The 71823-nt window shown below is 46.4% G+C and overlaps 2 protein-coding genes and 3 pseudogenes across 2 annotated transcripts; 2 read left to right on the forward strand and 3 right to left on the reverse strand.

The window, feature by feature from the left end:
• Positions 1-5892: 5892 nt before the first annotated feature.
• Positions 5893-8470, reverse strand: LOC136454224 (cytosolic sulfotransferase 5-like; annotated as a pseudogene).
• On the reverse strand, positions 8355-11322 carry LOC136449489 (uncharacterized). The gene is made up of 3 exons (XM_066449536.1): positions 10766-11322; positions 9034-9100; positions 8355-8941 (listed from the first exon to the last, which is right to left on the reverse strand). Exons 1-3 carry the CDS (start codon positions 11105-11107, stop codon positions 8922-8924), a joined length of 429 nt encoding a protein of 142 aa, XP_066305633.1. The 5' UTR covers positions 11108-11322; the 3' UTR covers positions 8355-8921.
• Positions 11323-12290: 968 nt separating this feature from the next.
• Positions 12291-17122, reverse strand: LOC136449488 (probable choline kinase 1; annotated as a pseudogene).
• A 6416-nt stretch (positions 17123-23538) lies between these two features.
• On the forward strand, positions 23539-30617 carry LOC136451485 (probable WRKY transcription factor 12). The gene is made up of 3 exons (XM_066452191.1): positions 23539-24029; positions 24135-24434; positions 29770-30617. Exons 1-3 carry the CDS (start codon positions 23650-23652, stop codon positions 29939-29941), a joined length of 852 nt encoding a protein of 283 aa, XP_066308288.1. The 5' UTR covers positions 23539-23649; the 3' UTR covers positions 29942-30617.
• A 26761-nt stretch (positions 30618-57378) lies between these two features.
• LOC136454226 (aspartic proteinase nepenthesin-1-like) lies at positions 57379-58663 on the forward strand (annotated as a pseudogene).
• Positions 58664-71823: the final 13160 nt, after the last annotated feature.

Below are 71823 nucleotides of genomic sequence, written 5' to 3' on the forward strand. Positions count from 1 at the left end.
AGCAGTAGACTCCAATTCGTCTTAGGCTCGGCTTCGTTAGGCATCTGGCTATGTCTCGTCCCCACCTTGCGGTGTATGCCGTTGCATAGGGCCATGATTTCATAATCCCACGCCACCGGGTCCATAAGACCGCGCCGACACTCCTCGACGGCAAGCCAGCCATGCAGTGCCTCTCGTAACAATTCAGCGCACCCACAGCCTCGCCGTAACCTCCTGAGCACCCCACGCATCGCAGCCGTAGCTTTGCAGCAGGCCAGCCACCACCGCGGTGGCCGTGCCACCGTCGAGCACCACCGCACTGCCGTGAGCGCACGTGGCCAGCTCTGCTCAGACCACCTCTGACCGAACCGTCAACGTGAAGGTATCTGTGAGTACTCCTTGGTGCTCACTGGCTCATGTGATGGCTTTGCCTCTGTTGTTGCTTACGGGAACACGCCCGCCTTTGTAGGTCAAGGGCCACCGCCGGGAAGGGAGTTCGTGACTACGCCTCTGCTCGCCGTGTCACCTCCAGTAGCTTCTACTTGTCATCAAGGTACCTATCGACCCCTTAGGTAGGCAGTAGAGGTTTAGGTGAAGCCAGCGTGGTCACTCAGTGCCCGCGCCGTCGCGCCGGTGCATGCCCTAGGGGCCAGGGACTTAGTCACGGTGCAGACGTAGAAATGGGATGGTGCAACTGTAAAACGATAGACTGAGGAAATAGTGCTCTGGTGCTCACGGAGATTACCGAGTACGTCGGGGGTGTCCATGCATATTTGTCGACGAGCGTAGGCCTTTCCCTGTCGCGGGCCGTTGGCCGGCTAGGCCGCGCCTCCATGTGGGCCACGCGACGGCCTGCTGTCGCGCGTGGGCGGGATGGCGCGCTGGGCCGAGCCGCGCGCTTGTGGGCCGACGTAAGAGGATTCGGTTTTCTTATTTTCTGAGAATAGAAATGTTTATTTATTTTATGTTATGAACCCAACTTCAATAAATCGTAGTAAATTGCATGGTTGTCCAAAAATAGTGAAACTAAGTTTGTTAGGTTCAGAAAAATACCATCTATCTGTTAGTGTAGTTAGTTCACAGCTAGCTGTTATGATTATAGGCTCATAAATTCTAATTAGAAGACTTAGCATTATGTAGATTAATGTTTGTAGGAATTCTTGTGGCAAATCAATAATAGTTTTAGCTTTAGAAATTTTACAGTATGTTCACTAGGATATTATGTACTTGCTGTAAAAATTGGTAGCCATAGAGCGAGTTGCTTAATAGCATAGTTATTATCCTTGCTTTAATGTATGTATCGTAAATTGGCAGTAGGAGTAGGAATATTCGTAGTCGCCGAGTAGGAATATTCGTAGTCGCTGTAAGAATGTATGTCACGTTCATACTTGTTAGTGGTGCTAGTACGTAGCTTAGACTTTAGTGGGTAGATCTCACTTAGTAGTTTAATAGAGGTACTTTTGCATTTAGAGTTGCTGTTGCCGTAGTGTTAATCATTGCATCATCATTTCATGTAGATCACGAACAGGTAGACTTTGTACCCGTCTACGAGCCAGAGTACGACGAGGTGATAGAGGAGTACGAGGAGGAGCTCTTCGCATAGGAGGGAGCCCAGGAGCCTGTTGGTACTGACCTTGCTGACCCGGCACCTACCCAAGGCAAGCCCCGGTGCTTGATCCTATTTTCAAATGATCACTGAATATATTTATATGATATACATTTACGTTACAGGCATTTTATAGAAACTACATGCATAAATATATTCACCATGAGTCCTACTAGCACAGGTCGAGTAGCTGCTATGCTCAGGATGTCGGTAGCATGAGTAACCTGCCGTTACTTGCAAATAGGTGATTAAACTATGATATCATGATAAAATAATGGAAAGGAAAATGGTGATCGGACAGGGATGTGGATTTGGTACTGGTGGGTGTGAGGGGTTGTGTCCTGTGTCCAACAGGACATAGCCCGGTTACACTTTTTTCCTGTCTATGTCGATTAAGGACCGGTCGTTGAATATGACTCTAGGCAAGTCACAGACTATTGTCCCGAGCACATACTTGGGTATGAGCGTAGGGAAGACTTGCTGCTCTCTTGTCGCAGATCCGGCTCTTTCCGGACCGACTAATGGGAAGAGGAGGTGGTGGAGGTGGTGGAGGTCCTTGCACCGCACTGAGTCCAGGACTCAGGGGCGGGGGCTTGGAGTCCAAGTTTGGATGGGGACCTAGACACCCGAGATAGGAGAGTGATGGGTTAGTCCTGCTTGTGCCTGGGGTACAAGCGGGGCGTGTGTCTTTGGGGCACCCAGCTGGGCACATTGATTCATGAATCACCGGGATATCCGGTACGGCTTGTCTACGGTTTAGCACCGTAGTAAGAACTGGAAGTGGAAAAAGGAGAAGGAATAGTATCGATTGCTCAACTCTTGCTTGAAAGTAGAACATGCGCTTATATAGGTTGACTAGATGAAAACTTAATATGGTTGATGATAATAATGTATCAATAAGGACTCACTATTAGTATTGCTTTTTGTTAAAAGAAAACCAGCAACCATAAAGCCTAGCATATTCCTTGGAGTCGGGAAAGTATTCCCACTGGTCGGATAAGTCTTGCGAGTATATTGTGTACTCAGGGTTTATTTACCCCTGTTGCAGGTGATGCTTGAGGAGTACCTTGTGTGGAGGATTCTTCTGGTGGGCTCAGACGGAATCCTCGTTATCTTATCGTTAGATGTTATCTTTTAATATTCCGTTGTTTATCATTCCGCACTCTGTATTTGGTATTGTAATAATGTACTTTTTAAGAAACTCTAATGTATGAAATGGACTTGTGTTGTAACTCGTTCTCATTATTGGATCCTTAGGGAAAATGTGGATCTTTCGGGTTCTCCCTCGAGGTGTGCCCGACGGACACCGCTCGCTGTAGTTGCTTTCGGGGTGCTTAGTGTCTGGTGGAAGATGAGCGACTCCGTAAGTATGCTATTTTGGGCGGTTCTACTACATCTGTTAGGGTAGCCCCTCCTTCATGGATGCTTTCGATGTATCCCTCAGGGGTACCTGCCATGAAACATTCTCGCGAGGGGTGATGGCTCCCCCTGCTGGAGTTAGAGTCAGAGGATGACTCCGATTCTTCCACAAGAAGGTCGTGGAAAGATCCTACAACGTATTCGGTCATTCCCACGAACTCATTGTTCGTAGGGGATAGGGGCGTGCGCTATGCCACAAGGTGGCCAATGGTCTCTACGGCGTTGCGCAGATCGAATGGGAGCACTATCGGGGTGCTCCGGATGAGGTATTCCGGGAAGTGCAGCTCTCCACCGGCAAGCTGTGTCATGATGTTGGCGAACGAGAAGGTGAGGCGGCTTAGGTCCTCCCGGGATGGTCAGGGTCCCAGGGAGGCACCAAGCTGACGCTCTAGCCTCCCATAATTGAAGCCAAGGAGCTGGTCGCTCCCGAGGGTGCAGGCCTCCGGTGCGTGCAGCTATAGCTCCTCAAGCGCCTCGGCGATCGCGTTGAGGCTGGTGGAGTGGAGAGGCTAGACGGTGGTGGGAACCTGCGCTAACTCTTCCTCCATCGTAACGATGAAGTCTAGGTTCCCGAAGCGCACGTGCGTGCCTAGGACTCAGCTAACACCGTGACTAGCCATCCGAGGCCTGATGTGGACGTCAAGACACGCAAAAAACCCCTACCTGGCGTGCCAACTGTCGGTGTTTTTGGACCACCAATGAGTAAATTTGTATTTGCATGTCTAGCTTGGATGGTGTGCTCAGAGGACACAAGGGTTTATACTGGTTCGGGTGGAACATCCTTACGTCTAGTTCGCTGTGGCTCATGTTACCAGCACTTGGTTTGCAGTAGGGGTAACAAATAGGGAGAGAGGGAGAGGATCCTAAGTCTCTAGTGGAAGGAGTAGGTGAGTGCTGAGAGCTCGCTTGCTGCTCAGCCGTGTGCTCGTGTCGTGCTCTTGTGCCCATATCCCCCTTTCATGGGGTGCCCTGCTTCCCCTTTTATAGGCGAAGGGAAAGCGTGGGTTATAGAGGAGGAAAAGGAGAAGAACGAGAGAGAGAAGAAGACTTCTAGGGTTGTCGGGTCCTTCTTCTTCTTCATGCGGGTTTCGCCGATCCTGTAGATGTTAACAGGGATAGCTCCATGTCACGGCCCTGTTCGTCACTAGCGCCATGCGCAGACGTCATTTGTCGGTCATGGTGTTCCACTCAGTCTCGGCGGATGTTGTGGTGAACTGACGTGCCTGTCAGCGTCCGTACGAGGATTAGGCAGAACAGCACCGGCACGCTCGACTCTGTTCTTGATGTGAATCCCCAGGTATGGCCTATCATGGCCATGGGTTACATCGAGGCATGCCAGCCTCTTCCCTGGCGTCAGAGTTTTGACCTAGGACCATACGCTTGGACCTGAAGTGGTTGGCGGCGGTATGGGTCCTCGTCGGACGAGACAAAACCCACATCCTTAGGGTCGGGCGAGACAGAGCCCGCACCCAAGGGGTCGGGCGAGACAGAGCCTACGACCTCAAGGTCGGGCGAGACGGAGCCCATGGCCTTGGGCGAGACGAAACCCGCGTCCTTAGGGTAGGGCGAGACGGAGCCTGTGGCCTTGGGCGAGACGGAACCCTTGTCCTTGGGGTCAGGCAAGACGGAGCCCGCACTCAAGGGGTCGGGCGAGACAGAGCCCACGGCCTCGAGGTCGGGCGAGATGAAGCCCACGGCCTTGGGTCGGACGAGACCTTTTAATAAGTCTCGAGCCATCCGTGGAAGCCAGCGTGAGCGCTAACTTCCTTGCTTTGGGTATCCCTAATATCGATACCCGACAACCGGCGAGGGAGAGAGTGAGGGAGATGTAGAGAGGAAAAGAGAGGGAGATAGCAAGAGCTGGCCTACCTCGGACCCGCACCACAACAACCCCATCATCGTGCCTCGGACCTCGCGCGTCAACGCGCCTCGCGATGCCACCTTGCGCCTCGCGCCACCGCGCACCACTGTGGCCCCGCGCCGCCGCGCAACAACCGCCCTAGAGAGAGAGGACCAGAGAGAGGCGGTGGAGAGAGGGAGGGAGGTGGAGAGAGAGGGACCGGAGGGAGGGAGCCGCTCGTCCTTACGCGTCTGCGGCGCTTGGGAGAAAGATAGCGGCGGTTGGGAGACAGGGAGAGTGGACTGGGAGCGATGTTAGGGTTTTCATTGTGTTTATATACTCGACACTGGTATTGGGCTTAGAAATGGTAGCGGGCTGGGCCAGATTTTAGGAGGCGGGCCTTATAGAATAACTGTCTCGGTTAATGATTTATCGAGGCGGTTGCGTTAGGATGACCGCCTCAGTTAATATATATTAATCGAGGCGGGCATGTTAGGTTGCCTGCCTCCGTTAATGATTAACCGAGGTGGTTGCTGGGTCGGCTGCCCGACCATGAATAACTGAGGCAGGCAACCGGCCCAACCGCCTTGGAGGCTATTTTTTTTCTCGATCACGCAAAAAGTTTGCAAGTCTTTGTATTAAGATAGAGGGAAATTTCAATACAACCGACTTGGAGGCTAATTTGGAAACGTCTCGTAAAAAATTTTGTATAGTAGTGATTAGCGTGGTAGGATTTACATTCCACAAGGAGGGTTATCTGCGGCGACTTCACAAAGTGGATGAGAGTAAACGACGTAGTTGACTTGAACGCTCGAGAAGGAGTGGGCAAGTGATTGATCTAGAGTTGCAGTGTCCGTGCGATATATAGAAAAAGCTCAGGTGGATGGATCCGATGACATGTTTGACAGGGCTCCATTAAGATTAAGATCCATAACGTACGTAAGATAGGGTTTACAATATTGGTTGACACACATACAGTGGAGTTGCTCGCGTGGCTGCAATTTCTGTGTCAAAAGACAGCAAAGTGATGAGAGCGCGAGAGAAAAAAGGAATTAAACATGCATATATGCGTCTGCCTGCGGCATATGCAATTTATTTTAATTCATAGGACCAAATGAAATGCATCAGTCGTCGTCACGCGAACGAGAGTCCTGAGCCGCTGAGCTTCTCCTCGACAATGGCGTCGAGACGGCGAGCCATGTCAGGCGTCATGTGGTTCACCCAATCCCCGGCCTCCCCTTTCCTGAAGAACCAGTCATTCGCCAAGAGCCGGGAGGCCGAGCTTGGCTTGTTGACCTCCAGATTCAGATTGTCCAAGCTACAGAGCGTGACGATCTGCGCGACGACCCCCGCCTCCTCCTCGGCGGGCGAGAAGGGCTGCCCGACGAACCGCGCCAGCTTCTTGACGTTGCCGGCGGGGTCACGCAGCATGTCCTCGTACCTCAGGAACAGCACCGCCTCCGGGGTCGCCTTGCTCGCGTTCCAGTACCCGAGGACATGGTCCCAGAAAGTCCCGCTCACAGATGTTCCTTGGCAGACAGCCTCGAACAAGTCGGAGAACAAGCCTCGAACAAGTCGGAGAACGAGACGTCCGGCTTGCCTCTCCTACAGAAGTGCCAGAGAGAGACGAGCATGTCTTTTGGCTCCCTGCATCCCGAATGCATGATAACACATAATGATACAAGATGATCTACGTATGTATGGCTCACTGAAATGATCGAGTACGTACTGTAGTGCAGTGTCAGGCTCGGTTATATATACATATATAATATATACCTGCATATGTAGACGATCTTGCAGTCAGGGTTCTTGCTGATAGAGCTGGGAAGGATGGAGTGGTGCATGTGCGTGGACAGGAGCCTCGGCGACGGCAGCGCCTCTATCATGCTCTCCTGCCCAGCGTGAATTTCTAGAAGAAAAAAAATGTCAAGATTTATGACATCAAATTAGATTATTAGATATACCATAAAATATATTTTCATAATGTGCTCATTTTAGCCATGTTCGCTTCTCTTATAATCCGTCTTTTTTAGCTTGTTTTTTCAACCGGAACAATGTTTTTCTCTCACAACAAATAAGACGGAACAGTGTTTCGGCTTGTTTTTTCAACGAAGCGAACGGGACTTTTATGTTATAAGTGTTGTTACTCTTTTCTATGAAGTTAGTCAAACTTAAGATAGTTTGACTGACACGAATTCTAGGAATTGATTTATTTAGGAAGAGAGAGAGTATTTGTAAAGTTAGAAAAAAAACATTTGTTGCACCACGCAATGGGCAGGGGATCGCTTCTATGCACGATTTGCAACATCATCTAGAAGGCCAATTCAAAAAAAAAACATCTAGAAGGTGGTTAGTACAATGTCTCTTGTGATTTCTATCGACTATGGACATATTTACTGTAAATTTATTGTAATAATCAGAGTGTTTGGATCTCTTGATTACTATGGCAAAAAAACGTTGGGTCTAGGTCCAATGCTCCATCTCTTTTCTTCTACATCTAATCTAGCCTCTTTCTTCTCCATCTGCTCGTTCATGGTGTCTTCATGCGACGCCCTGCCCACTGCCTACTTTGTCTCTGGCGGCTCCTTATCGTTGGACCACCCCCACCTCCACGCTAATTCAACTTCACTAACGAATCACTATTATATCCTCGCTCTTGTCCAACCCAATTGCCTTCCTACACTCCCCGGTTAACAGGACTGCTGCCACGCCTCACCACTCCCACACCCGCCACCACCGTTGGTCCGGCCTTTCTCCTCAAAATTTCCTTCTAGGCCTACTGAAGCTGGAGAAGAAAGGTCACTCAACCCTAAACCCAACCAAGCTAATCAGACGATGAGAACTTTGACCAGAGCGTTGATCGTACGCCCTAGAAAATCAAGTGTTGATACTCCAAAACAACCAAGTGTTGTTTAGCATTTCTCAAATAAAAATACTACCCAATCACACAAAAAAATACTACCCACTGCTATTTAGCTTTTCTAGATACGTAGCTTTTGCTATAGACTTAGATATATACGCGTAGGTACATAGTCAACACAATGTATCTATAAAAGTTAAAATGTCTTATAATTTAGAACATAGAGAATATAAAGTTAGTTAAATTAAGTTTAACTTAGGAGTGATTCTAAGAATTTATTTATTTTACGACGGATGGAGTACTGGAGGCAGGGATGGGCTGGGCGGACGAACCAGGTGTAGCTTGATCGTTTGTTATAAAGAAAGAAAAATGGGGGGAAAATCAGTTGTTTTTTATTTATTGCAACATACGCCTTATGCTTGTACTAGTATAATGCCCGTGCTAACGCTACTGTGACATTTGGTAATCCAAATCAAACAACAAAAAGTGATTTACCGACATAATACTTATAATTTCAAAAGATCTGGATCCAATATTACAAGGGAACACTGACCTCTTTGCCAAAGACAACTTTATTATCATGGATTCAACAATAATACCATTATAAAACAAAACTCGACACGAAACTGGAAACAATACTCAGTCTTTGACATGACATATTGGCAAAACATGCATGTTCACGCACAACTTTTTTTTCTCTCCACTCCAAACTTCTCAATTCTTAAGCTTTGCAGCTACCGGCCTTCCTGCTGAGCTCATGAGCCATCATGTTGTACTTGCACGTGTCAACAAAAGAAAAAAAAAGAAATCTCATGAACATAGATTGAGAAAATATTTATAATTCATGCAAAAAGCAATTTAAACAATTTCCAGCAACAAACATCAGCAAGCCTTGCTTGCACCCAGTCACATAGGTCAGCTCTGCAATCCTGCAATGTAGTTATAAACAGAAAGCCCGGATAATTTTACTACCAAACACAATTAACTACTTTAGTATTGCTGCTAACAACAGCAAGCTGACAACCATGACAAAACCACTCCAGTATTGCACCCAACAACAGCCAAAAGAAAACTACTCGAGTACTGCACCTTCAACAGCAAACCAGCAGCTAGAAAGATATGCACAGAGAAATACATCTCCTACAGGAGCACATGCCTAGGCAGCAAGATGGCTTCAGGTCTTCAAGCTCCACTATCTTCATAAGGTGCCCTTAGAGCTAATTAGCTGGTGCTTTATCTGGATGTCCAGTGGACTCAAGTTACACAACATGATTTAATCTCTAAGATAGCCAAAATAGTTGCATTATCATTGACATAGGGAACACATACCAGAAGCGGCAATTGCTTGCCAACAGCCCACAGGCTTTCTTAAAGTCCCAGCCAGATGAAATATTATCTGAGAAGACAATCAAATGACTTTAAATATAATCTAGCCTGAGATGTAGATTCATAAACATGCAACGGAAAGAGAGCTAACATCAAGCTTATAATTGTGCTCAACGCTAATTAGCCCATCCCATCAAGTATCCCATTTCACCTAGATTATTTTTTCATAAATAAAAAAAGAAGGGCACATAAGAAAGCATGCCTGCAAATCCTGAAAAAATGCAATATAACCTGTGACGTCTAATGATTACACTATTTAAGAAAGAATGTAGCTTTGTAATGTGTCGGTAGTGATTAAATTTGGAAACAGACAATTGAGATCGTGCCATTTTCAGGGCTCAACAAACACCCAGGTAACATTTTCTGTAGCAAGAGATCATTGTCTGAACTCTGGAACTACTTGGGCTCTAGAAAAAAAGTAGGCTCGGGACCTCACCTTGTGGTCACAGATTGGCTCATTAACAATAGTAGGAGTAACACTAACGTATATAGGAAAATTCTTTGCAAGAGCAGACTCTTGAAAAAAGAAACCTATAGTATTATGCATAAAAGAACTCTCATAACTGCTTACTATACACCTCACATGCCTTGATTTGAATGCGACTGAACAAAAGAAATAGAAAAAGGCAAATTAAAGGAGTCTATCTACCTTGCGAGAGACAAATGAACATCAATAGTAATTTGGTAAAGAAACATACTCACTGTACTTTGTTGAATATAAAAACAAGGATTATTAATTGATTCAGGAACGATATACAGACCGTTAATAGATACACCATCCATATTTAAATATATGACATTTAGAACAAGCTAATTAGTTCTAGCCTGTCCTCAATGTCATATATTTAAAAATGGAGGGAGTACAATATATGACATTCACGGATTACACCGAATGGCCATGGTTCATTAGCAGATAGAGCACTACCAAAGGTTTCTGTTGCCTAAAGTCTTAAAACCTATAAGATGTTCCTTGAACTTGCATGTTTTATATGCTTTACAATAAAGATTGTCAATGTTCTTCCATGTAAAGGTTTCTCTGTTATTTTCCAAGTTGTTCTAACCTGGGAACCTTAGAAAACCTTCAGATCATGCAGTTGCTGTCAGTATGGCACTGCACTTTAACAAAATATTACATTTCCTACTACTGCAAAATTATTGATGCACTCAAGTCAACCATCTCTACTGCAAGTCTGAACCAGGGTTTGCCAGAGCATCGAAATGAAAAAATTACGGAGTAGAACCATTTCAATTCTGCTAAGCATCATTTCTATGAGAAAAACACTTCTGAAACTACACCCACAGAATCTAAAAAGCCAGACGACTCCACGTGTTCATATCATCCTTAGGCCTTAGCCGCAGGACACACTGAACATCTAGACTACAAAAAAATCGCACATTCTAGCATCCCAGCATTAAACTTGCATAACGCAATGGGCATGACAACCAGGCAATCTATGGAATAAAATCGCAGAGAGGAAGGGAATGCATTACCCCCATGCGTAGCCTCTTGATGAGAGGCATCGGCTTCCTCTTCAGACCCTTCTAGAACCTAAATCCAAACATATACCGAAAAAATGAAAAAGCATAAAACGCAATCAAAACAACAGAAAACATCCATCATCCAGCACAGAATCCAGTCGCCAACAACACCATTTCTGTTGCAGCTAGCGCTTACCTTCTGCGGCGTGGTCGAGATGCCCCGGGTCGGCGTTGGCAACAGCAGCTGCATGGGATGGAGGCGAGCGGCCGGATAGCCTTCGTGGAAGTAGCCTGAATCGGCGTCGCACGACTCCACGGTGCCCGCGTAGGTGTCAGTACAACTCCATGACGCCCACGTAGGTGCCGAAGCCCGGGAATGCCTTCCGCCCCACCCGTCCCACCAGCGCCTCCATCCCTCGCCTCCACCAGCGCGGGCATCGGGAGCAGCGGCGGCCTGGGAGAGGCCAAGCAGAGGCGGAGCAGCGCCGGCACCTTGCCCACGACGAAGAGGTCCTTCCCCAGCGCCTCCACTCCCCATATCTGCGCCACCATCTCGCTAGCGTTGAACACGCCGCGCTCGCAGTACTCCACGGCTGCGCAGCCGCCGGCGGTGTGGACGCTGTTGGCCTAGTCCAGGAACTCCCGCAAGGGCCTTGCGCTCCTTGATAGCGTCGAACTCGGTGATCATGAAGCTGACGCCCTTCTGGGAACCGAAAATCAGGAAGTGGAGAGATTTCTTTTTGGAAACCGAAAATCAGGAGAGGGCGACGCGCGAGATTAGGAGGGGAAGTTTTGCCTAGGGCGCGGTGCGGGGATCGCACGAGCGAGGCAGGCGTTGAAGCTTGCGTTGAAGCCTGGAATTTTCCATGGCCACACGATCGTGGTGAAGCCTTCTAAGAGTAGATCTGTGTCGCTGGTTTGCAAGCGGAGACATAATTTTGATTGGTCCCTTGTAGCAGAGATGTACTCTTACAACACAACTGCCCTCCACCCAACCGGTTCACTGACTTTGGACTCGGGCCTAAACGTCCAAAGCCCAAACGGCACTTACATAGGCTCTCGGCCCCAGTTCTCCTCCCTCTCTGCATGCACTACCCTATCCTCTGCTCTAAGTAAGGTGCCGTTTGGCACGGCTCCAGCCAGCACCGGCTCCCGCCCGCATTTCACTGTTCATTCACTGTAGCAAGAGCCGGTTTTCTCTCCCCTACTGCATTCTCTCACTGTAGCCGGGGGTGGGTACTGTTCACAGAGCCAGCGGAGCCAAAATTTCGAGCTTCGCCGGTGAAGCCGCTGACTGTGACTGTCTGTGAGAGGGAGAGGGAAGGAGAGAGAAAACCGGCTCTTACTACAGTGAATGAACAGGCGGGAGCCGGAGCTGCCTGGAGCCGTGCCAAACGGCACCTAACAACGAGCGATTGCTTTCAAGCATTTCGAGTACCAGGCACAAGCACACCCACAGTGCCAGTGGTAGGCTGGTAGTGAACTGTGGTAACTGTTTATAAAATGATGATCACTGTACCTCTCTATCTCTTCAGTCGTCTCAATATTTGCAAGTGAAAAGGGCCCAACACAACACCATGTCCAAACTTGGCCATAACCAGGAGTTCTAAGGGAAATCGTGCTTGACTTTTCAAATCGTTACTTCTTGATAACTAAGCAGGAGTGGAGAACGATTTGAATAGCAGTTTTGAATAGTGAAATCCCCAGTTGAAACTTGCAGGTGGGGTCTCCATGGCTGGCTGGAGTGCATCTCAATAAGCAACATGCAAATCACATGCCGCCATGCCATACCGTGATCACATGACCGCATATGAAAATTGTCAGAATAGCAATCAGTTGAACCGCAAAACGATCAGAACTGTCAGCCAGGAATTTTGTTCAGAACCGTGTAAGGCTACTGGGTAGACATAATTACAAATCGCGTACTCTAAGCCAAAAATATGGCCACAAGTCACAACGAGCTGAACAAACTGCAGTAAAAAAGCTGGAAGCTACTAGCCGCTACTGACAAACAGAATTCACAGGATTAGCAATGTCAAATGCAATAGGGTTAAAACTCGCATATTCATGGTCCTGCAGAATACAAGAGATCAACAAAATAGCATTCAGTTACAAGAATAACATGGTCTAATAATGTGTGGTAGAACAAGGACTCCTCACTGGCTCACTGGTCTATCAAGTTGCCCTTATTGCTAGCATTGCTCAGCAAACCAGATTGTTTGCATTTTTTTTTTTTGAATAAAAGGTCTCCCCTGCTTTATTATGAATAAAGCAAAACAGCATTTAGGTTCAGCGTTTACAGCAGATTGTTTGCATTTCTAGAATTCTTTTGTGTGTTTTACTAACCTGTCCCCATTCCTAAAAATTTCATAATAACATACAGGAAATTCAGAATTCTGCATATTTTACCCAGAATTATGCAAACAGGTGCTAGCACAGGCTTAAAGTAAAAAATGAGAATAGCTTATCTTTTATAAAACTTACAATCAACGTGACTTGTTTGGTCTCTTCGTAAATCATAATATTCCCATACTGCAGATCATTATGGCAAAATCCTACTGACTGTTCGACCCCCGAGAGCGTCTTCTCCAGCACTGCAATCTCATCGCCTAGTTTATTCAGCTGAAATTGGTTAGACTCTTCCTCAGAACATCTGCCACGAGCATCCTCAAGCCATCGCCTGATTCATACAACACCAAGCAATCAGATACGAATCAGAATTCAAGCACATTTCTCAACAAAATCAGAAAAGCAACAATGAGAAAGCATACCATACCTGAGCCTCTGCCACAATGATACGTCCCTAGGTCAAGGCATGTCGAGATCATGAAACTCGCGCAGCTTCTTGGCAATCAGCGGGGATATCTCCGGGTCGCGCAGATCCGCTGCGGAGAGCGTCTGACAAAGCGAGGACGCGAGCAACGCGAGAGTGAGCCATAACATGACAATAGCCAATTGGCAATTCCCCATTCGAGCAGACGCATTAAGGTGGTAGAGGCGTAGCGTACCCTGGCGTAGATGAACTCCTCGACGCGGCCGTTGGCAAAGCGGACGAGGAGGCGGGGGCCCTGGCCGTGGCGCGACATGCACTCGAAGGTGCGGACCTCATCGGCGCGGTCGAAGAAGACCTCGACGCCCCGGCCGTAGATGTGCACGAGCACCTTGCGTGGGTCGCCCTCGCAACTGGGCCAGGTGATCCGGAAGACCTCGTTGGTCATAGCGCCCTTGAGCTGGGACACGGTGAGCGCGTTGGGGTCCACGTCGCCGCCCCAGAGGTCGCCGGCGAGGCGGTGCAGGATGCGGCGTGCGTCCTCCGGGATCCAGTCGATGCTGGCGCTCCGCTTCAGCACGGGCGCGGCCTCCCCGCGCGGCGGCGGGTCCACGGCGGCCATCGGCGCGTGTACATGACGAGCTCTACAAGCACCTTCGAAAGATTGGCTCAGTATCGTCTTGATGTAATGCTTTTGAGGTTTTAATAAAAACTTACTTTATCAGGAAAAATGTCACCTAGCGTTGAAAGAGCAACGCTATTAAACTCTAAAAAATCTAGCAAAATGCGAACATTCGCATCAACTTGAGAACTTGAATCCGTATACACAGATTCCATCACAAGAAACACCTCACATCAAAGAGCAACTCCATGAGTTCCTTATAATTAACTGGCTAAACTAAGTTTAGCGATTTAACAACATAAGTAGCAACCTCAATTCATTTTCCTCTCTAGTAGTTTCCTATATAGCTTCCTAAATGATTGTGTTGGGAATCTCGAACTATTTCTAACCAATCAAACTTTTTTTAGCAATTTCTTTGTCTCTTACTATTTTTTTCACTTGAAACCCTTTATTTCTTATTTTACTCATGTGTCCAATTTATTCTGATCTCTCCCAAGAAAAACACTAGATGAGGAGCGGATACAGAGTTTTTCTCGACTGTTGAAACTTATGATTTAGAAAGGATATTTGACAAGTTTTTATTTTTAAAGAACTTCTTTTACCAACCTATCGGAGGGGATTTTTCACCTTTTTTGCTAAAAAGGTAAAATATAAAGTTGTTTTCCAAAACTTCTTAAGATGCTCTAAGAAACTTGTTTACACAATTTTAAACCGGGGGAAATTTTTAACGGCTAACGGACGCGTCGACTAACATTAAATGAACAGTGTATGTATGCCAAGTCTTGAGCTTGATAGATAGATCGAACCGAGGCATCAAACTAGCTCAGCTCACAATAGAATATTGTTTGGGGGCAAAAAAAAAAGGTTAGAAACGAAAAGAAAAATATAATCGGTAGCAAGGAACAAAAATGAGTAGATTTGTTACCCGCATTTTTTTTGCGGTCCAGATTATGATGGATGCCTGCTAAAATGGATAATCAAATCATCTAAAACCACTCATTGTCATTACCAACACGAACCAGGGACAGGGCAATCGTATCTAAACTCTTATCCACTCATACGCTACTCCATCCCATTGACCCAGCTAAAAGCACTAGAGGAGCAGAGAGAGGAGAGAGACCACGAGTTCGAGTTCAGTGACGTTACATCTGCAGCTGGAGGATGTGGCGGTGACTCCAGCAGCGACGGCCGGTTGCGGTAGCCGGACGCGAGGAGGATGCGCTGGGCAGCGCACCTGGGTGACCGGAGCCATAGAGTGCTCCGCCATAGCCTCCCGACTGCCGACGAGAAGAGGATACAACTGCGGTTGAGATTCGCCGAGGATGCTATGGCCCCTCGTGATGTGTGAACTGTGAAGTGTGGTTCAGTGGTTGGTGGCAGGCAAGATCCAGTCTCAGTTTTACCACTGCCTCGAACTGTTAGGCATGGACTGGGATCTTTAAAAATGGATTATCAGAAGCTAAGCCTGTAGTGCCATGCACATGAGCTGCATGACTGTGAGCAACAGCAACTGTAGTATGTTGTATGTAAAAGCTCAATTGGCTGACTGTTTCTCAAATGGTAGCTTCAGAAAATGGGAGTCCCAATATTAGTTTACAAGTTTGAATAATTGCTATTATTCTCCTTATAAGAGCTTCCCCCCACTTGAACCACACTAGAGTCTCTCCCTAACCTAAGTCCTAAGATAAAATGACATTCTGATTTCTGGATCATAGTAGCGCACAACTTTTAAATATACATGGACAATGATGGGCATGGACAAAAGCAGTATCCATATATTTCACGGATTCAAACTGAATCACTACCTCAGACTAGAAATAATAAAGAACAAATATGTGATCAGTACTCAGTAATCAGGCCCCAAACCTCATCTACGACAGCAAGAAGATGAGAATTCGATGCCAGGACTAACCTTTTAGACATTCTGCCAACAAACTTCTCAACAGAGCTGTCCGACGCCAAGGCATCGCCAGGTTTGTTCTGCGGTGTTCAAGAGCATTAAATGTCTAAATTTCATTAGAACTTAATCCTCTTGCTGACTAGAAGTATCAGAACAAGAACCCCGATGCTAAAGACTTCACTCTAGAAAGAGAAGAAAATGTTTCAAAGACTAGTAGCAAGTAGCAACCAACATTGCTCGAAAAAAAAACGAGAAAATATAATGAATTAACCAATGGCTGAACAGAACATGGAGATGCTGTACAGAAAAAACATGCAGCTCACTATTAGATATACCAAGCAAACAAATTAAATGCTTCGAAACGATTTGTATTAAAAATCTCAGAAAGACAGACAAACTTTTTTTTTGAACAAAACTGAACCTCTTCATTCAAAGACAAAAAAAAAAAAAAAAAAAACTTGACCTTTTCTTAATTTTGCAAGAAAATCTCAGTAATCACTAACTAAGAATTAGATGGAGTCTCAGTAGAAATGACATGGGGGTGGCTAACAATAAAGCATATAAAATATGACAACGTGTAGTACATATTGTAATTAGGTTGAGGACACTAAACAAACAGAGTAACAGACATTGCTAGAATATGGAGCGGTAAAGAACATCAGAACAGTGTTAAACCCATACCTAACTGAAGTGAAATTCCAATCTGAGGTGGACAGCATATGAGGGTGGGCAGGTGGCCTGGACCCTAACAAATTACTGGTACTAAACAAAGAACTCCTTGTTAAGACCCAATTTGATAAACGTTCGCGCCTAAAAAGGCGCAAAGGTACTATAAACACATCAAACAGCCAAACAAACGGAGACGAGACAATCCTCGAACCTTTGAATCCGCCCGCCTCACCGTGACGAACTACCCCAACTCTACACGAACCATCCTAAACTCGCGTGCGCGCACGGCGCACCAATGTAGACACTGTAATAAAAGGAAAACGTAGGTCTAGAGCGAACAGCGGAGGAACGCTCGTGAAAAACGAGCCCAATTCAAACAGAAAATCGCGACGGCGCAGGCCTCGGATCAGGCGGATCACCAACCAATCCCTGACCCTGACACGACGCGTTCCCCCGTGACGCAACAGACGGAGGCCGCCAGGCCGGGATCCCGCCGCGCACCGAGTGGCGAGGGAGGAAGAGGTCGGCGGCGAGCGCTCACCTCGGAGCTCGTACCGGCGAGCGCTCCCCCAGTCTCCCCGTGACGCGACAGACGGGGACGACGGCCGCGACGGCGCGCTGGTTACGACTCACTCGAGAGACAGAGAGAGGCGGCGCTGTTGCTCTGGGCTGGCGGAGATCTGGCCTTTTCAGTAGCGATTCTATCTGGGCCTACCTAACGGGCTGGGGTGGAAGCGAATCAAGGGCCAAGGCCCACATACGTGGTGCTTGCGTACTTGCTTAGCCCAGAAAGTACTCCTCCCTAAGTATAAGAGACAAACGAAGGGAAAAAGCATGGATGCATTATGGTATGGCCGAGATGGCATGGTTGGCATGATTGGCGAGATCCGGCGATAATAATCAGCTCACGTGCTCCATGCATATTATAGCTATATAGATAATCAAGGTCATAACAAACTCATAATGGCAGCAGCACTGCAAGTAGATGCATGGTGAGTACTGAGTACCACATAGATCCATCAGTGCTCTATGATTAATAATATGTACACTTGCTCAGATCATAAGGGCAACTCCCAAATCCCAATACATAGTGTTTATAGTGTTTATGGGTAGTTTCTTAAGGAGAGAGAGGGTACAATTTAGAGTTAACCATTCTAATGTATAGTTTCTATAGAGAAGAAAATTCAATGAACACTTGCTCCAGATGATATGAACATATAATTTAGGACAAGAATTCGTTGAACCCTCAAAATTATATAAACATCAAGGACTTTTAATTATTTATTTTAGCATTTTTTTTATATTCTAGGTGTCTGAATTTTAAGATGGTTTTATTTTACAACCAACTAATACAAGTAAATTATTACTTTTATGATTTGTTATTTGTCTTTGCATCATAACATGTTAAATTTTTATCCTTGTCTGGCTATAGAAACAATTTTAAATTATTAATTGTCTTAATGCCGATCCAGATCAGATTTTGTCGGGTTTGTGGCTTTGTCTAACAGGTTTTTTTATTCCTAAAACCGAAAATTGCATATTATGCCTACATAAATTGCAATGAACAAAAACTGTAGTTTTAGTATACAATATATGCAATAACCGTCACAAAACTAAAATTCAGGCACCTGAATTTTAGCGAGTCCATTACTTTATTAGACAATAAACAGTATTTAGTTCATTGTAAGTGGAGCGAGTACTCGAGAGGAGTGGTTAGTTTATTTTTGAAACTAACACAGAAAATTAAAAAAGAATAGGTATTTTAGCTCTTCTATATTGGTTTGTTGAAACATAAAAAACTAAATAAAAGTGGTATATGTAAAATTTTGACCCAAGGGCCTACCTATTGGAGAGAATGGGGTCTGGTCATCTGCTTGAAACTAATGAAACACGGTTATTAGGAGGGTCTGCGTGTGTAACTGGGTCTCGCAAAAAAAAGGGTCATCGCAGGTCCATGCACATCGTCTCATATCACCGCGAAGTTCCTACACATACATACACCCAACCTTTGTTCAATATATACATGGTCCTTCTTTTAGAAATGTGGTAAAAGGAGGACCAGCTCGTGCTGCATGCGCAAGTATGTGCATGCATCTTGAATTCTTAATGCCGAACACTATTGCTATGGTCCTATTTGGCACAGCTTCAAAGGCATCGGCTTGTGGCTGGTGAGCGGATAGCCAGAGCCAGAAAAGTAATAAAAAATAATAATTTCACTAATTTCTATAAGTTCTAACTCATTTTGAGAAAAGAGACAAAAATAACTTCTGGCTACAGTGAGCAGGGAGAAGCCGGCGGCACCCGGAGCTCCACCACCAGACGGAGCCTGTATACGCTGAGCCTCTCTTCGAGAAATGATGAATGGCGACAGTCGACAGGGCATGCTCGCATGTAGTACTGTTCATCCGTTTCTTTGTATAGTAACATAGTCTATGCATGGAGCATATGGAGGGACGCTCGATGCTGATGATGGCCTGCAGCTAGCTAGCAGTGCTGGAAGACGAGGAGGAGGAGCCCGCCGGCCATCATGACGCCATCTTGCGAGCACTGCGAGAAAGGCAGCAGGCAGGCAGGCACTTGCTCTGTCCGATCCGTCGCTCGTGTGAGACGAATCATCGGAGATGAGTGAGTGCCAGCATAGACTGCATGCGCCACCATCGGTCCGGTCGATGTGCCCATCGATCCATTCATTTGCTCTTCTAGGAGGCGCACATGCACGCCTGCCTGCCGCCGGTGACAATGCACATGCACGCCTTGCCTGCTGGTTATCCTCTCCTATCCGGGCATGCATGCATGCGCGCGCGCCGCAGGCCTCTCTCGTCTCTTATCTCATTCTCCCCGTATATTCTTTGCCAATTATTGAGCACTCATCTACACGCTCTAGCTACTAAGATATAACTGCGAGGATATGGTACATGTATATGTATACACACTCAATCTATAGGACTATAGGAGTATATACTATGATACTATGGTTACTTGGTTAGTAGATAAAAAAGGATCTTCCCAGAATCATGTCAGAGCAAGTACAACAATGGTCTTAGACAAACTAGTAACATTTTTGTTGATATGGAGGAGACAAGGAACAAGGAAGACGAGAGACTCTCATGCGAGCAACAAGATGGACATGGAAGTCTATGCATGGGGCATGGGTGGGTCCAGATAGCAACTGATGCGAGAAGGAATAGGAAAATGTGAGACGTGGGTAAAAAGTAATATCATATAATAAAAAAAAACTTTATAGACAAACTATTGTATAATTTGGCTCTTAGAGCATCTCCAAGAATTTTTAAAATCCACTCATAGTCTTTGATTTTTTTTGTAAGATTGGAAAAAAAACTCTCCATCCTCCTTATCTTAACTCTAGTCTTTTCACACTTAGGAAAATCGATCCAATCACATGGAAAGGTACACGTGTATCAAATCGGCCGATCTGGAGGTGGGGAAGAATAAGAAAAAATGATAGGGTTTCCAATGCAAATATGCAAACAAATACCATAACAACACTTGTTTAGGGACAGAGGGAGTACATCTTAAACTAACCACCTAATTTATTTGTACATTATTAATATGTTGATCGGACCTGCTGATTCGGTTTGGTCCCAATCTTAATTCGTCTCTCTGCTGATATCTATCTATTCCCTCGGTCTAGGGAAAAAAATACAATTTTCACATTCCGATCGAGAAGAAGTTAGCCAACAACAAAAACGACACATATCTCTACACTTTTTATTCTCCACCTGTGTTTATATTAGACAAAAGCAAATGATTGCACCTATAAACTCTAAACTTTATTCCATAGAATATCTATATAGCACTCCTTTTTAAGATAGCACATCACACATTCCCTCTGTCCTAAAACAAGTACTTATCTTGCATTTTGGGAAGTCAAGTACTTTTAATTTTGACTAGATTTATATCTCTAAATAGATTTACTATAAAAAATATATGGCATAATTAATCTAATGATACTTATTTGGTATTGTAAACATTGGTGATTGCATATATTTGGTTGAACTTGAGACTATTTGACTACTCGAAATGGGAGATGAGCACTTATTTATGATGGAGAGGTACTTATAAGATATACTTGTATTTTCTTGGGGGCAATACATAAGTGCTAGAATTGCAGGACGAAGGAAGTATATTAATTATTCCAGATTCTAGTCACCTCTCTCTCTCTGCATCGTCGTACTAACAAAGGAAAACCATCATTTTCTCCCCAAAAACGAGAAAAAAAAGGTCATTATATGATTCTGCCATGGTTCAAAAGAATGTCGATCAGATTCAGATGTGTCCAAAAGACTCAGAATAATTTTTGGGTTTACAAAAGGGAGGCCCTTTGCACAGCGGGTCAGCCTCTGCAATCAATTCTGACAAAAACTACTGCTGCTACGACGGAGCATGCATGGGGTAGCCGCTAGTGAGCTTTCTGCAGGGGAGGAGACGATGGAGAGAAGAATAATTCGATCGGATCGGGATCATATCGCGGAGAGAACACTAGACCTTGTTTAGATTACCCTAAAATTCTAAGTTTTTTTACTCTCTCTCCATCACATCAATTTTTAGCCACTTGTATGGAGCATTAAATGTAGGTAAAAAAAATAACTAATTGCACAGTTTAGTTGGAAATCACGAGATGAATCTTTTAAACTTAGTTGGTCCACGATTGGACAATATTTACCAAATAAGACGAAAATGCTACTATTTATCGGATTGAAATTTTATTCAATCTAAACAGAGACGACATGCAATTGTACGCAATGCCATCGACCGCTGCTGGTGCTGGCCTTTGGTTTCAAAGGTTGCCATCGACATCCACTATATATGGCCCACCTACGCGGAAACAGATTTGACCTGTCGATCTACCTGGGGCACTGTGTTTCTAGCTTTCAGCTCATATACGTCGTCCAAACCAATCATGGAGGAAGTCGTACTGAAATGCTCCTACTGATCGAATTGTTCAGTCAAGTGTCTAATCTAAGGCAAACGTTTTGTTTGGTTACATGGACTAATTTTTAGTCCCTGTCACATCAGATAATTAGGAGGACTAAACATGAGTTAATTATAAAACTAATTACATAGATGGAGACTAATTTACGAGACGAATCTATTAAGCCTAATTAATCCATCATTAGCGCATATTTACTGTAGCACCACATTGTCAAATCATGGCCCAATTAGGCTTAATAGATTCGTCTCGCAAATTAGTCTCCATCTGTGTAATTAGTTTTATAATTAGCTCATGTTTAGTCCTCCTAATTAACATCCAAACGTCCGATGTAACAGGGACTAAAAATTAGTCCCCGGAACTGAACACCCCCTAGATCCAGTGGCGGAGAGCTTGACCATAGAAAGAGCGGGCTAGTTCATAAAATTGTGGATCAAACGACATTAAATACTATTCCGGCCGATTTACTGTGAGAGAAAAACACTATTTCGACTAAAAAAATAAGCTAAAAAGTACGGATGATAAGACAAGCGAACATGGCCTTTCAACCGGAACCGTATTTTTCTCTTACAACAAATCAGCCGGAACAGTGTTTCGGCTTGTTTTTTCAGCGGAGCGAACGGGGGGCCTAAACAGTACTAATTTAACTTAAATTCACTTCTTGTAATAATTCAGTTTGATTCCTCACCTTTGAGCGAGGATGAAGCCGGATGTTTATTCTATTATCTAAAAAAAACTTAGATTCAATAAACGACAATAAACTGTCGACAATAAACGAGCGGCGGAGCTTGACCATATTATATGGTTTTCTTCAGCTAGCAGCTAACAATTAGTTGTTTACAAATTCTAAGTTGACTAGTAACCGGCTATTAGCTTAGCATTCCATATGCCTACTGGCACATAACTAGATTCGTCATGTTAGAAATCGAGCGGTTGAGAAAATATTAGGGTTGTACTACTTTTGATTCTTTAAGTGAGATTTTAACTCCCTTCGTTCTAAATTGTAAGATGCCTACAAAAACTATATATAGAAAGCCAAAACATCTTATACTTTAAATGAAGGTAGTAGTAAATGTGAGTGAAAATAATATATTTTTGTATCCTGGTAGAAGGACTTTTGAAAACGGTCTTTTATTTCACAAACACAAAACATGATTTGTTCGTACAATGGTCTCATGGGTAAACTATTTCTCAAAGGTGTTCATCTGATGAACAATATTTAGAATTCATTGTTTCCCTTTGTTCGCATTGCTTCTCTAGATCTTCTCTTGTCAATCCAAAACAAAAGATCTAGAGACTTTCAAAAATCATATGATTTTTCAAGTAGATGCTAAACTTAAGCACGATCCATTTTATTTGGATCTAGTTCTTTAAGATGTCCGTCCCCAATGGCTTTAAAAAATCTAGGAATAAATCATCTAAATTCATGGCTTAGAAAGTACTATTTTGTCATCTAATTTAGGGCGTGTGTTTTGTTATCTAATTTTACAATTTGGCATCTACATGGCAAAATGTGACTTTCCAGTTTCCAAACCATGAATTTAGATGATTTCTCGTGGATTTTTTGGAAGCTAGTATATTTTATGGCAAATCAGCTTAACCAAAGACTCAAAAATATAGTATCTTTGGAAAGAATTCAAATTTCAAAACCATAGAGGACGAACTTCAATTTTCAAACAAGAACTTCAAATGTGCAAAGCAACGACGACGACATGGCAAGCAAGTGTATATATGCTGCCGTTACCATTACCAATTTTTATTGTGCAAAGAAGTAAGAATAAACAGACAAGAATGGCATCATCATGAATATTAGTCGGACGTGACCGTGATGACACTGCTGTGCTCTGGAATCTGGATTCCAGTCTTACCCTAGAGCTAGCTAGCCAGTGATATATGATGAGATGGCGGCACTGTGCATAGGTCCGGCCATGTCACCCGCTCCTTGCTCTCCACAGCTGCTCTACCACCGCTTTCACAGAATTATTTGATTTTTTGTCCCTAATAGCTCCCAACAACAACAAGCAGTTTATATCACACACGGACACACCTCACTTTGCTCCGATCGATCCTAGCTACTACTACTGGGGAAAGCAAAGCAAAGCAAAAGGCAGAGAGAGAGACTGAGAGAATAGAAAGAAAGAAAGAAAGAGAGAGAGAGAGAGAGGACCATGTTCCCGTCGCCAGGGAGGGCGGTGATGGCGCTGGGCCACGGTGGCCAGCACATGACCTCGTCGTCCACCACCGGCGGCGCCGGCATGGCGGCCTCCTCGTCCTCCACCCCCACCATAACCTTCGGGTTCCAACCGTCCCCTCCGCCGACGAGCGCCCTCGCCCTCGCCCACCATGGCGTGCTAGGTTACGGCTCCTCCCTTCTCCTGGACCACCATCACCCAACCACCACCACCACCACCTCCTCGGCCTCTTCCTCGCACGCGGCTTCGTCCACCACCCTCCACCACCACCTCCATGGCCATGCAGCAGCAGCGCCGCACGCTTCCCTTTCCCCTCCCATGAGGGCGTCGCCTCCTCCTCCTCCTCCTCACCCATGGTAAGCTCGCTCGCTCGCTCATCAGATCTCTTTAATTCCCTCCCTCCGATCACCGGCGCCGCCTTCTCCTACATACGTGTGCGTGATCCTCCATGCCATTATTAGGTCGACGACGACGACCTGCGAAGAAGGAGGGCCGGCGCCGCATGATCGCCAAGCAGGCCAAGGCGGCAGGCCGCCGAGGGGGAAGGGAGCTGCGGTGATCAGCGAGGGGTCGGCGGCGCTGGGGGTGGGCGCCGTGAGGATGAAGAAGGCGGGCGGCGGTGGAGGAGGAGGGAAGGCGCGGCGGAAGGTGCGCGAGCCGCGTTTCTGCTTCAAGACGATGAGCGACGTCGACGTGCTCGACGACGGCTATAAGTGGCGCAAGTACGGCCAGAAGGTCGTCAAGAACACGCAGCACCCAAGGTATATAGCTCCTCTCGCTCTCATCATCATCATACGCATATGTTGGGTTGTGCACGGACGTCGAGGACGCACTAGCTAGCTAGATGCATGGCGCAGTCTCTAGCACATTATTACACTTGCTCGCTCCCGATCATTCACGTCCGTTCCATGCCATGGCTAATTAACGATTACATGCATAATTGCACTGCTCTTTAGTTACAAATCTATCAAGCACGTTGATTCCATGAGATAATCCTTTTTCAATTCATTTGAAAAGTCGTCATCGATTTAAGATTTTGGGATGCTTTTGCATTTCTGAGTCGTGTGCGATCAACTCAAACTTAAGCAATATATATGTGTGATCCCGTTCTAGATATATGTATGGATTTAATTAGTTCATTAATTTGCTCCTACGACTCCTAGGCAAGCTACCCCCTCCCCGTTTCCTAAAAAAGCTAATCTCCCTGAAGAATTGTTTTGTTAATTACACCATCTATAAATTAAACTTCACAGATTCTTTGGACATAAAGACATATATAATAGTTTAAGATTAATTCGGTTTTATATAGAACTGAAGTTTCCTTCTAAACTGAATCCACATTAATATAAGCAACAATTACTGGATTTAATATGCCTCGACAATATGAGCGCCACAAAATCTTAAATATAAAACAGGTAAAGTGGGGAGAAGAGAAATTCTGTGCACTAGCTACTTGCAGTGTTAGATTGGAGTTACATTAAAATAGAACCAACTAATACACATCAAAATATAATCTATATCTTTTTTTTTTAGAAATGGAAATATGAATATCTATCGTTCCTTCTGTTTATGTTTACTAGGGACTGGCTTGCTAGTGTTAACAACTCAAATGTGAATATTACTTTAATTCTTGTGTCTTTTTCTGAAGTGTAATGTGATATAAAGGTTTCTTATAGTCATAGGTCATAATGCAAAACACCATATAGCTCCTTTATGTCTCTTTTCGACTTTGATGATTTTTTCTTTATCTCAATAAGAAGAGATTCAAACAATGAATTTACAGTTTATTTACGGGATGGTGCGACAAAACTTTTACGAGCAAATGATATATACTAGATATAATCATTCTCAAATATATGTTTACTAGCACTAAAAAATTGTTGATTCTCATGTGCTCTAAACTAGCAAACACTCGGAAATAGCTAGTCAAACTACTTTGATCATATGCAGCAAAACATATGGCACCATATCTTTTGATCCTAGTTAAAAAAAACAAGATTAATTAAAATAAATGTATTCTTATTATTTATCATGATCGATATATATGCTTTTATTTATTTAAGTAGTTGTTTCTATGGACAGCAAGTGTGACCCGAATTGTGATTGGAACCATGTTATATTTTGAAACAACTGCATAATATATTTATTCAGTGACGGAATTAGAAGGAATATCATGAACTTATTTTGTTGAAAACCCACAAGATTCATGAATTTATTTCTGTGTGATTTGCAGTAATTTTATTTTGTCAATATATTTGGATATCATTGTAGTGATATTATGTAATTTTGTATACGATAGTAATTTAGCGCCGATCAATCATTTGTTCTCAGTGACCATTTCACTAAAAGAACAATATCAATATTTACATATATTTCCTACATTAATTAAGAACCAATCGAACATCAACGTGCAAAATACATTGCAATGTAACATTATTAGTTCATCTGCTATCTAGCTAGTTATTAATAATAATCAATCATAACACATTTTTCTAACTATTGCTCGAATCTATTTATGATGTTGCTATGCTTTGAATTATCCAGTGCAATTTCTTAGCATAATGTCAGTCCAGGGTTGTACACCGCCAGAGAGAGAGAGAGAGAGAGAGAGAGAAAGCAAAATGTTAAAACCTGAATATCCACAGAAAGCTCATTTTGTAAATAGTTCAGTGCACTTCTGCAAGAAGCAAACGAGAGAGCATTTTCACAAGCCTTTCCACTCCCCCAAACAGTTGCTTTTTCCTAAAGTGCTAGTCATTGGATCTGAAAAGGAAAAAGTGCTTGCAAAGCTGGTCCTAAGATGACTTTGTTGTGTGTCTGGTCCCCTTCCTGTCTGTCCCATATCTAATTAACTAAATTCAATCCCCTAATATATACCATGTAGTTTCTCTCATTAGGACAAGTTATTTTTTCTCCAAGTAAAAAGTAATAATCTGGAATGTCATTTAACTTTTAGGCCAGTTTTTTCATTAATGGCATAAATATGATATTCGTGTGTCTGATATTTATTTATTTATTTTAAGGAAGGTATAACATATATCAGATAATATATATGCTAATAGTAAGCTTAAGGATCAACCAGTGCATTTCATGTGTGGGTCCTGTATATTGGCTCTCGCGACCCCCGTGCATGTAGAGAGAATGACGTGCATCCTAACAAGTAGTAGTAGGTTGAATACTCATTGCACCATCCAACCCACTAACGTCCACTCGTCCATGCCTACTACTGTAGGCAACAGCAGAGTATGGAAATTACGTTGATCGGTTCGTGAGCTGATAAACTGGCTGATATTGTTTTATTATAAGAGGAAAATATTAATGGCTGACTGATAAGTCCTGGCTGAAACCAACAAACAAACATGTTGTATATTTTATTGAGAGTGCAAGTATATTATTAATGTCCATAGATTTAATAAATAAAAAATATTTATTGCAGTTACTCTAAAAACAAACCACATGTTGCTTAGGACTTAGGAGTAGACACGTAGTTATAGTCACAAGTAATGGTAGGAAGTTTAGTCACAAGAAGCAGAGATGACATGACAATACGTTTGACATGATCTATATCTTCTCCGTGACCAGAACGACCCAGCGGATCCAAATGATGAAACCACCACGTACACGTACCTAGAAGCGTGTGTCGCGTGTATGCGTGTGAACCCGATCGATCCCTGAATGGCTATCATGGCAGGCAACGCCAAGCATTGACCCACCCAGCACCCACACGATGCAGCAGACATGAGCCCAGAGCATCCAGTCCAATCTGATTAGCCATCTGCAATGATGCCACTAAGAAATATAACCCTCTCCTCCCCTACCTCTGGTGTCTGAATCACACCATACCCATGCCCTTTTCTTCCAATCAGTTGGCTAATCTTGGCAATCATCCATCTTTTCCTCTTTTTTTATTATTGTTTTTTTAAAAAAAAAATACTTACCGAGAGCAAAGCAGCTAATCAAAAAAGAGCATACATAAACATAAATAATGGATTAAGACACACCGTAAAATTGTGAAATAATATATAACCTGTAGTTTTTTTTACAAAAAAAGGAAAATGTTACCATATATATTAATTAATTAGTTTCTCCACTGTGGGATGGGATATATATCTGCTTTGAAGTTTGAAGTGGCTGCCCGGCCTTGGTAGGAGAGAATCTTTACTGTTTGGTAAAGGGCAAGATGATGATGAAAAGGTGAGTTTGAACTTTGCAAATTGGGCCCGAGTTTTTTTTGTTCTTGTAATTATTACCGCATCTTTATCAATCTACTACTATGGCCCTTAGGCTGAGTGAAATGATGCTACCTGGGTATGTAGCCCCAGAATATCTCTACATTTTCCTCATTGATGTGTCAGGCCATGATTGAGATTTCCAATCGGTGTACTTTTAAGTACCAGCTACTAGCAAGAGTACTCCGTACGTCTCTAAATGTTAGTCGTCACGATTTGAGTATCGATAACTTTGACTTATAAAAAATACGTACAACATTTTTATCTCTAAATAAGTTTATTAAAAATTAAATTCAAATATCTATCTAATGATACTAATTATGTATTATAAATATTAATATTTTTTAATATATATTTAGTCAAAGTTATTTCTCGTAAAACAAAAACGACAAATATTTAGGGATGAAGGGAGTAGCAAGTACCTCATTATTACTGTATTGACAATTATTAGTTATATGATGATAATTATATATACTACTCCCTTTATTTCAAATTATAGTGTCTTTTCGTTTGGGCTTGTTTGGCTGATAAGCCATGACTGAAAGTACTGTCGGCTGATTTGGTGTGGGAGAAAAATACTGTTCATTAACTGAGAAAGTATGGCTTATAAATCAAACAAGCCCAAACAAACAGGACGTAAGTCGTTAAGTGGTGAGTGCAAACTAAAATAGAGCAGTACTACGCTAAGCTATACTCCCTCCGTGCTATAAAAAAAAATAAAGTCGTTTTGGATAGGATTGGATCAAACATTGAGAATATAAATCATGAATAACTTTTAAGTCGTTGAGTTTGGAAATGTAAAAGCCATATAAATAGATTTGTCTTGAAAAATACTTTCATAAAAATATACATATATCACTTTTTAATAAATATTTTTATAAAAATAAGGAGTCAAAATAATACTTTGAAGACGTCGCTGTCCAAAATAACTTTATTTTTTTTTAGCGCGGAGGAAGTAGCTGATTGTAGAGTTGTCGTGAAAAAACTATAAAGGTAAAACTAGCTAGCTAGTTGTAGAGTTGTAGTGAACAAACTAACACGAGCAGCCTACAGTCTACACTACTAGCTTGTCTACTGTTGTGTCGTGTTGTGCCGTGTCCCATGCAAGCATGTGTCCATGTGTATACCAAAGTTAGCTGTGCTCAAAGCAAATATCCATGAGAGCTCCTTCCATATATTCTTTCAACCATGGTTAGCTAGGTTAGGTCAATTAGACTAGCTACTGTGCACGCTTTTAAGATTGATTTTATAATAACATCACAACACAGCTACATGTCAGGAATTTCAGATAACGAAAATTAATCATGGTGATGGTAAGAGATAAATTGACCTGGGCTCAAGTCTGTTTGGTTGGTTACTAGCACATTTTGTCACAGTTTATGTGGCAACCGTTTGATTTAAGGCCAGCTTGGTGTGGCTCTTGGGGCTCCGTCTCCTTAACTGTACAGGAGCCGGAGAAGCCCCCAAGAAGCTAGCTCTGTACTCTCCTTTTCCCTGTAGTTCATTTTAGACCTACAATGCCAGAGCCGTTTTATGTTGCAGTGCTTAATAAAGAGCCGGAGCCCATGGAAGTCGAACCAAACGGGCCGGGTCTTACACTGCCTCAATATCATTGTGCCATGATTTTTCTGCCTTTGACCATACATTTCATAGCTATACACGTCTTTACTAAAAAAAAACTTCGCCTAATCAATAGTAGGGAACAAAACAAAAACAGCAACCCTCTCGTCGTTACCAGCAAATTAAGCGATTAATCAAGCACACCGTACCATCAGTTGATCTATCGTCTATATAAATGCATGTATAATTGATTTGCATCCATTTTACTATTAGTAGAGTACCTGAATTTTTTATATGATGCATGCAGGAGCTACTACCGGTGCACCCAGGACAACTGCCGGGTAAAGAAACGGGTGGAGCGGCTAGCTGAGGACCCTCGCATGGTCATCACCACCTACGAGGGCCGCCACGTCCACTCCCCGTCCCGCGACGACGACGACGACGCGCGCGCCAACGCCGAGATGAGCTTCATCTGGTAGCCTGCAGATCCGACAGGCCATCTCAACGTCATCGTCGTCGCAGGTCCTCAAGTTTCGCCAGCCACCAGCAGCAGCTGAATCCTGAACTATATCCATCCATGCATCGAAGAACTCATCGTGTGTGTCTAGGCATTGCAATATTGATCGATCTTTATATGTGTGAATGGTGTCCTTTGCTGGTACGTAGGTACGTAGGATGTGAATTGCATGCTCCTACATACTGTTGTAGTTAATTAGCTAATTAAGTAGTGTGCATCCAGGTTATGGACTAAATAATATATATACAGCCTGTTTGTTTCGGCTTATTCGCTCGTATCTGGCTTATAATCCACGGCTTGAATAATATTTTTCTCTCACACCAAACCAGCCAGCAGTACTTTCAGTCATGACTTATAAGCCAATTCAGCCGAAACGAACAGGCTGATATATATAGCTAGCTGAAACGTGTTCTAGAATTAGCAATGTTTATTGCACTTCCTAGTAATACTTACTACTTTAAATTTGCAAGGTTAATAAGTTTGTTGATGATATGATGCTAGGTTGTTCTTTCATCTCCACTAGCAAGCTTAAGGTGTCATTAGTAGATATGGGTATGTCTGCTGTGAGAACTTGTGGAATCTTCTGTGTAGAGGATGAACCTCCTTGACCATATATAATAATGTGTATGAATGTATAATGCCATGATGTATGATTCTTTTTTTTTTTACCTTCGATCTGATATGCATATACAATTCTTTTGAATTTGGCAAATAATTAGAATCTATCTACTCAACACCTAAACACCCGACTGACAACAGAAACAAAATCAAGTGTTTCTGATCCATGAAACACTCGACTCTCATAACCACAGGATCCAGATCAAATGAACATAAAACTTATCAAAATAATGCAAAAATATTAAACAAAAAAAAAAAAACATCCAAATTATTTGTATGGTAGCCAAATTAAAAGATTCCAAAGAGGAACCAAATAAAACAAATAGAAAATTAAAAAAGCCAAAAAAAACAATATCAGAGTAATTCTGACAATTCTCATTTATGAACAATTAATTCACAACAATTAAACACAAAACTTACACCCAAACAGAAATAATAAACTATGATCCAATGAGACGTAATCTGCAACTACTCAGCCAAAAGCATGTCCAAAGCAGATCAGACGTAATCAAATCGAAGAAGAGCTACTGTACTGAGCGCGTCACATATTTGTCCAAGGTGCACGTGTTGTCTGAATAACAGTTGCAGCAGCAAGATGACCGCAAAGATGATCCTTGCCTTGGATTCGAGCCGTGCGTCTGGTGGAGAGGCAACGGCAGCGGCCGTCCAATCTTTTTAGCTTCCTACGGTGAGCGTGCAGCCCCACCTGAACTCGTAGCTTACGGTGAGGATGGAAGCCAAAAGCAAATCCAACGAACCAGAAATCCTATGATGGATCGGATCAAATCACCCGAGTGATGTATAGCTTTACTGAATAATTATTAGTTTGTGCCTTCTAGATAATTTAGCAGTCATGATGATGATAATCTATGGGGTTTTTATTCAATTTATCTAACTAGCATCCACAACTGAATTTTCATGAATCTAGGAAAAGCTAGCCTATATGGGTTTGTATGTTTGGTTGTTTGCAGTTAGCCTGTATTCATCTTTATGCAGTCCAGTTTACTCATGTTTTAGTTGTGCACATAGGCTTTTATAGTATTCAAAGAAAGCCCAATACAATACTAGTTAGCTAATATACCATATTTAGTCATATTAGATAATACAGATTTGCACAAGCCGCGCACACAAAAATAAAAACTTCTGACTTCTCTCACCTCTACTAGAACATGTGACCTCTATACTAGAATATGCAGGTGGCTAAATGAAACACAATAAAACAACCATACCAAATGCAACTTATGTAATACAGGACAATCAAATATCAAGACAGTGCATATATTTATGTTGCATAAAGTCCAATATAGGCTAACTGGCTAAAGGCCAATGCATACAACCAGTCATACACTATATTACTCATATATGTGGTACATCTGATAACTCACCTTTTTTGTCGGACGAAAAATTGCAAGATTTCCCCTTATATTATCGACAATGCTACCATTAAGACGTCCGGAAGGCCGGATGCCTCGCTACACTCACTACTGCATGCGCCGCTCACCTAAAAAACATGCCTCGCCTAACAAAATCAACTCCCGCATGCCTCGCTTCGCTCTGCTCTACTCCCGCCCTTACCCATTCCGTGCTCCTCATCCCCTGCCGCAGCGCACCAACACCCGGCGTCCTCCTCCACTGGGAGCACCCAACGCTCGCAAATCCAGCGGCCCTCTCCCCCACCCCGGCGAGATCCATGGAGCAGGAGCGAGATCCACTCGCCTCCGACGAGATCCATGGAGGTGGGGCGGCGGTGTTGCAGGGGAGTGAGTGACTCTCCTCCACCTCGGAGTGGCACCCTCCCCCCCCCCCCCCCCCCCGACGGTGCCCTCTCTCACCCTGGCGACCGAGCTCCCCCCATCCCAGTGGCCATGGCGCTCCTCACCCCCCATCTCCCACCGTCGTTGCTGAGCCAAGCCCAGTACTGGTGGCGCTGGTGGTGCTGGTGCTCGTGCACTGCCAGTTCCGACCCCGATGGCTAGAATCGATCGACCCAGGCTTCCCCTCCCCTACATTGCAAATGCATGTTTTAGGTGTTTCAGTCGTTTCAAAGGTATGTTGTAGTTGTTTCTTATGGATGTTGCAACAGTAGATCAGGGGATGTTGTATATGTTGCAAGCGTTTGTTCAAAATGTTTCATCTGTTTCCAGACGTATGTTGCAATCATTTTTTATCTGGATGTTGCATATGTTTTCACACATATGTTGCAACAGTATGTTCTAAATGTTTCATTCTTCTATTGCAATAAGTTTTTTTCATGTTGCGGTTGTTTTTATCTGGATGTTGCATATGTTTCACACACATGTTGCAAGTGTATGTCCCAAATGTTTCATATGTTTTAAATGTATGTTGCCTCCGAGTGTTTCATGTTGCATGTGCAGACCGTCGGCGTTGGTGTCCATGAGGGGGGGGGGGGCAGGGCCAAACCGTGGCCACCGACGCGTGGAGGAGGCGCAGGCCACTGCCGGTGATGTGGGGAGGAGGCATAGGCCGCACGGTGCTGCTGTGGAAGAGACGGGGGCGAGTCTTCCGGGCGGCCTAGAAGAGACGGGCGCTGCGCCGGTGTGGAAGAGGTAGGGGCAAGTCATCCGAGCAGCGTGGGCAACGAATCTGACGGAGTGGAGTGGCCACGAGCGTCCGGGCGCTAGTGCTGCTGAAGATTGTGGACGATGGCAGTCAACTGGAGTCCCTCCATGTGAGTAATTTGTTTTACCTCTCCTGTAAAAGAATTATAACCCACCCTCCTTATACAAATGCCTCCATCAGAGTTAATTGTTTTTTTGGTCTTTTCACTTTATACAATAGAATTTGGTGATGTTCCCAGTTATATGCACACTAGCTGTCTTGGAGCACATACAAAGCCTTATATGTTACCATTAAGAGCATAGTTGTTAGAATATCGATTTTATCATCTGATTTACGACTTTACGATCTTAATTGATTGTGACGGTTCTATAATTCTATTAAGTAGAATCTATGATTTTGTAATTCTAATGGTTATGATCCTACGATTTGCGATGGAGTTAATTACAAATCTGATTCAGGATCACGTTTTCAACAACCTCTTGGAGGCTCTGCTATGACAAAATGACAAATAATGTCTGAAATGGTTCTGAAATTAATGTAGGGTAATTGAAAGACTTATTCTTTGTGCGTCGATCAAGCTACACTTGATATACATATAGGAAGATATGGTGGCGATGAACTATGTCTCATTTAGCTTATAATAGCATTTTTGCGTCATTTAATTAGCTCCATCAGATGGGCTGCAGGGATCGGTGTTTCAAACGCATTACGTACCTTTTATTGAAAGTTTGTTTGAGCACACGACGTGCAATATAATGCAAAGCATGCACACATTGCAGCTCTATTATTGAAAAATACATGATCGGTAGATCGATCATGAGCAGAACAACCAGGACAGCGGCAGCATGAACTACGTAGGCCACAGCCGACTGCGCCTGTGCCATGATCCAATCCAAGTTCCACCCTCCTGCTTGATCAACCGCTAGCTGCAGCAGCTAGAGACTGGCATGACCTGGCCTGAAGGGTTCTGGCATTTCGCTCCCTCCAAATTGGCCATGAGACAGAGCCATCAGGCTGACAAAGCTAGCCTTCGCCGCTGTCGCCTGTGGTTTAGAATCTGTATGATGAGTACTCTCTGTTCCTTAAAAAATATACAGTACATTTCTTTTTTCTAAGAGTCAAATTTTTAAAATTTGAATAAATATATTAGAAAAGTAAAGTTCACCGGCGGTCTTTGAACTTGTGCGCCTACGAATCAGCCGTTTAGGTCCTTAAACTTATTCGTCTGTGTTATTCCAGTCTCTAAACTCGCAGCGCAAATCGTCTGTTTAGGTCTTAAAACTTGTTGGGTTATGTCATCTTCATCCCTAAACTCGTAAATCATTCATTTAGATCCTCCAACTTGTTTAAACTGACCCACACCTAAAAAGAGAAATGTATATTTATAGTTAAAATTCTTGACTCAGCGCCTCATTTTTCAAGAATATAATTTAAACTGACCCACACCTCGAACTTGTTTACATTTTCATAAATCAATCATAAAATATATTATCATAAAATATATTATCATAATAAACTTATTTAAATATAGAAATGTTGATATAGTTTTCCACTACAAATCTATTTAAATTTAAAAAGATTAATTTCTTGAGAAACGAGTGGGTCAGTTTGGTTCCCATGCAAGCTTTGCCAAGCCTTGCTAGCAAGACTGCAAGAGCAAGGCTAACCTTGTCAGCCTGCGTGAGCTAGATTGGCTCTCCTATGATAGCAAGGATTTTTCTTGTCAGTACAAATCCCAAGACAAACTTGCCCACCAACCAAACTGCTATCTCTTCTCCTATTCTAGCTAAGTAATTAAGGTTAAGAGAATCAAACAACCCAATATTTTCTTTTGGATGAGAGGAATCACTCCAGTTTGTGGCGACGCCGAAGCTTAGGCCCGTTTGGAATGAAGGAAAAACGGAGGAAAAGTGAAGGATTTAGTTCCGTAGAAAAGGAATGGAGATGGTACGTTTGGATCAAAGGATTCGGAGGAAAACTTTCCAGAGAAAAGGCAATAGAGATTGTACTTTTGAAGGAAAGAAAAAATGTGCTCAGAGCTAAGGGAAATTTTCCTACGACACTTGCTCGCTCGTGCAGCACACTCCTTCTAGTTATTTCCCGCGTTTTTCCTGTGTTATGGATTCCTGCGTTCCAAACACCCCTTCTAGTTATTTCCCGCGTTTTTCCTTTCCTCTGTTTTACCACTACACACTCACTCTATTCCTGCGTTTTTTCCTATTTCCGTATTATTTATTCCTACGTTCCAAAACAGGCCCTTAGACAGAAACAACAACCGTCACAGTGTGGATGTGGCGAAAATTTACAAAGAAATGAACGGAAGAATCTTGTGCAACCACAACAGGTACGCGAACTAAACACCAGCTAGGGTTTCGTGGCAGCCGCGTGTGTGGCACGGAGCATCAGCGCGAACAAACAGTCCAATAGTATGTGACACGTACACAGTCCATAGGATAGGATGATGGTAGGAGCAGCTTGGGATCCCGTGAAACAGTCTAAAGCTGGTGGCCACCCCCACTTTATTCCTTTCATGCACCCGTGCATGCAGCATGCAGTCGACCCTATCATGAAGGACTCAGTGAAAGGGTCGCTTCGTACTGTTACGCATATGCAATATGTTCTCTTCTCGGGAGTGGAATCTTGGTCTGATAGTACATCAACTACTCATACTTGCACTGGAATCAGAATCATGTATCTCCGCGCGAATGCATTGTATATACTCCCTCGGTCTCTGATAACCGAACCATGTATACCGGTGTCCGCACTGCATGTAAGACCGCAAGGTCAGCACGCGCACTCGCACACCACGCACGTCCGCGCACGACGCGCACGCCGCCTTAGCCGCTATGCCGCAGGCCATGACCGCGCGTAGAGCAGTTTTGTAGGAGAGGTTGCTGGGTCTGTACATGTATAAGTATGAACTCTTGAGATCAATACAATTCGAGGTTCATCTAATCCTGCTTTATGGTATCAGCTCGGGCTTGATCCCCTGTCGCCCAGTGCTCACCTCCTCTTCCGCTGCCCGCCATGGATGTCAATCCCGTGTTCGAGTTCGAGCAGTCCGACCATGGTGGTTCCCCTGCTTCCTCCTCCTCCTCCGGTGCTTCCTTCACTGCGCCGGTCCATCCCTCCGGCGCCGACGCGCCACCACCACCCCCACCCCATGCTCCCGTCTCCCTCCAAACGGTTAACATCAAGTCCCACGTCCCGGCGATCCTCGACATCATCAATCCGAACTACCCCGAGTGGCGGTGCTTCTTCGACTCCGTCGTCGGCAAGTTCGGCCTCCAGTCTCACCTCGCCGCCGCGCCCACCGACGCCAACCGAGCCGATCGGGACTGGGTCATGACCGACCAGTGCCTGGTTAATTGGATGTACAACACGGTGTCGTGCGATGTCCTCCGCATCGTGCGCGTTCCCGGCGCCACCGCCTTCACCATCTGGGCCGCCATCATCGACCTCTTCCGCGACCACCAGATGCACCGCGCCGTGTACCTGGAGGCCGAATACCGCAGCCTGTACCAAGGGGGCCTCAGCATCACCGACTACACCGCCAAGCTGAAGGAGCTCGCCGACGCGCTACGCGATCTCGGCCAGACGGTGTCTGAACCGTCCCAGGTCCTGAACATGCTGCGCGGGTTGAACGGGAAGTACCGCCACACCATCTCCACCATCACCTCCAGACAACCACCCCACACCTTCCTCTCGGTGTGCTCCTTCCTGCTGTTGGAGGAGCTCTACACGACAAGCTGGCGGCGCAACACGCCATGGTCGCCCAAGGCGGCGCCCGCTCCACCAACCTCGGTGCATCCTCTTCTGCCGTCCCTCCCTCCAGCGGCACTCACGGTGGTCCTCCTCCGGGCGGTGACAACACCGGCCACCAGAACGGCTACGGCAGCAACTCCGGTGGGAACCGCGACCGGTGCCGCCGCGGTCGCGGCAATGGCCAGAACGACGGCGCACCCGCACCAACACTGGTCCACCCTCTACGGGCCCGCAGCCCAACTTCCCCAACACTCCGTGGGCCGTCGGCTACAACCCATGGCAGGGCATGGTCCAGGCGTGGCCCATGCCCTTCCGCGCGCCAGCATTCGGTGTGCTCGGTCCTCGTCCCGGCACGCCGAACCAGCAGGCTTTCGTTGCCGCGCCGCCGCCCCGCCGTCGTACAGCACCCCGCCCGCTGGATCCTACATCGGCTACCCTGGAACACCACCCACGTACGAGCCGAACGCCCTGCTTGCTGCTCTCGCGAGTGCTGGCATTCCACCGGCTGGCACCGGGAACTCCGATTGGTTCCTAGACACTGGAGCTTCGTCGCACATGGCCTCTGCACCTGGTAACCTCCATACTGTCCACCCTCTCGCCCCTTCTGGTTCGGTCACCGTGGGCAACGGCGCCTCCATGCCAGTTACCCATCTGGCCGCTTCTTCCATTCCCACTAATTCCTCTTCCCTTGCTCTTCGCAATGTTCTTGTCACACCTTCCTTGATCAAAAATCTTATTTTGGTTCGTTCGCTAACTCGTGACAATGTTGTGTCTGTTGAATTCGATCCGAATGGGTTCTCCGTAAAGGATCTTCATACCCACCAGGTGAAGCTCTGATGTGATAGCCAGGGCGATCTCTATCCACTGCAGCCGCCGGCACACCAAGCTCTCCACGCCACCACTGCCTTAGTCGACCTCTGGCACTAGCGTCTGGGACACCCGGGCCGTGACCAGCTTGCCACCGCGCTACGTTCCTTTCCGTTTAGCTGTACAAAGTCCGCAGCTCACACTTGCCATGCCTGCCAGCTAGGGAAGCATGTGCGGCTACCCTTTAGTTCATCATCATCTGTTAGCTATTTCCCTTTTCAATTGCTTCATTCAGACGTATGGACGTCTCATGTACCCAGCATTTCAGGCAACAAATTTATTTGGTGATAATCGATGACTATTCTCACTATGTTTGGACATTTCCCCTCATGAACAAATCTGATGTCGTTCCTACATTTCTGTCATTTTGTTCATATGTCTCTCGCCAATTCCAATTGCCTATTCTTAGCTTCTAGACTGACAATGGACGCGAATTCGATAACTTCACCCTCCACAAATACTTCCAGGACAACGGCATCGCTTTCCGCCTCTCTTGCCCGTATACCTCTGCACAAAACGGTAAGGCGGAGCGCACACTGCGAACGCTCAATGACGGTGTCCGTGCCATGCTCTTGCACGTGCATGCCCCGCCTACGTTCTAGGCGGAGGCCCTGGCCACATCCACCTATCTTCTAAACCGGCGCCCTTGTCGTGCCACTGGCACCACCACGCCCCATGAACTCCTCTTTGGCACGCCTTCGAGCTATGCACACCTCTGTGTATTTGGCTGCCTATGCTACCCCAACCAGTCTACCACCACTCCCAACAAGCTCAGCTCGCATTCTATCGCGTGCGTGTTCTTGGGTTACCCCGCAGACCACAAGGGCTACCGGTGCTACAATCTAGAAACCAGGAAAGTTATCACTTCTCGCCATGTGGTGTTCGCCGAGCTGCAATTCCCATTTCAGCAGCTGTCTCATTCTCTAGCGTGCTCCCCGAATGCTGGCGATGCCGCTCTGCCTGAAGATGACCCGGTGATCACGCCTGGGTTCCAAGCTGCACAACGACGAAGGCGGCCTCCTGCCTCTCCACGCTCGGCACAGGCTGTCGATGTTTTACCACCGATAGCCTGCCACGAGGGTACCCGGGGCAGTATGTTCGGGCTTCGGCGTATGCCGAACTCGATGGTTAACGCAAGACACAGTCGATTTATCCTGGTTCAGGCCCTCGATCGTAGATCGAGTAATAACCTTACGTCTAGTCGGCGTTAGCCTTTGCGTTGGATTGATTGTCCAGTGTTGTGTTGTACAATGGTCATGTGTCTCTTATCTCCTGATCTAGGGACCCCTGCCCTCCTTTATATAGTCCAGGAGAGGCGAGAGTCCTAGTCGGTTTACAATGAGATTTCCTAGTAGGATTACTTAATAGCTATGCTACTAAGATTACATGGGGAGAATCCTAGTTGGACTAGATATTCTCTCCCCCATGCGGGGTATCCTGTGGGTCCCGCATCGACAAGCCCCCGAGCACTTCATGGTTGAGCTCCGAAAGTCTCGCTTTGCTTCTTCAAGTCTTGTTGAGTAGGAACAAAATGTCATCCGAGTACTTTCTGGAGTGAAACCTTGTAGCGCTTCTTGGGATCTTCGAGTGGTGAGTGCTTTTTGAAGAAAAAGTACATCCACCTGGTTGTAGCCCCCGAGCCTTTCGCTATTTGGAACAAGGAGCTGGAGGATCTTATCTTGAAGTTGCTCTGATTGTTCGTTGAAGTTTTATGAAAAAGAACTCGAATATGGCTCGTTCCGGGTTCTTTTTGTCGTAGTGTCTTGAAGTGATCTGCGTTGAGGAAGTCTTTTGGTGACGTGCGCTTTTTCGAAGAAAAAGGGCACTCACTGAGTGTAGCCCCCGAGCCTCTTGCTATTTGGAACAAAAAGTTGGAGGGTCTTGATTCTTGTCTTCAAAAAATTCTGTGGCTATGTATCCTGCTTTCTCCGAGTTCTTCTCTTTTAGAAAAGAAGTCGGATGAAGAGTCTTGATGTGTTGTCGTCATTGTAGTCTTGAGCTTCTTGTATTCTTGGTCCTTTGTCTTTGGTTCCGAGCCTCCGGGGGGTAGTTGAAATGAAAGGCCAAGCTCCCTAGCTTAGTGTTGATTAAGCTATGATGTTGGCCGAGGCCCCGAGCGTATATCCGTGTTGTTTTGTTCGGGAAGAACTCGGATGCGAGATCTTGGCGTATTCTTTGATAGTCTGCTGTTGTCAGATGTAGTTATATGGTGGTGGTTGAGTGTAAATGCCTTTTGTTCACGGGTTGTACTGTGCTGGTATATTCTTCCGAATATGCCCGTCTTCGAGTACTGCCTCTTCTCGCCTGAGTCGTCCATTATTGCGTCCTGTCTTTTCACTGTGTCCTTTGTTAGGCTTATTTCGTTGGTACTCCTAGTCCATGTGCGCCGATCCTTTGGTCTATAAATACTGTCCCGGAGTGCTTGTTTTCATTCATTGGATACTCTGTTGAAGCCTTAGTGGTCATGAACATGGTAGTTTGTGAAGTAGAGCAGCCCCCGGGCATGTTTTGTAGTTTCTGTGTGTCTTGTCATAGCTGGAGGAAGTCTTGTGATAGGGATTAGAGGTAGGCTAATCCCGCGACAGCATTGTGCCAGGATGTACGTGGTGGTAGTTGGAGGAAGTCTTGTGATGTGGGCTTCGTTCCTTCATCCGGCAGTTCTGGGTTGATCCTCGTCGCCTGTCCTGAGACCGTCCGGTGTAGATCAACACTATATCCAGCATCACATCGGTCTTGGGTAGACAGATGCCTGCCGGCCTTCTCTGCTCCATGTTGCCCTACCGTGCTGCCGATTTTCGCCTTGGATGCACTGCGTTCGTCCTTTGAAGAAAATAGTGTAGCTGATGGCGGTCTGTCCTTCCGAGTAGCAATTTGGGACACGTAGTCGTTCCAGAGCCTAGTCGTGTCCGTGTTCCTCTTTGCTACTTTGCTTTTCGTGGTGCCGAGTTCGTTGGGTCTTGTATGATTTGTAATCTTCTATTTTTGAAGTCACTTGTAATGTAACGAATCTTGTCTTCTGAGTTGTCTTTGACTTTTCTGTTGTGATCCCTGTCGTTCATGAGACTACCGAGTTCTTTCTTACATAACCGGGTTCTTTTGTTCCTCATGAGGTAGCCCTTTTTTTCTTCTTGGTTCAACGAGTTGTTCTTGTGGCTATCTGATAACCCTGTTGTGGTGCTGCGCGGATAAGTCTAAAATCTGCCCGTTGGTTTGTACCGTTGTGTGGATTCGTGCCCTCCGTCGTTTTAGCTGCGTCGGTAAATGGACCATTGCGTTCCCACGCTGTGCTTTAACGGGCCTTATGGGCCGTTTGTATCACTGAGAAATCTATTTAAAGACCTTTATCTTCCTTTCCCTTGTCGCCCAGCTCTTGCCTTTAAACCCTAGTTCTCAGAAACCCGCCGCCGTCATTGTCGTCATCGCCCGAGCACCATCATTCTAGCTTCATCCTCCTTAGCGCCTTTGTTGCTTCCGCCAGTTCATGGGAAAGAAGAAGACCACAAGCAAATCTTAGGCGACCTTCATGGACGAGGAGTCATCCCTGTCTTTGATTGAAAACCAGGAGTTCGTAGCCATGAGGGCAGCTCAGAAGGTTTGGCCGGCTCCAACAACCAGAGAAGACCAGCTGCGCGAGCTCGTTAGTGATGGCTTGATCCAAAGCAAAGTCATCGCTGAATGGAGAGTTCCGGGCGAGCATCGGGTTCCGGCCCCGGGTCCTGGTGAGATTGTCCTTTTTGTTTCTTTTGTCCGCGTTGGACTTTGTCTTCCTACTTCCGTCTTCCTTCATCAGTTTCTTGGGTATTTCGGGGTTAGTCTGAACCATCTAACCCCCAATGCCGTTCTTCATCTTTCTGTTTTTGTTCACCTTTGCGAAGCCTTCCTTGGGATCCCTCCTTCTCTATCTCTTTTTCATTTTTTCTTTCGCCTGAAACCTCAGCCCCGCCGTGAGGAAACCAGTGCCCTCGGCGGTTGCGGGATTCAGTTTCGCCAGGGTCTCAAAATCAAGTTTTTTGATTATGACCTGGTCGATTCTGTCAAGGATTGGCGTGCCGAGTGGTTTTACGCTGCCAATTTGATCCCTTCTCTTGTTGTTCACTCCGGATCCGGTCCTGTGGCGAATGACCGGTGGGACAAGAAGCTTAAGTCTCCTGCTGAGATTCAAGCGATCCAGCCACTCCTTGATAGGATTAGCACGTTGAAATAGCAGGGATTGACCGGCTTTGGTATTGTCTCAAGTTTTCTTCGTCACCGGGTTCAGCCCTTGAAAGAGCGGGAACATCTCGGCTTTGAGTATTCCGGGGCCGAGGATCCTTCACGCATGGTCCTAGCTCTTGAGCTGACCGGTGAGGAGGTACTCGAGCGTCTCCAGAAGATGCTGAAAGGAGTGAGCATCATTCCTCCTGCCGTCTCTGAGTACTCGGCCAACAACCCGCCCCCAGCTGTGAGTTGTCTGTCTTTTTTTTTATTTGAGTTCTTTATGTACTCTTGCTGCGTCCGTTCTTGCTTAGCTTTTCCTTGTCTTGGTGTTTTGTCTTTTTTCGCAGGAGCTTGGGCGGAACTTTGCTGATCCGATCCCCCTTGATGTTCTCCCTGCTGTGGTGGAGACTGGGGATCGTCTAGCTGGTACTTCTGCAATTAGTAAGTCTCAAACTTTTACAGCCCTTCATGGGGTTTCTTTCAGATTTGTTGATGTATATGAAGAGTATGTTCCTCGTCTAGTCCCTCGCGGTCCTCGCAGTGTCCCGAAGAGGGGGCGAATGGACGGGTCTTCATCTGGCTTGCCTGTCTCCAAGAAGCCTCGCAAACCAAGTACTCCCTCAGGTACTCTAGTTGTTGCTAGCATGCTCTTAGGTGAGCACATTTAGTACTCTTTGTTCTTTTATTTTCATGTTTCTCTCTTGAACCGAGTACTTTTCATCTCTTTTTCAGCAGGTGCTCTGGTTTCGTTGGCTGAGGAAGAAGAGGATGATGAAGTTCCCCTCATCATGCGGCGGTGAGTTGTTTTTCATATTCTTGTCGCATTGAATTTTTCCTCTTTGTTTTTAATTTTAGTCTTGAACTTTTTTGAAGTAATCGGAGGTTGGGTGTGAGTTCTTCCGAGGCTCTCGCGCCGACTTCTTCCGAAGCTTCGGGGTCGAGTTCTTTGGTTGCCTCTGCCCCGAGCTGTACTGCTCCTCCGGTGCGGAGTTCTTCCACGGCTCCAGCTCCGGCTTCTTCCGTGGCTCCGTTGTCGGCTATCCCGCTCCCGTCGCTGGGTGGCGGGGACGTCTTCGCCGTCGTGGTTCCCCCTGCGAGGCCTTCTCTTGGCTTCGCAAAGAAAAAAGTAGTCGGGTGAGTAGATTCTTGCTTTATCTTTTTGGCTTTTATCTTCCTTCCTCTGGTTCTTATTGGTGCTTCCTTTTATCACTTTTCAGTGTTTCGTCTTCTCTAATTTCTTCATCGACTTCTTCTCTGCCTCCCGCCGTGCCAACGAGTTCTGAGCCTCGAGACTCACAACATTCTGTTGATGAAGTCGCGGCGGGGGCTTCAGAGCTACCTGGCGAAGTCGCGGACTTGATCGCTCTGGAGGTAACTGTGGCCGTCGCGCCGGGTTCTTCTGGGGGTTTGGCTCCGGCTTCCCTAGAGGTTGCTCTGGTTGCTCCTCCTTTGACCCAGCCGGCTTCTCTTTCCCCTTCTTTTGCCTCCGGCGGCCCCTCCCTGTCCGATGACGTGGTGCAACAGTTCGATGCCACTCATCGGTTATCGGAGCTGACCGCAGCCTGGGGGAGCTTGTCGACCCTCGCGACTTCTTTTGGTGAAAAGCTCCAGGTAAGTTTTACTGCCACTTCTCTTTTGCATGCTTGTTTTTCTTCTATCCTTACGCCTTGTTTCTCTTTGCCTCTTTCTGCTCAGTCTTTTTCTCGTGATCATTCTGGCTTCTTTTTCTCATCTAAAAATGAGAGGAAGTTGTCTTCGGAGGTGGACGCTCTGAAAGCTGATCTTGACCTTCTCCGGGTTGAGTTGGAGACGGAGCGTCAATTGCACCAAAAGGAAGAGAAAGCCCTTCGCACCCGGGTAGTGGAGACAGAGAAACAGAGAGATGCTGCGGTGGAGTCTACGAAGAATGAATGCAAAGGTGCCACGGGTTCTGCCTGTTTCTTCTTGTATTTTGACTTCTTTTTCCGCTGACTTGTTCTTTGGTGTTCTGTCTAGCTCTCCGAGTTGAGAAGCAAAAGCTCTCGGAGAGTATTGATGAAATGAAGGCCCTTGTCCGTTCTAGTCATAATAGAGCTGAGGAGGTAAATACTCATGCTGAGGAAGAACTCGCCCTTGCTAGGCTGATTAGGCGTGGAGCTGACAGAGATCTTGTGCAGGCCCAAAAAACCATTGAAGGCTTGTCCGGGAAGCTGGCGACGGCTACCGAGAATTGGAATGCCTTGTGGAAATCTTTTCGTTCGGTGGCTGATGTCCTTCGGACTCCAGCGGATGACGGGCAATCTTGGGCGCAGTTCATTCCCCGGATTCCGACTCGTTTCCAAGAGTTCGCGAAGAGGTGTGCCCAAGTATGTACCAAGAATGTGCTGGCCCAGGTCCGGGTCCTTGCTCCAGAAGCGCCTCTCTCCAAGATAGCAGAAGAAGCTGAAAGCCAAGAATATCTTGACACCGTTGAAAGGATGGAGCCCGAGGTTGAAGATCTAGCCAGTAGGGTTGTAGATAGTCTAAATATTGATATTTCCCTTTCTGATGACAACGCCTGACTCGACTGAGCGTCCTCTTGTAATATTACACTTCCTTTTAAATGAAGATTCTTTATCTTTGTCGATGTATTCTTTGCCTAGGTGCGGTTGAAGTTACTTGACTTGCTGAGTACCTTGTCTTGTTCCCGTCTCTGCTCCGTAAGACAACTCTGTGCGTTATTCTGACGAAGCCCCTCGATTTGTCGAGTACTTTTCTTTTCTTCTTTCCTTTGTGATCCGTCGAGTGCTTTGTCCGTGCTATGACTCGGCATCCGAGTGCTTTCTTGAGTGGCGCTTGTGCTTTCCTGAGGAAAAAGTGGTCCTATCTGGTTGTAGCCCCCGAGCCTCTTGCTTTTTGGAACGAAGTGCTGGAGGGTCTTTTGAAGTTGAAATTTCGATCGACTCAGCCAATTTGCTTTTTGTTAGCTTTTAGCTACCCTCATTGGCGAGTTCAAGCGTTTTTTCAGCTATTTTGCTCTTGGCCGGGATGCTCAGGCATGTTTTCAGCCATTTTGCTTTTTGTTTCGGGTGTTAGCTTTTAGCTACCCTCATCGGCGGGCTCAAGCGTTTTTTCAGCTATTTTGCTCTCGGCCGGAATGCTCAGGCATGTTTTCAGCTATTTTGCTTTTTGTTTCGGGTGTTAGCTTTTAGCTACCCTCATCGGTGGGCTCAAGCATCTTTTCAGCTATTTTGCTCTCGGCTGGAATGCTCAGGCATGTTTTCAGCCATTTTGCTTTTTGTTTCGGGTGTTAGCTTTTAGCTACCCTCATCGGCGGGCTCAAGCATCTTTTCAGCTATTTTGCTCTCGGCCGGAATGCTCAGGCATGTTTTCAGCCATTTTGCTTTTTGTTTCGGGTGTTAGCTTTTAGCTACCCTCATCGGCGGGCTCAAGCATCTTTTCAGCTATTTTGCTCTCGGTTGGAATGCTCAGGCATGTTTTCAGCCATTTTGCTTTTTGTTTCGGGTGTTAGCTTTTAGCTACCCTCATCGGTGGGCTCAAGCATCTTTTCAGCTATTTTGCTCTCGGCCGGAATGCTCAGGCATGTTTTCAGCCATTTTGCTTTTTGTTTCGGGTGTTAGCTTTTAGCTACCCTCATCGGCGGGCTCAAGCATCTTTTCAGCTATTTTGCTCTCGGCCGGAATACTCAGGCATGTTTTCAGCCATTTTGCTTTTTCGTGAAAACAACTCGTTGGAGTTCATGACAAGACATGCTTTGGATGAATATCATCTTTATTGATCATGAGTATAAACTAATACATATGTTGTTGAAGAGTATTATCTTTCGTTGATTGTAGGTCCCTTGTGGCTTGCATATCTGTTTTTTCTTGAGTTGTTTTTACGCGTAGAATCTTCTTAGCTGGCTGATGTGCCATGTATTGCTGACTTCTTTTTCATCTTCGGTCATCAACTTGTATGTGCCTGGTCCGGTGACTTTTGTGACAATGAACGGGCCTTCCCATGGACTGAGTAGCTTATGTCGTCCATCAGTCTTTTGTATCCTTCTTAGTACTAAGTCTCCAACTTGTAGTGATCGCGGTTGGGTACTCTTGTTGTAGTGCCGTCTTAAGCCTTGTAGGTATCTGGCTGATTGGAGGATAGCGTTTATTCTGACTTCTTCTGAGCTGTCGAGTTCTAATCTTCTTGTGTGTTCTGCTTCTCCTTCATCATATTGTTCTAATTTTGGGGAAGTCCAGATCAAGTCGGCGGGTAGTACGGCCTCTGACCCGTAAACTAGGAAGAAGGGTGAGTGGCCTGTTGCTCTGCTTATTTGAGTTCGTAGCCCCCATACTACTTTCGGTAATTCTTCAATCCATTTGGACCCATAGTCCACTAGTTCTTCGTATAACCTTGGTTTTAATCCGGCTAGTATGAGTCCGTTAGCCCTTTCTACTTGTCCGTTGGCTTCTGGATGTGCAACGGACGCATAGTCTATACTGAAACCACAGTCTTGTGCCCAGCTCTTGAATTCCGTAGCTGTGAAGGGGGAGCCTAGATCTGTGATGATTCGATTGGGCATGCCGAAGTGGTGCATAATGTCTTGGATGAACTTGACTGCTTTGGTTGCGCTGTACTTCGCGAGTGGTTTGTATTCAATCCACTTGGTGAATTTGTCGATTGCTACGAAGATGTACTCGAAGCCGCCTTTTGCTTTTTTCAGGGGTCCTACTTGATCTAGCCCCCAGCAGGAAAAAGGCCAAGCGGGTGGGATGCAGATAAGATTGTGAGCTGGTATATGGGCTTGTCTTGCAAACATTTGGCAACCTTTGCATTTTCTGACAAGCTCTTTGGCGTCTTTCAAAGCGGTTGGCCAGTAGAATCCGGTGCGAAATGCTTTGCCAACCAGTGTTCTTGAGGCGGCATGATTTCCACAGCAACCTGAGTGTATTTCATTTAGGATTTCTTTGCCTTCTTCAAATGAGACACATTTTAGTAATACTCCTGATGATGCTGCTCTTCTATAGAGTTTATTCCCTACTAAAACATAGTTTTTGCTTCTGCGAACAACTTGTGTGGCCTCTACTTTATCTGCTGGCAGTTTATTTTCTTTGATATATTCAATGAAATCTTGGGTCCATGAAGTGTTGATTGTCAAGATCTGAACGCCTTTAGCCTGAATTTCATGTGTTGTTTCACCGGGTTGTTTGATAGAGGGAACTGATAGCTCTTCTATGAATACGCCGGGTGGAACCTTTGCTCTGTCTGATCCGAGCTTGGCAAGGACATCTGCTGCAATGTTAGAATCGCGTAGGACGTGTAAAATTTCTAATCCTTGGAAGTGTTTTTCAAGTTTCCGTATTTCAGCACAATAAGCACCCATGTTTTCTTTGGTGCAGTCCCAATCTTTGTTGACTTGGTTGATGACCACTGCTGAATCGCCGTATATGAGTAATCTTTTTATTCCGAGGGTAATCGCGACTCGTAGCCCGTGGATGAGGGCTTCGTATTCTGCTTCGTTATTTGTAGCTTGCCATAATATCTGAAGGACGTACTTGAGTTGTTTTCCTTCTGGAGAAATGAGGAGAATGCCTGCACCAGCCCCGCCTAGTTTGAGTGATCCGTCAAAGTACATTTTCCAGTGGTCGAGGATTGTATCTGATAAGGGCTGTTGAATCTCTATCCATTCGGCCACGAAATCGGCGAGGGCTTGAGATTTGATTGCTTTCCGTGGGGTGAAATTGATATCAAGAGCTCCAATTTCAACTGCCCATTTGGATATGCGCCCTGTGGCATCTTTATTGTGTAGGATGTCTCCGAGTGGAAAATCTGTCACTACGGTAATCTTGTGGCTTTCGAATAGTGGCGAAGCTTCCGTGAGGTAATGAGTAGAGCGTAGAGTAGTTTTTGTACGTGTGGGTACCGGATTTTGGATTCTGACAGTACTTCGCTGATGTAGTATACTGGACGTTGCACTTTATACACGCGCCCTTGTTCTTCTCTTTCTATGACTATTGCTGTACTGATTACGGTGGGAGTTGTCGCGATATATAGCATCATATCTTCATCTTTCTTTGGAGGTGTCAGGATAGGCGATGAAGTGAGGTATTCTTTAAGTTTTTTGAAAGCTTCATCGGCTTCTATTGTCCACTCGAACTTGTCTGTCTTCTTTAGTAGTTTAAAGAAAGGTAACCCCTTTTCGCCGAGTCTTGATATGAAACGGTTGAGGGCCGCCATGCATCCTTTTAGTTTCTGCACATCTTTGACACTTCTAGGTGGGCCCATTTCTGTTATAGCTCGAATTTGCTTGGTGCTGGCTTCGATCCTGCGCTGACTAACCAAAAATCCGAGTAGTTGTCCTGAGGGAACTCCAAATACACATTTATTTGGGTTCAATTTCCATCTCTATTTCTTCAAGTTTTCGAAGGTTTGCTTTAAATCTTCAATTAGAGTGTCTGGGTTCTTTGTTTTCACCACCACATCGTCCACGTATGCTTCCACATTTTCACCTATTTGATTCCCAAGGCAAGTCTGGATAGCTCTTTGGTACGTGGCGCCGGCGTTCTTTAGTCCAAATGACATGGTCTTGTAGCAGTAGGCACCAAACGGGGTGATGAAAGATGTCTTGCTCTGGTCTTCTTCTTTTAGTGCGATCTGGTGATACCCTGAATAGCAATCGAGAAAAGATAATAACGCAGATCCTGCTGTCGAGTCAACTATCTGGTCGATGCGTGGTAGCCCGAACGGATCTTTTGGGCAATGTTTGTTGAGATCTGTGTAATCGACGCACATACGCCACTCGTTCGTGTTTTTCTTCTGTACAAGGACCGGGTTGGCTAGCCAATCTGGATGAAGGATTTCCTTGATGAATCCGGCTACCATCAGTTTTGTTATTTCCTTTTTAATTGCTGCCTTCTTGTCAGGTGAGAATCGTCGTAACCGTTGTTTTACAGGTTTGGAGCTTTCGTTAACATCAATTCTGTGCTCAGCCAACTCCCTTGGGACTCCTGGCATGTCGGCTGGCTTCCAAGCGAAGATATCTTTGTTGTCCCGAAGAAAGTTGGTGAGCGCGAGTTCCTATTTTGCCGAGAGGTGAGCATTGATAGTTGCTGTCTTGGAGGTGTCGCTTGTGCCTAAGTCGATTTGCTTGACGTTGGCTTCTTTTGGTGGTGCGATGATACTGGGTTTTTTAGCCGGTATTTCTAATTCTTCTTGGCTTGTTTCTGCAGCGATTGCGGCTATTTCTTTTCTTCCATTGTCAGCTTGTGCTTTAGCTGCAATTTGGATCGCCTGAACGTCGCAGTCAAAAGCGCGCTTTAAATCGCTTCGAAGAGAAAGGATACCGTGGGGTCCTGGCATCTTAAGCAGTAAGTACGGATAATGTGGTATTGCCATGAATTTGGCCAGTGCTGGACGTCCTAGGATTGCATGATATGATGAATCGAAGTCGGCGACTTCGAATTTGATAAACTCTGTTCGGTAGTTTGAAGGAGTTCCAAAGGTAACAGGTAAAGTAATTTGTCTAAGTGGCATGGCTGCTTTGCCGGGTACTATTCCGTAAAAAGGTGTGCTTGTTGGTGTAATCATCCCGGCGAGTTGTAGTCCCATTTTCCTTAGAGTTTCCGAGAAGATGATGTTAAGCCCAGCTCCTCCATCGATTAGTACTTTGGTGACGGTCATACCAGCTATAGTCGGATCCAGAACCAATGGATAATGGCCTACGTTTCCCACGCTAGTCCATTGGTCTTCTCTGGTGAATTGGATAGGATACTGTGACCAATTGAGGTATCTTGGTGTAGCCGGTTCTGCTGTCATAATGGTCCGCAGTGCTAGTTTTTCTTGATGTTTGCTTCTGCAATCCGGAGCCCCTGAGAAAATCACTGCTATCGTTCCCCTAGGTTTTTGGAATCCTTTGTCCTCGTGGTTGTCTTCTTCTCTTTTCTGATTGTCCTCTTTGGTGTCTTCCTTACTATCTTTTCTTGTGTATCGATCTTTGAAAGTATAGCAATTTCCGATGGTGTGCCTCCCACTAGGGTGTAATGGGCAACGTATGTTTTCAATGTCATCATATCTTCTGGGTTTGGTAAACTTCTTTGATTTGTCGGCCATTGCCACAGTATTGTCTGGCCTACGTTTTCTTTCTTGATGTCTGCTATTTCGATGATTTTGCTTGTCCGAGTTGTCCTGGTTGTTTCTGTCCGGGAACCTTTCTCGTGTTTTTTCTTCTGCAGTAATCATCTTTTCTACTGTTCGTCTGAATTCTTCATTGTTTCTCGGATTTTCTTTGCAGAAGTCTTGAAATTGCCACCTAGCCATGATTCCGTGAGAGAAAGCTTCAATTACTTCTTGTTCGGTTATGTCATGCACTTGAGCTCGTAGTTCGCTGAATCGTCGATAGTAATTTCTGAGACTTTCACCTCCCTTTTGCTTGAGTCCTTTTAATTCTACATGGGTGATTGGATGTGTAATGATTCCTGCAAAATTCTCACAAAAAGCTCTTTGCAAATCCTCCCAATTTCTGATAGATCCTGGGTTCAGTTTGTCGAACCATTGGAGAGGCATGGCTTCCAGTGCCATGGGAAAGAATAGGGTTTTGATATCGTCGTCTCCTCCGGCTAGTTCAATTGATTGTGAATATATTCTGAGCCATTGCCTTGGTTCAGTTTTGCCATCATACTTGGAGTGGTTAGACGGTTTGAATTTGTGAGGTAATCGTACCAATGCAAGCCTGTTCGTGAAACAGGGGAATCTGTCGTGTGTCTTGGTTTCTTTGAATTCGGATTCGGCACCTTCTTCTGGCCAACTGTCGTTCTAACGGGAATAATCTTGCGAGATTGTCTGGGTAGGTACCCTACTCCTAGTCTTCCTTGGTTGTTCAAATCGGTGGCCTTGAATATGTTCCTTCCTACTTCCTTCGTCATGGCTTCCACCCGGCCCAAGTCTTTCGAAAGCAGATTTCCTTTGATTTTGGTCTTCTTGCCTGTGGGTTGTTGATCTGGCGGGTAATCTTGATCGAGCTCTCTCTTCATGCGTTTTCAGGATCGTCGGTCGGAGCAAGTCCTGGAGCTGTTCATACTTCTCACTGGGATGTGAAGTTTTTCTGAGTTCTTCTCATGCTTCTCGAATCTTATCGTAAGGTGTATTCGCCGTGCGTCTCCCCTCGACTTCTCGTTGCGATTTTCTTTTGTCGTACTCAGCCAATTCTGACTCGTATCTGATCCAAGCTTCCCTGCGCTGCCTAGCACGGTGTTGACGCCCTTGCTTCAACTTGTTTTTTCTTTCTCTAGCTTGTTTCTGACTATCTGTTTCTCCGTCGTAGCCTTGGGCAAAAGGTGATATGTTGGATTCTGATTCATCTGATGATCTAACATTGGGTGCTTCTGGGGGATTTAATGGTGACCGCGGTCATCGAACCATGAGTACTTCTCGCGCATGAGTCATTCTGTTATTGGCGTTAGTTTTCATGCTGTCGGAGTTGCTAATAACCTTAGTGGATGCCTCGGTGTCGTAGATCGAGTCTCCTTCTTGGTAGGGTAGAATTGCTATCGTCGTCGTGCCGACTAGTTGGGTACCGCTGTCCTCAGGAACAGAACCTAGCCAGTGGATGATGCAGTCTTGGGATGTTATTGTTAGCACGAGACCCTCCTGAGCTCCTGTCAGTGGTATCCCGCATCTTGGATTGAAAGATCTTTCGAACTGTCCCTGATAGGATTTTGCCATGTTGTCGAGCCCAAATGGAAAAGAACTCGACTTCTTGGAAGAACTCTGAGGGTAATCCGAGTTGTTTTGGGTTGTGCTCTGGAATCTTGCCAAAAAAGAACTCGGTTTCTTGAAAGCACTCGGATAAAACTTCGCCTTGATGTTTGAATTCGAATCGGATACGAGTGGTCGTGAAATATGATTTGAATCGGATACTGTGAGCTGTGCAAATCTTCTGGTGAGCTGATCCGTTGTAGTTGGTGAAATATGAAATTCTTTATGATGATCTGGATCTTTGAGGAGATGGCCCTGAAGCTTGCCATTGTTGTCTGCCTCGCAGATCCATGAGCCGAAGATGAAAGTTGATCCCGTCGGGAAGATTATGTTGTCGAGGTCCATCGAGTTCTCGGATGCAAAGTCACCGAAACCCCCTACCTAGCGCGCCAGCTGTCGATGTTTTACCACCAATAGCCTGCCACGGGGGTACCCGGGGCAGTATGTTCGGGCTTCGGTGTATGCCGAACTCGATGGTTAACGCAAGACACAGTCGATTTATCCTGGTTCAGGCCCTCGATCATAGATCGAGTAATAACCTTACGTCCAGTCGGCGTTAGCCTTTGCGTTGGATTGATTGTCCAGTGTTGTGTTGTACAATGGTCGTGTGTCTCTTATCTCCCGATCTAGGGACCCCTGCCCTCCTTTATATAGTCCAGGAGAGGCAAGAGTCCTAGTCGGTTTACAATGAGATTTCCTAGTAGGATTACTTAATAGCTATGCTACTAAGATTACATGGGGAGAATCCTAGTTAGACTAGATATTCTCTCCCCCATGCGGGGTATCCTGTGGGTCCCGCATCGACACAGGCCTCTTCTCCGGCTGCAGCTACAACCCCCTTAGTGCAGGTGCCACAGGCGTCGCCGTCATCAACGGCGCCCACAGGACAGCCAACCTCGCCGCACCACTATAGCGCGACACCACCATCCGACTCGCCGCGCGGTGCTTCTCCGAACGCATCCCCATCCACGATGACTTCCCCGACGTCGGAACAGCAAGCTGTTCCCCAGCGTCACCACATGGTGACACGAGCACGCGATGGCATCTACAAACCCAACCCACGGTACGCCATGGCTATGACTACCAGCGATGTCGCCGCCATCTCGCCACTCCCCAGCTCCGCTCACGTAGCTCTGCGTGACCCGAACTAGCGCGAGGCCATGCAGCGCGAGTTTGACGCGCTCCAGTACAACCACACTTGGCGGCTGGTACCCCGGCCACCAAAGGCGAACGTGGTCACCGGCAAGTGGGTCTTCAAACACAAACTTCACCCCGACGGCAACCTCGAGTCGTACAAGGCACGGTGGGTCGTCCGCGGCTTCACCCAGTGCCCCGACGTCGACTTCGGTGAGACGTTCATGCCCGTGGTCAAGCTAGCCACGATACGCACCGTCCTCACCCTTGTTGCAGGACACCGGTGGCCGACGCGACAACTCAACATCCGCAATGCCTTCCTCCACGGCAACCTCGATGAACGAGTCCTGTGTCAACAGCCGATCGGCTTCGTCGACGCGACACAGCCCGACGTCGTCTGCCTCCTCTCCAAGTCCCTGTACGGCCTCCACCAGGCACCACGGGCATGGTTCACAAGGATCGCGGGCTTCCTCCACTCCATCGGGTTCGTCGCGACACGTTCAGACTCTTCACTATTCGTGCTCCGCCGCGGCTCGAACACGGCGTACCTCCTCCTCTACGTCGATGATATGGTGCTAAGTGCGTCCTCCTAAGCGCTTCTCCAGGACATCGTGACTCGCCTCCAGTCTGAGTTCGTCGTGAAGGACATGGGACCTCTCCACTACTTCCTTGGCGTCGACGTCTAGCGCCGCGACCATGGCTTCTTCCTGTCCCAGGCAAAGTGAAAGCTCTAGTTTGGTTTTGGTGAATTGATGAAACCCTAAGTGCTAACCTAGTTTATCAAGTGATCATGAGATAGGTAGCACACTTCAAGTGGAGAAGCCAATGAAGATCATAACATGACAATAGTGATGACATGGCGATGATCAAGGGCTTAAACTTGAAAAGAAGAAAGAGAAAAACAAAATGCTCAAGGCAAAGGTATAATCCATAGGAGCTATTTTATTTTGGTGATCAAGACACTTAGAGAGTGTGATCACATTTAGGTTTGATAGCTGTACTATTAAGAGGGATGAAACTCGTATCGAAATGCGGTTATCAAAGTGCCACTAGATGCTCTAACTCATTGCATATGTATTTAGGATCTAGCGGAGTGCTAACATCCTTGAAAACATTTGTGAAAATATGCTAACACATGTGCACAAGGTGATACACTTGATGGTTAGCACACTTGAGCAAGGGTGAAGAGAACGGAGGAGATGCCAGCGTCGATCAAGTGATCGGACGCTGGATCCAAAAGCACCAGACGCTAACTGCCTACGTCCGGTCGCACTGACTTGGCTATACAGTGGCTAGGGTTTACCACTGGACACTGGGCTATGTCCGATCGAGGTGGACCGGATGCGTCCGATCGAGGAAAACCAGTTTTAGACCCTTACTGTACTCGACCGGACGCTGAGGCTCCAGTGTCCGGTTAGTTTTGCCAGAGCGTCCGGTCAGCTTCGTAGCCGTTGAAATCTGATAAACAGCGTTTGAAGCCAGTGACACGTGGCGACCATCAGTGGATCGGACGCTGAGTCCAGGGTCCGGTCAGTTGGACCGGTGCATCCGGTCAGAGCGCAGTGTGCCCAGTGAAGGGGTACAACTGCTCTATTTCATGAGGGCTCCTATTTAAGTCCCATGGCCGGCTATGGCTCACATCTTTTGGCCATTTTCATTGACATAGCAACCTTGTGAGCCTAGCCAAAGTCCTCCCACTCATCTCCATCATTGATTCATCATCATAGTGAGATTGGGAGTGATCCAAGTGCATTGCTTGAGTGATTGCATCTAGAGGCACTTGGTGTTCGTATTTTGCTGTGGATTTCGCTTGTTACTCTTGGTGGTTGCCGCCACCTAGATGGCTTGGAGCAGCAAGGATCGTTGAGCGGAGGTTGGTGATTGTCTCCGGCTCCGATCGTGGTGATTGTGAGGGGTTCTTGACCTTTCCCCGGTGGAGCGTCAAAAGGTACTCTAGTGAATTGCTCGTGGCTTGTGTGATCCTCATCTTGTGTTGGTTGTGCGGCACCCTATTGAGGGTTTGGCATGTGAAGCCAATTAGCGCGTGAACCTCTAAGTGAGTGAATCGCCACAACGAGGAGTAGCTTGCCGGCAGACAAGTGAACCTGGTAAAAATCAATGTGTTCATCCTTTGATTCCGAGGGGATTGGTCTTCATTGTTATTCATTCTTGTGATTGATTGGTTCACTCCTCGACACGGCGGTATAACTATCTTGATCACTCTCTTTACTTTACTGCAAACTAGTTGACAAGCTCTTTAGTGTAGCTAGTTGTGAGAGCTTGCTTGTTTGGTTGGTGTGGCTCTTTAGTTAGCCTTTGAGAGCACACTAACATAGGGTAGTGTCATAGCTATTGTGTGAATAGACACTATCTAAACTAGAATTGTGGTAGGTGGCTTGCATTTTGAGTAGGCTAGCGCAACACTTGCTTCGCCTCATAATTGTCTAACCATTTTGTTAAGTGTTGTTGTAGAAATTTTTATTAGGCTATTCACCCCCCTCTAGCCATTAGGACCTTTCATAAAGTATGCCGAAGAGCTTCTGGACCGCGCCGGGATGACGAACTGCAAGCCGGCGCTGACCCTTATCGACACCAAGGCAAAGCTACCATCGACAACAGGCGCAGCTGTCCGTGATCCCGGCGAGTACAGGAGCATCGCTGGCGCGCTTCAATACTTGACCATCACTCGCCCCGACATCTCCTACGTGGTTCAGCAAGCATGTCTGCATATGCATGACCCGCGGGAGTGTCATCTCGCCGTGGTCAAACGCATACTATGCTATGTGCGTGGTACGACGTCGTTCGGCCTCCATCTACATGGCACCGGCGTCCCCAAGATCATCGCCTACTCGGACACCGACTGGGCCGGCTGCCCGGACACGCGGCGCTCGACCTCCGGATACTGCATCTTCCTCGGCAACGCTCTCGTGTCCTGGTCCTCGAAGCGACAGGCCACCGTTTCCCGATCAAGCGTGGAGGCCGAGTACCGGGCAGTGGCGAACGCCGTGGCTGAGTGCATCTGGCTTCGCCAGCTGCTCCACGAGCTTCACTGCGACATTCCCAGCGCCACGGTGGCCTACTGCGACAACATCTTCGCCGTCTACATGAGCAAGAATCCCGTCCATCACCGACGCACGAAGCACATCGAGCTGGACATACATTTCGTCCGGGAACGCGTGGCCCTTGGTGAATTGCGCGTCGTTCACGTGCCCACCGATCAGCAATTCGCCGACGTGATGACCAAAGGGTTGCCGACGAACACGTTCACCGGCTTTCGATCCAGTCTCACCGTCGGACCATTCGACGCTATCACTGCGGGGGGTGATAACGGAACCATGTATACCGGTGTCCGCACTGCATGTAAGACCGCAAGGTCAGCACGCGCACTCGCACACCACGCACGTCCGCGCACGACGCGCCTCCGCCTTAGCCGCTACGCCGCAGGCCATGACCGCGCGTAGAGCAGTTTTGTAGGAGAGGTTGCTGAGTCTGTACACGTATAAGTATGAACTCTTGAGATCAATGCAATTCGAGGTTCATGTAATCCTGCTTTAGTCTCAATAAGTGTCATTCTATAATATATATATATATATATATATATATATATATATATATATATATATATATATATATATATATATATATATATATATATATTACATAATTAGTATCATTAGGTAAATCGTTGAATTTATTTTTATCATAAATTTATTTTGAGATACAAATATTGTTAATATATTTTACAAATTTAACTAAAATTAAGACAGAATACCATATCAATACTTATTTTCGTACAGAGGGAGTATATTCCACCGGCTTGTTTATTGTCTCTATCGGTTCACAATCACACCTTCCAACACATCCATTCGTTCAGCGGAAGAAACAAGGTGATACTAGGGAATTCAAATGTACAACACAATGAATGCGTTGACGACCAAATATGATTGGAGAGTTAAAGATAAATTAAAAAAACGTGAAATAAACAAAAAATAGCAAAAAAAGGTCTAATTTGGAGCATTTTAGACACAATTGACAACATCCTAGAAAAACCGGTCAAGGCCGATTTTAGCAGTTGGGAAAATTGGTTCTATACCATTGAAAGACCACGACATTCGGAAAATACCATCGAAAGTTTACCGTTACGTAAAATACCATTGAAAGTAATAATCTGTTCCGAAATCTAGCATTCTGTTAACTGGTTGTCAACGACGTCCACCTCACGCTCACTGCACTTCACTGAAAGAGGATGGTCCCACTCGTCATCCTCTTCCCACCCTCTCACCAATCTCCTTGGCATGCTGCGGCAGCTGCTGCACGCGGTACAGTACCGCTCCACCGCTGAGCGCCTACGCCGGAGCGTCAAGCCGTCGCTGCCGCTCTTCCAGGGCCTCGGCCCGCACACCTAGCGCTCGGTACGGGAGCTCGGCGAGCTCGCGCCGTGGCGCGGGTCAGGGAGGCGCTCGACCTGGCCCACCGCGCCGACGCGTCCCCACGCTGGAACGTCACCGCGTTGTGCAGCTGTTGCGCCGGATGGGGCCGGCCGACTGCGGCATCGATATCACGCGCTGGCTAGAGCACCACGCTCCCGCGCACGTCATCGGCGGCGTGCACAGGCTCCGTGACGAGGCCGACGCGCGCATCGGTTGCGTCGAGGAGATGGAGGCGCCGCTCGCCAAGGCCGTCGGAGTCCACCAGCCCATGCGCGAGCTCCTCGAGATGTGCCACGATGACTACACCACTGACCCGAACCGCCGCTCATCGAGAGCAACGCCCGGGCTTCCAGGCATGACACTTGGCGCCGCGCCGCCCTCGAGAGCAACGCCCGGCAAGCTGAGCGGGGCCGCCACCCCCGCCGCCGCCACCACCGACATCGCGGCGGCCGACGTGACCATCTCCCCGTACACCCACCAGGGCCACTGCCTGACCGTGGGCGTGGGCACGCCGCCGCAGCCCAGCAAGGTGATCCTGGACCTGGGCAGCGACCTCCTCTGGACGCAGTGCAGCCTGGTTGGCCCCACCACGAAGCAGCTAGAGCCCGTGTTCGATGCCGCCAGGTCGTCCTCCTTTCTCCGTCCTGCCCTGCAACAGCAAGCCGTGCGAGGAGGGCACGTTCACCAACAAGACCTGCACCGACCGCAAGTGCACGTACGAGAACTACTACGGTATCATGACGGCCACCGGCGTGCTCGCGACCGAGACCTTCACCTTCGGGACGCACCACAACGTCTCCGCCAACCTCACCTTCGGCTACGGCAAGCTCGCCAACGGCACCATAGCCGAAGCGTCCGGCATCCTGGGCCTGTCTCCGGGCCCCCTGTCCATGCTGAAGCAGCTGGCCATCACCAAGTTCTCCTACTACCTCACCCCCTTCGCCGACCGCAAGACTAGCCTGGTGATGTTCAGCGCCATGGCCGACCTAGGCAAGTACAAGACCCCGGGGAAGGTGCAGACGATCCCGCTGCTGAAGAACCCTATGGAGGACATCTACTACTACGTGCCCATGGTGGGGATCTCGTTCGGGAGCAAGCGGCTAGACGTGCCGGAGGACGCCCTTGCGATAAAGCCCGATGGCACCGGCGGCACGGTCCTCGACTCGGCGACCACGCTGGCGTCCCTCGTGGAGCCGACGTTCAAGGAGCTAAAGAAGGCCGTGATGGAAGGAATCAAGCTGCCGGTGGCGAACCGGAGTGTCGACGACTACCCGGTGTGCTTCGAGCTGCCGCGTGGCACGTCCATGGAAAAGGTGCAGGCGTCGCCGCTGGTGCTGCACTTCGACGGCGACGCAGCGCAAATGCGAGGTTGCCTGGGGTTGTGACCACCGTGACGCAGAGTTCACGGAGCTATCTCAAAACGTGACGGAATGTGACAGAATGGCATTTTTCAGAAACGGTTCATTCTTTCGATGCTATTTCACGCATGGACAGATTTCCCATGGTATTTTCCGGATACCGCGATCTTTTGGTGCTATAGAACTAATTTTCCCTTAGCAGTTCAAGCCTGATTCATGTTTTTCGTTTGAAAGCTTATCCGATTGCATGGCACTACTACACAAATCTTAACCGTGGCAGGCAAAAAGGGTTAACCGAGACGGTTTTTGCAACCGTCTCGGTTAAAAGGTCACGGTTAATCGTGGCCTTAACCGAGACGGTTGCCCTGCCTACCTTGGTTAATCAAATAAAAAAAGAAAAATCCATGGATAGGCCCGACGAGCCCATCCACGCACCGTCGCCACTTCCGTCGTAGCTTGCCGGATCCGGCCTCGTCGTCGTCGGATCTGCCGTCGGAGTGGGACGGGTCGCCCCCCCCCCCCCGCGCCGCTGCAGCCCACCTCGCTCGCTGGAGGAGGAGCGCAGCCTCGCTCGTCGGATCCGCCTCCCCGCCACTGGATTGGGAGTCCCCGCCGCCGGATCCGGCCTCGTCGGCCCAGGATCCACCGCCGGAGTGGGGAGGGGCTGCCCCCGCCTCGCGTCGTGCCGCCGCCGGTCGGCACCCTCTGCGTCGTGCCGGAGTGGAGAGGGAGAGATAGTGGATGCCCCCCTGCCGTTACTCGCTCTGGAGGGAGGGAGGGAGGGAGAGGAGTGAGAGAGGGATGGGGAGGAAGGATGCGCCGCTGCTCGCGACGGGAGATGCGTCGGGCGTCGCAGGGAGAGAGGGAGCGACGGGATTGAGAGAGGGAGTGACTGAGTGAAACCCTAGTCAATGTATATATACTCAGGGGTGATATCGGGCTGGTTTGGGCTTTTTCTGATTGTTAGTGGGCTTGACCACTATTAACCGAGGAGGGCCTTATAAGAGGTCCGCCTCCGAAAATAGGGGTATTTAAGGCCCGCCTTGGTTAATAGATTTTAGGACCGCCTCAGTTAATAAAAAATGACCAGGCATTAACCGATGCGGTTTAAAAGCATGCCCGCCTCCGAGACCGATTTGTAAACACTGCGCAAAAGATTTTGTGTAGTAGTGTGGGAAACTTATAAATTGCGTGTGAAAAAGGGTTCCTGCTGAGATAGAATCACCCTCTCTATTCATGAAAGGATCATGCATGGCTGATTGAGATTTGAGAGGCATGCTGCCTGTCCACGTATTGCGCTATTGACAAGACAACTCCGGCGGTGTCTTGCATATCACGCTCATTGCGGGAGGCATTAGGTAAAACGTCCGTGTGCGAACATGCTATAAACGGTGGGTGACCTAAAAGTCGGCTAGGTTGATCTTTAGTCCGCCTATATCAAGCGACCTAGCTCTTTACCGGTGTGGTGATCTAATTAACTTCAACGGATGCAGGCATTATTAAATATACTATTTGTGTGCAAGTACTTAGGCACGTCTAAACTAAGCAATTAATCATGATAAATGAATACTGCAAAAAACAAAGAGGCCAAAATATGATTCCACCCACTTGTTTATATATTGTCTCCATCGATATGGCGTTAGTTCACAGTTCACACCTTCCAACGCGTCCTTCGTTCATCGAAAGAAAAAAAAAGCTGATACTAGATCAGATGGTCTTGAGTATGATGGATGCATTATTATTATTATTATTATTATTATTATTATTATTATTATTATTATTATTATTATTATTATTATTATTATTATTATTATTATTATTATTATTATTATTATTTGAGTTTGATGCATGCATTATTGTGTGCAAGACCCGCGCCCCTCCCGGGCCGGCACGGCCACACCAGGCGTCGTGGCGTGCTGAGCCAGGCCGAAACAGTGGGCCGTGGGCTAGCCCATGGTCCCTGGGTCTATAAACACGCAGACTATGCTATTGGGCCGTCGAACTTGACAGTCCTGGACCGCGAGCCCGCATGGCCGCATCCGGCAGCTCCGCTTTGTGACGCTGACGCCTCAGATTAGCCGAGCTCCACTTGTCAGCGAACCGGTACGAACCGTGCTTAGAGGTCACGAGCTGAAGCGGTACGGGAGGGTCTACGGCACGGGCTAAGTCCCACCTATATTTGCACACACCGTGCGTTAGTGGTGGTCTGGTGGAGTGCGGTGCCGCATCAGACAGACCAGCTGAGAGCCATGGAGTGAAGTAGTGTGCAAAGCCTCCGATGAAAAGATAAGAAGTGCTAATTGACTATTCCTAATTGCTATGTCAATTATTGTGATGTGAAGTGTTTTTTTTTTAGATTAGTGGAAAAGGAGGTAATGCAACAATTTAGAATTAGTGTGCCAAATTAGCAAGATGACATCAAATGTAGTCAGGTAATGGTTTGGACTGCCGTACCTAGCTAAGATTTTGTTCTAGATCCGCCAGACATGCATACGCAGGTTATCATCGAAACGGACTGTTCAAGGGTCATGTCGGCCTTGAAAAGTTTGGACACGGATAAATCAGAGATCGGTGTCGTCATCGCGGAGGCCAAAGGCCTCACATATTTGCTGGGCGATTGGAGAGTTTCTCAAGTGAAGAGAGATGGAAACAAAGTGGCTAATGCATTAGCTAGTTTAGCTAGGCAATGGAAATGTTCTGAGGTTAGATGGGAGGACGCACCTGCGTGTGCTGTTGATCTCCTCAGGAATGATTGTAACTTTGTGTTGCCTAGCTAATAAAGCCTCTCTTTGCTCGCAAAAAAAAAAACTTATCGATAAGTTTTTTAGCTAAAAAAATTGTTCATACTAATGTATAGACAAAAAATAGAGAGATTAACATAAGAAATAAAAAAGCAAATGATAGAAAAGAAGGAAAGGAAAAAAAATGAAAGGAGAGAAAAAACAGAGTGTGAGAACGTGTCCACTACCACGACCGTCGAAGAAAATTTTGGAGGGACGCTAAATTTGATATGCGATATGTAAAGGATCCGTCAGAGAAATGAAAAGAATGACCAGAAATGTTTTTTTTTAATGAATGTGCTTTGAAACGCTCGGGCGCCTGACCTGGCTATGGTGAGACCACCGAATCGAATCATAAAGAATAAGGTTAGCTTTCTGTCTATGGCCAGACAATATATATAACGTTCGCTCCGAAGGAAATAAGCGTCCCTCCAAAATTGAAACTGGGTTGGCCAACCTTTCTTGTTTGTATCGTCTGGTTCTTCAGCACAACTTCAGTAGTACTTTTCAGCGAAGAAATATTGTTTTTCTCTCACAAGAAATCAGCATCAGTTAAATTTCAGCAAAACGAAGAGGGCCTGTATAAGAATGCGATGTGTACTCTTTTCGTTACAAAACTAAATTCCCAAGTCAATCAATCAAAGCACAAAAAAGGCACAAAAGAGAGAAGCAGAGCGCGCAAGTGCGATTGTTAGAAAACAGGGCTAGAAAGGGCCGCCTTTCCTCTCCCCCTCTCAGCAAGACGACTAGCATAGCAGCGCCAAACAAAAGAAATGGCCAAAACGGGCAATGCATGGCAAGTGGCTGGATCCAGGGCGAGTGCGTTTGGTTTCTGTGGGAAAAATGGCATGCAGGACACCACCGGGCCAACACACTGCTGTCGTGCCACGCCGCTCCGAACGTTTTCGCGCACTCCGAGACGTGCCACTGCGCATCGGGAAAGAAAAACGTACGTCCCCAACGACGGAGCTACCGTACCCTAGGGGCGTGGTGGGGCGGCCGCCCCAGCTACCGGCGGTGTAGCCTATCCCCGGACCCCCTCTTCTTCCCTATCTCCGGCTGCCGAGTGCCGAGGACGCGAGTCGCGAGGTGGCGAGTAGAGTGCCATGGCGACGAACGAGCGTCGAGCGGCATTAGTCCATGGTTGCTGTTGGGCAGCGACATTGGGCCTTTTTTTGTTTTAGCCCAGTAAGGCAGTAAGGGCCCAATTTGGTCCCAAATTCCTCATCCCAATCGGTGAATCGAGCGCATCCCGTTGTCCCTGACTCCCTGTCCGCATCGAGCTTGAGCGCTTCCGCAATTCCGTCGCCCGCCGCCGCTGCGCCAGCCACCACCTGCCGCTGCGCCACGGTGCTACCCCATCTGTCGACCGCCCCCAGGCGCTAGCGACCACCGGCCAGGCACCGCCCCACGCCAGGTGCCCAGCAGCCTAGGTACGGGAGCAGCCGAGCACAGGAGCTGCCGATGGATGGAGGAGGAGGAGAGGAGGGGCGTGAACGTGAGGTACATGCAACTAAGAAACATATCACTTTTCCATTGGTCTATCGCAACATTGAGTTAGCATTGATCCTGCCTGTGGCAACATATCATGTTCTTAAAGTCCTTCACCACTAGCAAGTATATTCTTATAATGTCCACTATTGTTTTGGGCTACCATCATTTTATTGTTGCTCGCTAAGGCTAAGACGCTAATTGATATTCATTCAATCTACTTTTCGCCATAATGTGTGACTGCATCGTTTTTGCTATGATTTGTATGATTATAGCATGTGAATGCGGTGCGTTGTGAATATGGTGCCTTTTTGGTTCATTTCGTCATTGAAATTCGCCTAGCTATAATTTTTTTTCTGACTTCGTCATTGTACGCCCCCCGTCGTCGTCGTCCTCATCGGCGGCAGACAGACAGACCGTCGCGCGCTGCCTGCTGTCCACGTCGACCGATAACCGAAAAGAACAGTGTGCCGCCGTGGACGAGACTGGTGTCGCACATGCACCGCCACGGCCAGACATCGACTTCGCTTGCCTTGCGCCATGCAGCATGCATGCCATCACGAGCTCATTTGGCCCTCACTTTGAGCATGGTGTGTGTTGGCAAGTAATCCCATCCATGCAACAGGTTTGCCATGGGATGCGATCACAGTATCAACAAAATCACGTACGGAGTACGTGTTATGTTGTGTTTGGTTGTTACGTGATGGTATTAGAGCAGTCTCAACCTAAAGGAGGAAATTGTTTTCGTAGAATTAAATGACATGTGTCAGCTAAACATCGATGACGTGAAACGAAAACTCAAACGAAGAAAGAGAGAGCGAGAGAAAAAAACAGTTTCTCAGTCGAGAAACGACTCGTCATCCGACACATGACGGGACTTCTGCTGCGCTTACACGGTGCTGCTCGCCGACATGCCGCCCGCATTGCAGCCTACCGACGCTACAGATGGCCAACCGGCCGGTCCGGCACGGCCCGTGAAAAGCACGGTCCGATGGAGGTCGGACCGGAATGGCACGCTGGGCCTCCCGGGCCGTGCCCCTTAGGATCATAGGCCTGGTCTTTGACCTAGGTACAGCACTATGGGCCGTTTTTCATACAGTGTTGGTCCGCTAAGCACGACCAGAATTACGGACCGTACCAATCTACAACCTGTTATTATTGTCATTCACAGAATGAAAGTCCAATACTTTCACAGTTTTACTTTCATTTCATTCACAGAATCATACAGATACAGAATCAAAGTCCAATATATTCACAGTCTAACGGAGATATCAAATTCCAAAGCCAACAGATAACAGAAACAACCAAAACAAGCTGTTTAGTGCAATGCTGCATCATTAAAAACATTGCTAGGTAAAACTCACCCTTGTAAGAAACCCTAAAAAAGAGTGCAACCAGCTCTTAATTAAGTCTTACAAACCATTATTCAAATAATAGACAAGTTTCGTTAAGAGACACTCTCTCAAACTATCACTCATTGTCCCAGTCCCACACTCACGTTCACATACACTCTCAATCTCTCACAGCACATATCATACTCATACTCACTGTCTCAGTCCCATACTCACATACACTCACTATTTCACCGTCACAGATCACACTCACACTCTCAAGAGTCAAGTCTCAACCTCACTAAGTACCAGGAGCGCCATTAGCAGCTTCATCTTCATCAAGATACAAGTTCTTGAATAAGTCTTTCAGCTCTTGGTTGTCAACAACATGTTGTTCCTTTTTTCTCCTAACACCCAGTCCTTTATGCAAGTCAGCATCTCCACAGTCTTTGGTGACAATCACCGCCGCCGTTCCTCGATTATCCTGCCTGATAAACTGAAATAAGACTCTGAAGAGACAGTAGATGCATGAACAGATATGATATCTCTAGCCATTATAGATAGGATTATAAAGGTTAGCTTGTGGTGACGCCACCACAGAAGTAGGTCTAAATCATCCTCATAAGAAGTAATATTGTCACTGTTTAAGTAAGCTGAGAGCTCACAAACAACAGAAGTAGATGAAGATGAAGTGGCAGGGAGAGGGGAAGGACCAACAACACCTGATCCACGGCCAAAGATTCTTCTCCATGCCTGCTTTTTCTTACCTGTATGATTTGATGGTTGTGCAACCCTTTGAGACCTAGCTGCACCAAACTTGCTATCATATTTATTAAACAGTTTATACAATTCAGTTTTGATATCGGCATAGTATGAATTGTACTTAGAACCAGTGTATTCACCAAGTAATTGCAACACATTAAAGAAAACTCTCATCTTAGCTCTAGGATCAAGAATGAATGCATATGAATATAACAGAGATATGTCCTGCTAATATTTAAGGAATTTAAGTTTCATACGATATACAATAGCTCTAAGATTTTTTATCTTTTCACATGCATGCAAATGAGAAGTAATCTCTAGGATATGGTACAGAACAAGTGGACTTGTAGGATAATAAACACCAGACAGAACAATAGTGGAGTCATAGAAGAGTTCTAGGAACTTAAATAACTTCTCAACAACATACTAGTGATTTGTACTCAATAATTGTGAACCATGATGGGAATTAATGAACACAGAAAAGACATTCTTATATGAAAGTAAGTGTTTAAGCATCAGGTAAGTAGAATTTCATCTAACATCCATATTCAAGCCAAACTTTATAGGTCTAACACCCTTAGCATTACAGTATTCCTTGAATAATGCAATTCTTTGATTAGATGAATTTAAGAAGTTAATTGCAGTTCTAAAATCTTCTATGTAAGGTTTCAACCTCTTTAATTCAGATTTTACAATGAGATTAATGATATGACAAGCACAACATTGATGTACAAGACTGTACTTACGGTTACTAGGATCCAAAGGATCAGGACCCAAGTAACCAGCAAATAGAGGTATCAAAGTGTTCATAGCCTTAGCATTAGAAGAAGCATTGTCTAGAGTGACAGAAAATCATATCAATCAGACAATACTCCTCAACCACAGCAGCAATTTTTTCAGCAATGTTTTCACCAGAATGTTTAACCTTAATCAGGCTAAGACCAATAACTCTTTTCTGTAATTTCCAATCAGCACTCATATAGTGAGCAACAACACTAATATAGTCCTCCTTAGCATTACCAGACCAAATATATAAAGTCAAAGCAATAGAAGAAGCAGCAGGCAACACAAAATTCTTAAGCATATCATGGCATTCAATAAACAACTTACTAAGATCTCTAGTGGTTGTTTGTCTAGAAACCTTGGCAAATCTAAGGTTATGAGCAAGAACAATATAATCCTCCCAGGCCTGTGTCTCACCTATACCTAATGGAAGGTAAGCCAAGCAATTAATCGACACAACTTAGATCGAGCAACAGTAGAATTGTAGTCTCAGTTATGCACAGATCTATCAGGATTAAAAGAAAGTCTAGACTAAACCTTAGGAGCGTGATCAGCCTTTTTCCTATAAGATTTCTAGTGCCTAATCAAATGACCAGTGCCAGCAGAAGATCTAGCAGACAATTTACTCTTACACATTTTACAGATAGCAACAGTTCGAATCTGTGAACCATTCATAGTCTCATATGTAACACTTCCAGTGTTACACGAGCCCTTTAGCACTAAATGTGTAATTATTAACCTGTTAATAATAAATTAGAGCAAGAGTAGAGTAGAAGAGAACTCAAAAATAGAATGAAATAAAATACATTATTAAATAGAACGATATATACATATATATAGCTTTTGAATCTAATTTAAATCCGAGCTTTGTTGGAATTTTTCTTGTGCCTAGATGTTGTTAATTATCTAAATTAGTAACCGATATATATATATACACTCACGTGATTTGTTTTGATAAGCATGTTGCTATATTAATTAAGTACTGTACAAGCTTATTTCTTTCCGAGTGTATCTCTATGGATAAGTATACGTTTAAACATACAATAAATATATGCATGTGTATATGGATATTAGTGATAAAGAAATAATTACATAGCACCATAATATTTTGTTCCATGACTTGGCATAGAGCGTGAGCTATCGTGTGAGATGTTTATTGGTGGTAGTTGATAGGATTTATATCTTTTAAAATTACCGTCGTTCACGTCCGCGTCACGTCGTCTCACGTACAGTCACGCCGCCAGCAGAGCCACACGCCCCCCATGTGTTTGCTGCTACTACTACTATACATAGTACAATCTTGCGTAATCCAAAGCGCGTGATTAATTCTGAGCTGTGAGTTGTCTCTGCAGTTGGTCGTCAGCTGTCTGTCGTGGTTTAGTTATTGACAAGCGAGCGGACTGATCCACAGCGAGGACGGGATGTCTCCCTACCCTGCTCTACCGCTAGCCAACGCCGCTCGGACCCAGCTGCTCCTCTTCCCAGTGCGTAGCAGACCCCATGGTGCCTCGTCCTTCTGTCGCGTCATGCACGGCATGGACCCCACCTCCCACTCCTTTCCTTCTTCATCCCCGCTGGAGCAGCTCAGTGCCCCATACTGCCTAGAGCAAAGCACGACACCGAGCTACTCCGCCTCGCCTCGCTCCTCCTCGCACCCGCGGCTCCTCCCGAGCCCCGCTGCGCTCCACCGCGTTGTTCCTCCACGTGTGGCCACCGTGCCCGCCCTAGTCCGCGCTGGACTACCGCCCCTCGGCGCTGCCCCTCCCAGCGTGACAGCCACCGTGCCTAGGAGCGCCATCGCCGGTCCCCCCCCCTCACGAGCGCTCTTGAGTCGCAGTGCCTTCCGCCGTCACCGCGCCTCCCGCCCGCAGCGCCCTGTCATGGCTGCGCCACCGTTGCACCCTACCATGGTCGTTTCCACCGCCGCCACCGTGCGTGCGAGTGCGCCATGTCACCCGACGCCGAGGAGCCGCCCTGCTAACGCCACAACGCCATTGTCGCGTTCGTCTGGCCGGTGCCGCCGCAGCCGACTTGCCGCCACCACGGCTCGCGTGGGTAGGCTGCCGGGGCCGGCTCAGGTCTCACCACGGGCAGCCCAAGGCCGTGCGAGTTCCCGTGCAACTTGCCAGAGGGCTTCCCGCCATCGTCGTGCCCTCCCCGGCCAGGATTGATCATCGACCGGCGCCTCTGCTCCATGCTCTGCTTTTGGGGGAAAGAGAGCAGGTGAGAAAGTGTGAATAAGAACTATTACAGGGTTCTAGGTGTAAAACACAAGACTCATATGAATAGTATCACATAGTGTTGTTTACCTCAAGTTAAATAAGGAAAAGCGTAGGGTCCTTTTTGCATATTCGCCTAGTCGGTTTGGGCAGGCCACGCTGGGCCGGTCTGCTGTCGTCGCGCCTGGGCCGGCTTGTTAGGCCGCACTCACCGTCCGCGTGGGCTGTCGGCCTCCTCTGTGGCCGCGCGCATGCCCTGCCCCTACCTGGGACACCGCGCCCTTTTCCACGCCGCTGGGTCGCGCCTGGCCAGCAGGCCACACGTGTGTCTGCGACCGAGTCAAGCCGCGTAGGCCCTTTTTCTTTTTGGTGTTGATTTTTGTTTTGTTAATTAAGTGTTCTTCAAAATTAAAAATAAAGCATAGAAAAATCAAAAAATGCCAAACCAATTTTGCTGCATGAGAAGTGATGTAAGAAATGGCTAAAATGTTGTAAGCTTTATTCTCTCATTTGTGATTCTGATGAAAAAATGTGGAGTTTCGGGTTCTCCCTATGGGTGTGTTGGACGGAACTACATAATTCGGTGTCCTCCTTTGAGTACTTAGTGTCTAATGGAAGGCAAGTTCTCCTGGGAGGCATTAGATTAGACGTTCTGCCACATCATAGATCTCATCAAAATCAACCCAGACACCAGATTTACGCTTACCAATAGATGAGATACCATCTGTGCTGTTGGAGCCGATCGGCGTCCCTATCGCCGTCGCCGCCGGCGCCGGCGCCGCCCCTCCACCACTGTCGCCGCCGTCCTAATCGATCAAAGCAGAGCCGCTACCGACATCAATACCCAACAACACAGTAGCGTCATCACGGATGTCGTCTTCATCCTCGGGGACCAACCCTACCGCGATCAGGTCATCGTTGCCGATGAGTGGATAGACGACATCGTCGTCATCCGCCATGGTGACCTTGACCGCGAACGACTGATCTCCAGCACCGTTCCTCAATGGTGTGCGCGGTTGTCGTGCCCGGTCTATGCCATAGGAAGAGAACGAGGCATCAGCAACCGACCTGCGCGGAGGAGAAAAATAGAGAGATAGAGATCCAGATCCAGGGTCAGTCACTCAGTCTCAGAGACACAAGAAAGACAGATCTAGGGTTAGGGTTAGGGTTCATGGACTACCTACGCAATCGGAGCCCGGTGCCACAGATGACGAGGGCCACCAGAGGAGAGAAACCGATTAGAAATGATGACGAACGGCGGAGGAGGGACGGACGGGAACACGGCCGCGTACTCACATAGTTCACCGAGAGCGAGAGATCGAGAGGAGAGAGGGAGAAGGGAGGAGAGTGGAGACAGGGTAAGATAGGTGGATCGAGGTCACCGAAGTCGGGGACGACGGACGAGAGAGAGCTCAGATTCGCCAGATTGTGGATGTGGCCGATGCGGGCGAGAGAGAGAGAGCAGAGATTGAACCGTGATGTGCGAGAGAGACTGAGTGGGGATTAGGGTTAGGATTGGGAGCGGGCGAGCGGCTCAGCCGATGGACGCTCGCCGCTTATATACTCGAGCGAGGCTGCGGGGGCGCGGGGAGGGGGCCGGCCGGTGGCATGCCGGGCCGCCAGCAGGCTTGCCGTTGAGGAGCGGGCCGTGCCATGCCGGCCCACATGCCTGGGGTAAGGCCCAGGCACGGCCTGCTCCTCTAGGCCGTGCTAGCCTGGGCCCGCTCACCGTCGGGCCGGACCGTGCTTGGGCCGATCCAAAAAAAATAGTCCTTGGGCTGGACCGACGGGCTCGGGCTGCATGGCTATGTATAACCGATGCCGTGTCAAACGCCCGACGCTCATCCATGAATGCACATGTCACCGTGCTCATGCTTATCCTAATTTCTAAGGATGGTTTCTTAATGTGACACCTATAAGTGTACTCATTGTTTTAAGGGTTACGGATCATGTAGCTTAATTTCTTTACGTTTGCATAAGAGCGGTAACATCCATCACCTAATAACGAAAAACTTATGCTTCCCTCCAATTTTAAATACTTGACACCATGATCAAAACACGCTAACTGTATATACGTGTGTCATGTACTGTAAAGTTACTATGGGGCCATGTTGTAGTCCTCTCATTGGTACATGGGGTGATTAATAACCTTCTAGAAAATATAGGTGCAAAGTGCAAACTATATAGAGTTTCCTGATGACCAACAAACTTCAAGTTTTCGTATAAGCCTAGCAAAGAGTAAAATCAGTGTTCTAAATAGTGCTATAGTATCACTATAGTCCGTTAACACCGGGTAAAACTGAAAAAACAAAACAAAATTTGGTAATAACAACTTTACCAAAACAAAAAATGTACGCAATCGTCAAGTACTATATCTGCCCAGAGATAATAACGTTTTGGTTTGTTCCAAGTCAAACTGTTTTAATTTAATAAAAAATGTAGAGAAAAATATTAATATTTATGACATCGAGTAGATATTTTTGGTATTATTTTTGCTTAAACTTGGTCTAACGTAAGATAGTTTGACTAGGATAAAATCAAAGACAGATGGAGTATATATTTGAACGTACTCCATCTGTTCTATAAAGAGTGTGATTCTTAGTTTTTTAAGGAGTCAAGTAGGTTTAAGTTTGATTAATCATTATGCTAAGCATATTATTATTTTTACCGTACAACTTGATCGTACAGCAGGGCCGTGGCGGCGGGCGTGCAAGCTGTGCATTCGTACAGGCCCCAAATTCCAAGAGGCCCCAAAAATTATGGCGCATTAAGTCTTGCTGACTTTTAGATTACTCTTTGTGGTAGAATCGTTCGAAATAACACACTTACGGAGGCGCTTGTCTTCCACTAGATGCTAAGCACCCTGAGAACGAGCTACATCGGGCGGATTCCGTCGAGCACACCCCAAGGGAGAGCCCGAATAATCCACATTTCTCCCCAGGATCTAATAATGAGAACGAGTTTACATTACTTAGTCTATTTCATACATCCAGGGTTCTTTGAAATACATTATTACATGACCAAATTCAGAGTGTTGAAATTAAACAGCGGAATGAAAAGAAACATCTATCCATAATGTATAAGGATCCGTTTGTGCCCACCAGAAGAATCCTTCACACAATGGCTACTCCTCAAGCTGTACCTGCAACAGGGGTAAATAAACCCTGAGTACATAATGTACTCGCAAAACTTATCCGATTAGTGAGAATAATTTTCTGACTCCAAGGGATATGATAAGCTTTATGGTTTGCTGAGTTTTATTTTTGCGGAAAGAAATACTAATAGTGAATCCTTATGTATGTTTATTATTAGCAGTCATGATTAATTTATTATCTAGCCATTCTATATAAGCACATGTTCTACTTTTAAGCAAGAGTTGGGCAAATAGTTCTATTTTACCACCTTTCATCTTTTACTTCTTACTACGGTGCTAGACTGTAGACAAGCTGTACCGGATCGTTCGATGGTTCGCGAATCAATGTGCCCAGCTGGGTACCCCGAAACACACACCCCGCTTGTACCCCAAGCACAAACAGAACCAACCCACCACTCTCCTGTCACGGGGTCTAGGTCTCCATCCAAACTTGGACTCCAAGCCTCCGCTCCAGAGTCCTGGACTTAGTACGGTGCTTAGACCTCCATCATCCCTACCTTCAATCAGTTGGTTCGAAAAAGAGCTGAAACCTACGATAAGAGAGCAACAAGCCTTCACTGCGCCCATACACAAGTATATATTTGGGATAATAAGTCTGTGACTAGCCTAGAACCCAATGCAACGACCGGTCTTTAACCGACACAGACAGAAAAACAATGTAACCAAA

Source organism: Miscanthus floridulus, chromosome 5, assembly GCF_019320115.1.
Source record: "Miscanthus floridulus cultivar M001 chromosome 5, ASM1932011v1, whole genome shotgun sequence".
Classification (NCBI taxonomy): domain Eukaryota; kingdom Viridiplantae; phylum Streptophyta; class Magnoliopsida; order Poales; family Poaceae; genus Miscanthus; species Miscanthus floridulus.

What these genes read in the sequence shown, in the direction of transcription:
- LOC136449489 (XM_066449536.1), bottom strand. Translation starts at nt 11,107, where the DNA reads ATGGGGAGTGGAGGCGCTGGGGAAGGACCTCTTCGTCGTGGGCAAGGT. An exon ending in TCTCGACCACGCCGCAGAAG is followed by an intron (nt 9,101 to 10,765) that starts GTAAGCGCTAGC and finishes TTGTCTTCTCAG; the next exon opens with ATAATATTTCATCTGGCTGG. An exon ending in GCAAGCAATTGCCGCTTCTG is followed by an intron (nt 8,942 to 9,033) that starts GTATGTGTTCCC and finishes CTGGACATCCAG; the next exon opens with ATAAAGCACCAGCTAATTAG.
- LOC136451485 (XM_066452191.1), top strand. Translation starts at nt 23,650, where the DNA reads ATGTTCCCGTCGCCAGGGAGGGCGGTGATGGCGCTGGGCCACGGTGGC. An exon ending in CCTCCTCCTCCTCACCCATG is followed by an intron (nt 24,030 to 24,134) that starts GTAAGCTCGCTC and finishes TGCCATTATTAG; the next exon opens with GTCGACGACGACGACCTGCG. An exon ending in AAGAACACGCAGCACCCAAG is followed by an intron (nt 24,435 to 29,769) that starts GTATATAGCTCC and finishes TGATGCATGCAG; the next exon opens with GAGCTACTACCGGTGCACCC.